The sequence below is a fragment of the Molossus molossus genome, unplaced genomic scaffold (assembly GCF_014108415.1).
Source record: "Molossus molossus isolate mMolMol1 unplaced genomic scaffold, mMolMol1.p scaffold_m16_p_19, whole genome shotgun sequence".
NCBI lineage: Eukaryota > Metazoa > Chordata > Mammalia > Chiroptera > Molossidae > Molossus > Molossus molossus.
The window spans coordinates 36,799,645-36,867,792 of NW_023425354.1; the positions used below are offsets into that span (position 1 = coordinate 36,799,645).

Here is a 68,148-nt window from a genome sequence, read left to right on the forward strand (position 1 = left end):
TATTCAGGACATTTCATATAAGTGGAATTATACCATATGTGCCTTTTTGTGTCTGATGGTTTTTTAATCTTCACCTAAGGATATGTTTAATGATTTGAGAGAGAAAAGGAAGGAGGGAGGAAGGGAGAAGGAGAGAACAGGAGAAACATCGATCAGTTGCCTCCTGTACGTAGTCAGGGACTGAACCCCCAACCTTTTGATATATGGGACAATGCTCCAACCCACTGAGCCACAGCAGCCAGAGCATGTCTGACTTCTTTAATGTTGCATAATGTCTTCAGGGTTCATCCATGTAGCAGGTATCAGTGCTTCGTTTCTTTCTATGGCTGAATAATATTTCATTGAATGGATATACCACTTTCGTCAATTGATAGACATTTGCATTATTTCTACCTTTTTGTTTATTGCAAATGATGCTGCAGTAACATTCCTGTACGCATTTCTGCTTGAACACCTGTTTCAAACAAGACAGGCCCCGATTCCCAGCCTGTCTTCATGGGTTTGAGTTTGGGCACAAAGAGGAGGGGTTTGAATGGCTACATGTGTGGAGTTTAAAACAACAATGAGGCCCTGGCCAGTTTGGTTCAGCGGTTAGAGCGTCGGCCTGTGGTCCAGAGAGACCCGGGTTCAGTTCCTGCTAAGGACGTGTACCTCGTTGCGGTTTGTCCCCGGCCCTGGCAGCCACTCAATGTGTCCCTTTCATGTCAATGTTTCACTCTCTCTTGTTCTCTCTCCCTCCCACTCTATCTGAACAAAAAATGGAAAAATGTCCTTGGGTGAAGATAAAAAAAATTAAAAATAAAAATAAAACAACAATGAGGGCAGGAAGAACCAGCCTTCCGCTGGTCTAAAGAGCCAAGCTGAGCAACTCCCAGCTGGTGTCGCCCACAGAGTGCCATCAACAGACTACAAAGACAGCGCGGATTGAGTTTGGCAGCTCCTCAGTAAGTTAAACATAGAATTGCCACACAGCCCAGCAATTCCACTCCTGGATATATACCCCAGGCTGCTCGGGGTTGAGTCAAGGAAAAGGACAGGAACATTCATATGGAATTAAAAATGTGTAAAGAACATGAACCAACCCAGTCATTGCTCTCCTAAACCATCTCTGTTGGAGATTCTTAGCACTGAACTGAGAACGGAGTGAAAATTCCTTCTGTAAAGCAAAACAACAGTGTGTGCCCCCCCCCCCCCCCCCCCGTACAGTGCACATCTCACAGGGGGAGAGATTCACTCACCAGACCGAGGGCCCGGTGCAGGCAGGCAGCTTGCCGAGATCCCCTATCATGGCTACACGTTTTCTGTGTTTTCAGTGCTTGGCGTGGAGTAAGTAGTTGGTAAGTGCTGCATTGATGATGGATGGAGAGCAAGTGGCTGCACTGATGGATGTATAAAATGATCCATTTGCCTTCACTCATGAAGTAGGCAAAGAGCCTGTTTATTACACACATTTGATCATTACACACGACAGACTCACAGAGGTTTAAGGGTCTTGGACAAGGTGATAGAGACTGTACAGGAGTCCAGACCCTCCAGGCCTCAGGACCCTGCTCTTGAATTCAGACCTCAAAGGAATCAGGCGAGATCTCAAGTGGCCTGAGAAAATGCTGAGCAGAAATCTAGGGGAAGTGCAAGGACCACCACTGGGTGCTGGCTTTTCTCGGATTGGTTTGGATTGATGCTCATGCAGTGGAGGGGTGTTGCTGGGACGTTGTAATTAGATGTTTGCCACAGTCTAGTATCTGTGGTCTGAGAGGGGACAGGCTGCAGAAGTGTGGCTGAAAGGAGATAAAGGCAGCCAGTCGACGCACGCCCTGCACACTGGTGGTTCAGTGCACCATCTCCTCGCCCCGTGGTCGGGGCCTGTGGTCTGGGGTACCAGAGAGAGCACTGCCCATAGGAAAGAGAAGACACAACCAACCAGTGGCCCTAGGAGGGGTCTGAGCAGCCGCAGAGCTGGCCCAGACGAGGTGGACAGAGAATGGAAGGAAGCACAGAAGTCGTCTGCACCCATGTCCTCTGCTTTCCTTCTTGGCCTCTGGTGGGGTAAGGGCCGGCCGTACAGTCTAAATGATAGTCACTCCGGTCAAGATGGCAGAGCAGTGAGCTCTGCTGGCCTCCACCCACAGCCACAGCACCAGTATAGCTGAATTATACAACAGCCAGTATTGAAAACTCCCTGGTGACCAGCTGAACAGAAGGCTTATAACGGAGGATACGGAGCAGCCACGTCCAGCTAGACAGGAGGGGAAGAGAGGCGGAACGAGCAGGCCCCACGCCCACGTGTGGCAGTTAAGATCGGGGAGGGATACCTCAGCTGAGGAGGCCCCCCTGAGGAGCAGGGGTTCCACACCCGGCACCATAACATCTGGCTGTGAAAACAAGCAGAGATTGGGTCCGAGTGAGACGGGGGCTGCTGGCGTCCCTCTTGAGGGGCCAGCATAAGACTCGCTCCCTCAGAGACTCACTGGCTCTGGGCTCTGGGGCAGGCGCAGCAACCGCAGTAGTGCCAGGCAGAACCAGGGAGGAACTGAATGGACTCCGGGCAAGGGCTGGAGGGGCAGAGGTCAGGGCAGCTCTCTCTGGGGACGGAAGCACTGGCAGGTTCCTTTGTTCCTTTGTTGAATCTCCCCCAACTCTGCTGGCAAGTGCATGTGCCAAATCTGAGCTCCATTAACCTGGTTAACACCATCCACCCGACTCTGGTGATTCCGAGACCCATCCCACCCAACTCATGCACCCACCTGAGTCACTTCCAGTGGCTTTTCCACACAAGTGGCCTGCCGCAGCTAACACTGAAGACTGTTCTAAAATCTCTCGAAGGCCCACAAACCCCAAACGAGTAGCAGCTGGCCTCAGCATGCCCTGTACCTCTTACTAAGCGGCCCAAGCCCAGCACAAACAGTGACTGGTCACAGCTTGCATTGTAACTCCTGTCGGGTGGTCCCAAGCCTGACATAAGCTGTGGCCAGTGTTGGCTTGGAGAATAGCTTCAACTAAGCAGCCACAAACCCAGCACAACTGGCTTTGGGCCTCAGTTCACAGCACAGCCTCTTCCATGTGCCTCCAAGCCCAGCACAAGCAGCAACCAACCACAGATCACTTTGTAGCTCCCATCAGGCAGCCCCAAGCCAGGCGCAAATGGTGGCAGACCTTGGTCTGGGAGCCCCTCCCAAGAGGCTCCAGAACCAACATACCCAGTGGCTGGCTTCAGACCACACCGGAACACCACCCGACCTACTCCACAAATGACACACCCAAAGGCTGGACTTGGCTGGCACCAGAGCCTCATTAAAGTGATTCCCGCTTCATGGGATCAGACCCTGCACAACAACTTGTCCACTGTACTCAGCCAGCAAGGCTCAGCTGCAACAGGCGGGTACGTACACCCACACAGGAACACTCCTGGAGCACCTGGTTCAGGTGAATGGGGAGATGGCACCACCGGGCCCTCCAGGACACCTACTACATAAGGCCACTCTGCCAAGACTGGGAGATGTAGCAAGTCTACCTAACACATAGAAACAAATACACGGAGTCATATCCCAAGTGAAAGAACAGGACAAAACTCCAGAAATACGGAGATAATATGCAGAGTACAAACCATTGGTTATAAGAATACTTGATGACCCTGGCTGGTTTGGCTCAGCAGTTAGAGCATTGGTCTGTGGATCATAGGGTCGTGGGTTTGATTCCTGGTCAAGGGCATGTACCTGGGTTGCAGGTTTGATCCCCAGCCCCAGTCGATGTCATACAGGAGGCAACCAATTGATGTGTGTCTCTCACATTGATGTTTCTCTCTCTCCCCCACCCCCACCCTCCACTCTATCTAAAAATTAATGGAAAAATATCCTTGGGTGAGGATTAACAAAAGAAAAAAAAAGATACTCAGTGGACTTAGGGAAAGAATAAATGAACTCAGTGAGAATTTCAACAAAGAGATAGAAATCAAATAAAAGAACCAGTCAGAAATGAATAATACAATAACTGAAATGAACAATACATTAGAGGTCCGGCCAGTGTGGCTCATTGGTTAAGCGTCGACCCATGCACCAAGGGGTGGCCAGTTCGATTCCCAGTCAGGACACATGCCCAGGTTGTGGGCCCAATCCCCAGTGTGGAGCATGCAGGAGGCGGCCAGTCAGTGTTCTCTCTCATCAATGTTTCTAGCTCTCTCTCCCTGTCACTTCCTCTCTCTCTAAAATCAATAAAGAAAAAAAAATTTTTTTTAAAGAATACATTAGAGCAGCGGTTCTCAACCTGTGGGTCGCAACCCCTTTGGGGGTTGAACGACCCTTTCATAGAGGTCACCTAAGGCCATCGAAAAACACATATTTCCGATGGTGATTCATAACAGCAGCAAAATTAGTTATGAAGTAGCAACAAAAATAATTTTATGGTGGGGGGTCACCACAACATGAGGAACTGTATTAAAGGGTTGCAGCATTAGGAAGGTTGAGAACCACTGCATTAGAGGGAATCACAGCAGTTTGATGAAGTAGAAGACTGAATGAGCAATCTGAAAGACAAAGTAGCAGAAAAATCAAACACCCAATTGGTACAGCAAAAAGAAAAAAAGTGTTTTAAATTTATTTTTTATAGATTTTTATTGATTTTTTTTAGAGAGAGATGAAGGGGGGGAGAGAGAGAGAGACACAAACATCTATTGGCTGCCTCCTGCACCCCCCTTCCCCACTGGGGATCAAGCCTACAACCCGGGCATGTGCCCTGACCAGGAATCAAACTGGGACCTCTCAATCCAAGGGACAACATTCAATCTATTGAGCCACACCAGCTGGTGAGAAAACATTTTTTAATGAGGATAGTTGAAGGAACATGTGGGACAACATCAGCATACCAACATTCATATCACAGGGGCACCAGAAGGAAAAGAGAGAGATCAAGGGATTTAAAACCTATTTGAAGCCCTGGCCAATTTGGCTCAGCAGTTAGAGCATTGGCCCGCGGACCAGAGAGTCCCGGGTTCAGTTCCTACTAAGGACATATACCTCAGTTGCAGTTTGTCCCCAGCCCCCGTTGGGGTCGTGTGGGTGGCAACCACTTGATGTGTCTCTCTCACGTCAATGTTGCTCTCTCTCTTCCTCCTGCTCTATCTGAAGATAAATGCAAAAATGTCCTCGGGTGAGGATTAAAGAAAAAGAAAAACTATTAGAAGAAATAATGACAGGACATTTCCCTAACCTGGTGAAGGAAACAGACATACAAGTCCAGGAAGCACAGAGAGTCCCAAGTAATATGAACCCAAAAAAACCCACACCAAGACATATCATAAGTAAAATACCAAAAGCTAAAGACAAAGAAAGAATATTAAAAGTAACAAGAGAAGAGCAAGGGAGCTCCCATGAGACTATCAGCTGATTTTTTAACAAACTACAGACCAGAATAGAGTGGCATGAAACATTCAAAGAGATAAAAAGCAAAGACCTACAACCAAGATTACTCTACCCAACAAGACTATCATTTAAAATCAAAGGAGAGATCAAGTTTCCCAGATAAGAAAAAACTAAAGGAATTTATCACCACTAAATTAGTATTATGAGAAATATTAGAGACTTCTTTAAGTAGGAAAAAAGATCAAACTATGAGTAAGAAAATATAGGAAAGATATAATTCTCACTTTGACAAAGGCAAACAATAAAAGCAGTGGATCAACCAACTATAAAGCTAGTATAAAAATTAAAAGGCAAAAGTAGGAAGATTATGTGTAATTACAACAATAAATTAAGAGATACACACAAAGACACACACAAAAGAAGTGAAAAAATAATGAAAAACAAACATAGAAGGAGTGAATAAAAAGTGTAGTGATTTTAGCCCTGCCGGTGTGGCTCAGTGGATTGAGCATCGTCCCATGGACTGAAAGGTCCCAGTTTAATTCCCAGTCAGAGCACATGCCCAGGTTGTGGGCTCGATCCCCAGTAGGGGGTGTGCAGCAGGCAGCCAATTGATGTATCTCTCTCGCATTGATGTTTTTATCTCCCTAAAAAATTAGATAAAAACATATTTAAATAAATAAATATAAATGAATTAAATGTTCCAGTCAAAGACATAGGGTGATTGAATGGATTTTAAAAAAGAGAGACCCAAACATATGCCGGACCAGAGAGGCCCGGGTTCTGTTCTGGCTAAGGGCACGAACCTCGGTTGCAGTTTGTACTCGGCCCCATTTGGGGTCGTGTGGGTGGCAGCTACTCAATGTGTCTCTCTCGCATCAATGTTTCTCTCTCTCTCTTTGTCCCTTTCTCCCTCCTGCTCTATCTCAAGATAAATGCAAAAACTGTCCTTGGGTGAGGATAAAAAAGGGAAAAAAAAAAAGAATCAACCAAAACAATGAGGTATCACCTCACACCTGTCAGAATGGCCGCCATCAACAAATCATCAAACAACAAGTGTTGGCGAGGGTGTGGAGAAAAGGGGACTCTAGTACACTGCTGGTGGGAATGCAGACTGGTGCAGCCACTATAGAAAACAATATGGTGTTACCTCAAAAAATTAAAAATTGAACTCCCATTTGACCCAGTGATCCCACTTCTAGGACTATACCCTAAGAAGCCTAAAACACCAATCAGAAAGAATATATGTACCCCCATGTTCATAGCAGCACTATTTACAATAGCTAAGATCTGGAAACAGCCCAAATGTCCATCAGTAGATGAGTGGATAAAAAAGCTGTGGTACATATACACAATGGAGTACTATGCAGCTGTAAGAAAGAAAGATCTCTTATCCTTTGAGACGACATGGAGGGACCTGGAGAGTATTATCCTAAGTAAAACAAGCCAAGTAGAGAAAGACAAATATCACATGATCTCACTTTTTTTTTTCTTTTTTTGGTTTGTTTTTTTTTTTTTCAACCTTGGTTGAGTTTTGGCTAAGAAAGAATTCAGAGTCAAGACTCAAACTGTAGGAGAAAGTTTATTTAGAAAGTCACAGAGGTAGAAGAAGTGAGCCGTAGGGGAAAAATGGGCCCAGGAAACAAGTTACAGAGGCAGAAGAAGGGCCCTTGGAGCTTAGGGGAGAGGGAGGCAAGGAAAACACACCTGGGGGGAAGGGGGGACATGCAGGAATGTGTTTGAGTGTGTGTGTGTGTGTGAGAGAGAGAGAGAGAGAGAATATTTCTGATCTCACTTATTTGTGGAATATAATGAACATAGTCTGAGGAACGGGGTAGTCACAGAGACATGGAATCCCCAAAAGAGGGGGTGGGGGGGAGATAAACCACAGAACTTATATGCATGTATGCATGAACAGTGGACATGGACAACAAAGCTGGGGACAGGGATATATCTCCTCGGGCAAGGGGAAAAAAGAAAAAATAAACTAATGGGACTACATCAAACTAAAAAGTTTCTGCAAAGAAAAGAAATAGCAAAGAAAACCCATCAACAAAACAAAAAGACAACCTACTGAATGGGAGAAGATATTTATCAATGATACATCCAATGGGGGATTAATATCCAAAATATATAAAGAAATCATACAACTTACCACCAGCAAAGCAAACAATCCTATTAGAAAATGGGCAGAGGCCCAGCCGGTGTGGCTCAGTGGATTGAACGTTGTCCCATAGACTGAGAGGTCCCAGTTCGATTCCCAGTCAGGGCACAAGCCCAGGTTGTGGGCCTGATCCCCACTGGAGGGGGGGCCTGCAGGAGGCAGCCATTCGATGTTCTCTCTCATCGATGTTTCTCTCTCCCTTCCTCTCTCTCTAAAATCAATAAAGAAAAAAATATTTTTTAAAAAAGAATGAAATCTTGCCATCTGCAACAACATGGATGGACCTAGAGGGTATTATCTGAGTGAAATAAGTCTGAGAAGGACAAATATCATATGATTGCACTTATACATGGAATATTAAAAAAAAAAAAAAAAACTCATAAATACATAGGACAAATTGACCATTGCCAGATGGGAGGGGTGTTGGGGATGGGTGAAAAGGTGAAGGGATTAAGAAGCACAAATTGCCAATTATAGAAACAGTCACAGGGACGTCAAGTACAGCAGAGGGAATATAGTCAATAGTATTTAATAACTACATATGGTGTCAGATGGGTACTAGACTTATTGAAGGATCACTTCGTAAGTTACATAAGTGTCTAATCACTATGTTGTACACCTAAAACTAATATAACATTGTTTGTCAACTATAATTGAAATTTTGTTGTTAATCCTCACCAGAGGCTATTTTTTCTTTTCTTTTCTTTTAGATTGAAAGGGAGGGAGGATGGGAGGGGGAGAGGGGAGAGAGACACTTTGATTAGTTGCTTTCTGCACAACCCTGGTACCTGCAACCCAGGTATGAGCCCTTGACCAGAAATCGAACCTGTGACCCTACTGGCCAGGGCTGTAATTGAAATTTTTAAAAATATTTTTAAGAAATAAATGATAGCCCTGGCCAGTTTGGCTCAGCGGTTAGAGCGTCCGCCTGCGGTCCGGAGAGACCCGGGTTCGGTTCCCGCTAAGGGCATGTGCCTCGGTTGCAGTTTGTCCCCGGCCCTGGTTGGTCGTGCGGGTGGCGGCCACTCGATGTGTCCCTTTCGCATCGATGTTTCCCTCTCTCTCTCTTCCTTTCTCTCCCTCCCACTCTGTACAAAAAGTGGAGAAGTGTCCTCGGGTGAGAATAAAAAAAAAAGAAAGAAATGATAGTCACTTGTGTCTTGCTGGCTTGGCTGTCCCAGAGCACGGTTCTGCTTTCGCTCTGCTCCCCCAGGAAGGGCACTGTCCCTCCTCCCCATCACGGCCTCCCTGGCCAGTGTTTACTCCACAGTGCTCACTAACTGGGACCCAGGAACGATGGCGGAGATGCCTCAGCCCAGCCCAGTCTGGGGAAAACTGTCTGGGGCAGTAGTTGTCCTGCTTTTTCGTCCTGCAGCCCCAGCCGCGGGCCGCATCTCAAGGCGAAGGTGTGCCCCTGCAATCCCCGAGCTGCCCTGTGACAGCATTTGCTCCTCCTGCATTTCCTGCACCAGGACTGTCAATCAGATGCCAGAGACGCACAGAGCCACAAGCAGGAGAGAGGGTGGCGGGGCCCACACTGAGCTCTGGCTGCGAGGGGTCTCAAGTCAGGACTACTGAAGATAGCAAGTTCTGATTGAGCGAGCATGGGGGTGGGCTGGAGACTCACAGTTCCTGTTCAGTTGTTCACGCGGACTGGGAATGTGCCCTTTTAGAGCCCTTTCCTGAACACTGAGTCCCCAGGCGGTTCTGAAACCCACTGGGTGCCGACTAGCATACCCGGCTCCGCAGACAGGAGGGAAGATGCAAACAGTGGGGGCAGAGCCTGTCCCTGGCAGTGCCCTAAAGGAAGGACACACGCCCACCAGGAGGCGAGGCGAAGGGAAGGCCTCTGGCTGGGTCAGAGGCTTCCACAGGGTGCAAGTTCAGCATGGAGGGACCCAGAGGCCGTGCTGGGCGGAAGGAGGCAGGGAGGCTGCCCAAGCTTGGGAACCAGCAGGGGAAGGTACAGATCTGGCCGGCGGGAGGCCCTGTCCCGGAGACATGTCCAGCTGCAGGCGGGCTGGGCCCTGGTTGCTCCCGGCCATGACCAGGCCCACCGGGCCCCACACCCGGACCTGGGAGCCCTGGGCGCTGCATCTGCTCTGCACAGCAGGCCTCCGCCACAGGAATGAGAAGTGCCTGAGTCACTGCCTCTGATGGGCTCTGCTATTTTTATGTCCAAGTCTGGTTAAAAATAGCCATCTAAGCCCAGCTTTTAGCTGCAGCTGACAAGACATTAAGTATTAGATATCTAATGCCCACAAGTGATACCTGTGGGTCTCTTCCTGTGCCCATTTGCTGCCTCTAGGACATGCTTAATGAGAAAGTGGACAGGCAGGTGTGCGAACACCTCGCATTACTTCCAGACTGTGGGGCCGGTTGTGGGCACGGGCACTGGGCAGTCTCGGGAAGTGCGCCCAGGGCCGGAGCTGTAGCTTGAGGCCAGCAGCACCTGTCAGCCGAGTGCTGTCTGGTGGCCAGGACGGGTTGCCTCCCAGTCAGGGCAGGAGGACAGGGTGCTGGTGCCTAGAAAGCGCCTCGTGCTCACCTGGGCCCAGGGAAGCCGTCCTGGCAGGAGCAGAGCGCGTGCGGCCTCAGCCCGGCCTCCCCCGCGGTGCAGACGCCTGGCATTCACTGCCCAACGCTCAGGGCGACATCAGTCCCCGGAGCCCAGCAGAGAGTTAAGAGGCCCAGTCTGTCCCCGGCCCAGGCGCACCCCGAGAGAAACCAAGGCGTCCCACCCCGAGGCCCGGCCTCCCCCACCGGCCCGTGCGGAGCAGGCTGGAGGCACAGGCCAGGGCCCGCGCGGCCGCGCCAGCGCATGGGAGCCGACTCGGCGCCAGCCTATTTCGACAACCTTCTCGGGTCTTAAAATAAGCCGCTTTGCAGTGTATCCAGGGCAGTGTGAGGAGCTGGAGGAGGGAGTCTGCTTCTACTCGGCAGGTGCAGTCTCACGCACCCCTACCTGGGGCCTCTTGGGCGCGGACCCCCTTCCGGTGGGAGCTCCCACTGCGCGCTCCCACTGCGCACGCGTCTGCACGTGGCGCGCACCTGCCGTCGGGGCCGCGGGGCATCGGCAGGCGGCCCTGCTGCTCCGGGCAAAGCCGAGTCAAGGCCCCAGGCCCGGCTGAGAGGCGCCTGGAGAAACTGGACTTGGACCCAGTTCTGATAGCTGGACCTGGTGACAGGCTGGAGTTCGCCAGGGCCCGAGAAGTCCAGTCCTCTGTCATCAGAGACAGTGCAGGGAGTCTCCATTCAGCAGGGACACGGAGCCTCCCCGGGCTCCCTAAGATCAGAGGTTACTGAAAACAGTTGGGCATCTGAATCCCAGGCCCCTCATGACAAGCCCCTGCTGGCATTTAAGCCCCAGGGGCTTGGTGGCTGTGATTCTACCTCGTCTCCCCTCCTCTGGCCCGGCTCAGCGTGCTGGGTTCTCTGGAGCCAGGCGTTGGCCCAGGGCCGGAGCTTCAGCCTCTCTGCTCTCGGAGGCTCTGGGTTGAGGCTGCAGCCCAGCGCCAGTCTTGTCTGTCCATTGTCCCCTGGGCACCTGTTGAGGCCCCAGGAGCTGCACGTGGCGGGCTGTGGGTGGCCGGGGAAATTTACCCTACTCTGGCTGCCTGCTAACTGCCTGTCTGGTCTCTCCCTTCGGTTCTTCCAGTGAGAAGCGCCACCTTCAAGTCAACGTCACCAACCCGGTGCATTGCAGCCTGCACGGGAAGAAGTGTACCGTTTCCGTGGAGACGCGGCTCAACCAGCCACAGCCCGACTTCACCAAGAACCGCTCGGGCTTCATCCTCAGCGTGCCTGGGAACTGACGCTCCCCAGTGGGGCCCCGCCAGGGAGCTGGGGCGGCAGAGCCCGGAGCCCGCCGCTCAGCATCTTGGGTCTGATCTAATGGCTGATCCCTGCTACTGCCCGCTACAAATCAGCTCGCAAGGGTCCTGCTTGGGGAGGAGCCCTCTCTGCCTTCTCTCAGGCTCCTCCCCTGAGGTCTTCTTCTGGCTTTCTGCCTTTGGTCTCCACCTTCCTCTGTCCCAACTGTCCGCAGTCCCCAATCAACAAACCAAAGAGCCAATGCCCTGGCCCAGAGCCCTGGGCTGACTTACAGACCACATCTCACCTCCGAGGCAGCTTGATGGTGCCTTCAGCTGGCGAAGGCCTCCCTGGACGGGCCAGATAGAGTCTGCTCGCCTTGACCCAGTGACCAGCTGCTGCCCCTGTAGGTGGGGTGGGGGAGCCCAGGACACATTTCCCCAACCAAAGACATGCTCCCCCAGGGAGGTTGGTGCAGTTGAGCTGGGGACTAGCCCTGCCCTCTCCATGAGCCCATTCTGCTGCTCCTCGCCGCCAAGGTGCCTCGGGGAGCTTCTCAGCTCCTCAGGGACCCTGTTCCCCAGCAGCCATCCAAAGCCACCAGGTGAGCAGGTTCACCTGTGGGATCAGCCCCTCAGTCCAGGAGCCAGTAGCTGGCAGCCCCGCCTGCCCAGAGTCTCCTCCGGCCCCGGGCCTCCTGGCTGCCTCTCTGGTCGAGAGCAGGGGGATGCTCCAAGGACCATCCTAACCGTGCAGCCTGTGCCCGTGGTTGTCTTACACTTACATTTGCAGCTCACAGGGCTGCTAATCAGATACCACGTCCACTGCGCCCACACTTGCGCCAGGAACACTCCTGAGCAAACGGAGTCACGGGCTGGGGGCACCCGTGGGTGTGGAAGTTGCTCCTTCTGGCACGTCAGTTTCATACTCATTTGGAGAACTAGGGCCGGGACAGAGGGCCGGAGCACACAGGAACCTTGCGAAGTAGAGAGAGAACGTGGGTCCTGGCGCTGCAGGCCAGGCCAGAATGCCCACCCTGCCCCACAGACCCCGGCTCCTGGGCACGAAGTCCTCATGACAGGAGAGCAGCGCCATTTTGCCAGTCTGCCCAGCACAGGCCTTCCGATGCCTTCGGAGACCTCCCCCTCAGCTGAAGGAACACCGTGACCCCCTGGGCAGCTCGGGCCTTGAAAGAAGAGACTCGGGCACCTTGTGTGGTGAGCCCAGGCCCCAGGAGCTGGCAGGGGGTAAAGCAACATGCTGACGTTTTCTTCACCTTCTGCCACACAAGCTGCCCCCTGCTCCCCACCTCCTCCCCCACGCTCCCGGCCTGTCACCCTGTCCCCACTACACACACCAAGTGCCTCACCCAGTGCCTGACATGGTCACCTGGCTGACCCCCGGGTGGTCCCAGCAGCCTGGTCACAGTCGCACCCCCACCCCAGTCCCAAGGCTCAAAACATTTGCACCGTGTGCAATTTGCAACCAAGAATCCTACTGGCATCCTGTCCTTGGAACCCTTCTCGTCCTCGAAGCCAGCCGCCTGCACCGGGCACAGGTGCTCCCCGCTGATCAGCGACGCTCGTTTTGCCAAGCACCTTGCCGCTAGCTGCGACATCTCAACTGGAACGTTGCCTCTCCATCCCATTTACGCCCCCGAACCTGTCGCTTTGTACTAGATACATGCAGATGTGTGTTTTAGACACACCAGAATGGAACCTGCCAAATGAGTGCCTTCTCAGAGGCCGGGGGGGGGGCACTTGGGGTCCTTCCTCCGCCTTTTGATGTGGCCTGTGGCCCCTCAGCCCAGCACCAGGGCCTCCTGGCTGAGGGGCAGAGGACCTCCGGCAGTCACAAGCACTTTTTCATGATGTCCTAAGAGAAGTCGGGGTGGTGACTGGGAGGATCAGGAATTCAGGGCACGAGCACGGTAATGCTCCCAGGGTGCCGCGGGGCAGCAGGACGCAGTGATTGTACGCAATGAAGAGTTTCTCTTGATTTCATTCAATGCAGTGTAAGGTTTGGTGCATATATTCCTATTTTCCATTAAATTAACTCTATTTCTAAAGCATATTTTGATTTATCATCAAGAGCAATAAAGCGTTAAATCTTATTTGGAAAGGTGTTCTGCTCCTCTGTGATTGAACAGTCTACCTACACTTGTGAGCTTGCAGCGTGTACAGAGTCCGCTGTTACCCCCAGAGGGGGGAAGGGAGCACCGAGCACAAACAAGGTGCCTTCTGAGCAAAAATACCACATGGTGAGCAAGACACAAGCTGGGAAAGGAGTGGGGGGCTGTGGGGAGACAGCGGAGTTCGATCCAAACACTTTGCGCCATTTTGAGGCCTGCGTGCTGGACTCAAACTTCAGTGCTGTCATGTCCGCTGAAACTGAGGCACGTTTACAAAGGCAAGGCCTGGGTTCCTCTGGCTGCAGCTGGGGGAGAGGTCGGAGCGATCCCCAGCAGCCTCTCCACAAGCAGGTCGGTTGGGGGTGCAGAGGACACACGAGCAAGAGAGAAATGAGGACTTCTCGAGGTGGGGGAGCTGCAGGCGAACAAGGCCTGGCCCCAGCACCCAGGGCCCTGCCACCACAGGAGGCCACCGGGTCATCGGCAGGAAAGGACACAAAGTGCGGCCTCTGCGACTCGGACCTCGGGGAAAGCGAGGGTCACGAGGCTGACGGGTCCCAGGTGCAGCCCGAGCAGAGCGCCTTCCTGGGGCCCAGGCAGCTGCGCAGCCCACGGCCTCACCACCCAGTCTGGAGGCTTAGGCTGCTGGCACAGGCGGGCCAAGCCCGCGGCGATGCAGGCACACTCCGCTTCACTGTGCTCACAGGTGCTGCACTTTTAACAAACTGAAGGCAAGACTCTCCACCAGCAAAACGATTCCAACTTGCTTTGTTGCGATACTCCCTTGATTGTGGTGGTCTGGAACCGAACCCACCATATCTCTGAGGTAACCTATCCAACCAGAGGGGGTCCCACCCTTGCACAATTATGGGCTTATCTGGAAGCCCCAAGGCTGGGCCATATGGACACTACTACACTCCTACTGCTCTGGGCGCCTCTGGGCAGTGGGAGCCAAGCTCCGCAGACGGAGTCTAAACCCTGGTGCCCTGCAGGACCCCCAGCCATCTGGCCGAGCCTGGGCCTGACCAAGCCAAGGGAGCCGCTCCTGCCCCGCCCAGCAGCTACACCAGAGTTGACTTAACCTGTGCTTGTCTTAATCACCTTGACATCAGCTGCTCTGCTGGCTAAGCCCTCTCCCACAACACAAATGCATTTAGGCTCTGAGTGCACAAGTCATTTATAAAAAGTCCCCCAGCTTGCTCAGGAATGATGCGCCCACAAAACAGGTCTATGTAATGGATGGTCAGTGCATTTTATTTAATCAGCACGTACAAAAATAAATAAAAATAAGGGAAGGGGAATTAAATTACAGCCAAACTGAGCTTCATGACCTTGTCAGATTATAAACCACACATACTTACAAACACACTACACATACATACAAAATGAGACAAATATAAATTAATATTAACAATACCCACAGTTTGGTCAAAGAATAGCTACAGAAGAAATTGCACTAAAAAAACAACATACATCGCACGTTGTGTAATTAGCAGTTTCAAATATACAGCTATGAAAAATTCCGAGTGAAGAAAATGGCACGTTTTCTTTTTCATTGCAAGTTTTAACAACTGCTGGAACGAAACTAACTTCTAATAACTGCATGGAAAGAATGTATCAACCCTTCAGCTTTACAAGGAAGAGAAAAACCAAATCCGGAACGATTATTCCTGTGACTTGCTCTGTGCACGGTGTAACGCTCACAGCCATCTGCTCTAAGATGGTTTTTCTTAAGACAAAATGCGCCTGGTCTGCATGCACGACTTCACTGCAAAAGCGACAACTAAAGAATAAAGGGTGTGTGTTTTTTTCTTTTTTTTCTTTTTGTCAGGTTTTTTTTTCTGTTTTTGATGTTCTAAAAGTAGTCTTCATAGCAGCATGTCAAATGGGTTCATTGCTTGCACACTCAAGTGTATCAGTTCCTTTACACAATACTGATGACCAGTGCAAGGGGAGGGAGGAGCACACGACAGGCTTCACATTGATGGAATGAGAGTCATTTCCTTAGTCCCCAGCCACTCCTGAAATTTGCACCTCCTCCAAAAAATAAAAAAATAAATATGGAGAAAGAGAAGGAAACACACAAAACTGGAATCCTATGGATGGGACTTAACGGCACAGTTTCAGGCCAAGTTCAGCTAGCCGAACAAGTGGCTGCAAACACGTGCCCCTCCTCTTGAGATGCGGCATCGAACCACCCTCTTCCACGCCACCGGGCCCGCTGCCCCCGAGGGCCTCCTACCTCAGGTCACACGTGGCAGCAGGCCAGCCAGACAGGCCGAGGGGCAGCTCCAGCAGACGGGGCGCCGCAGCCGGGTCGCTGCCAGCTCTGCATCTGACTGTCCAGCAGCCCCGGACGGGCTCGGCACAGGCCTCCAGGCGCAGCTGGAGCAAATGCTCTCCCACACGCGCGCGGCCATGCCACGGGCTGTGGGCTCTGCTCCAGGCCTCTTAAACCTGGACCTCAATTTCACAGCTTGCTCTTTTTCACGTGAACTTCAGTAGTGCTTGTGCTGAGATCGGCAGCCACCTGGGACCTAATCCTACGTAAACCGATCCTCGGCCTCCACCCCAGCCCCCCAGACTGGGAAGAGAATTCTCTGTAGCCTTCACACTGGTCTTTGTTCCCTAAAGCCAGAGTGATGGGCCGTGGAGGAAGACTCAGTGCCTTCTCTTGGTCCTCTCCCAAGTCCCAAGCCACCAATCTAGGAGAATTAGAAAGAAAATTGATTAAGTACACATCATGTGTTTTTACAGCCACTCAAGTGGAAACCAAAACCAGCAGCTGCAAGTGATCAGTTGTAGAATCAGCTTCCAAAGCAATCAGGAGTCCTGCTCCCAGCTTGTAATTGTCTCCAAGATCCAGCTGTCGCACTGGGCCGTGTGGGGCAAGGCTTCTCTTCAGAAGAAACTGAACTGTTTGGAAACAGCGCTAAATTAAAAGGGGTGGGGGTGGGGGTACATCATTGCCACATCCCACACCCCAGCTCTGCAGAAAAGATATCATGTGCACCAGCAAGAAGAGGCCTTAGCCCTTAGGTGGGCACTGGCTCAGTGTCAAGCATGGCACCCCTACCTGCCCAGAAGGCAAGCTGTTGATAATGGGCACCTGCAGCTGTCCTGGCCTTCACCACAGGGTGACTAAGCTGCTGTATCCTAATGAAACACTCACCCCAGAAAGGAGTTGTCCCCAGCTTCACCCCACCTTTTTAGCTGGGACCCAAAATAAAAGAACTTAATGAGTTAAACCAGCTCATTAACCAACACGGCTGGGAGCAGGGGACAAGGGGACTGACGGACAAGGTCCGTGTCTCCACTAAAGGAAAGCCCTTCTCCCTAAAAAGGAAAAGAGAACAAATCAGGGTTGTGCGCGGCCAAACAGGACACAACCTTTGCACCAGGCTGGCTTCTCCTTGATTGAAGAGGCATCTGCCCCGGAATCCCATGTGTGGCTCAGTCAGGGTGGCTGCTCCAGCCTCTGAGAGAATGAACAACCCAAAACAGGAGCCAGAAAAGGGCCCCCCAACCAGCAGCGCCAATTCCTCCCTGGGTCAACTGGCCAGAGGCCCCTCTCCAGCTCCCGTGCAGGGAGCAACGGACAGCCTCACCTGCCCTGGTACAGCAAGGGCGCAGGAGGCAGAGGCAAGTCAGTCCTTTGAATTCCCCCAAGTAGAAGGTCGGGGACCTGGGTGGCTCTGAATACATCTTCCAGGTTTTGCGCAAGGTTCAGGAGTTCAAAAGTGCCCAGAGTTCTTGGTAGGGCTGCAGAAAACCCCAAGGACAGAAGGTGAGCCGGGAGAGGCCCTTGGTGGCTTTGCTAGACACATACTGTACATAAAATCTGATTTAATAATAAATTTGTTTAAATGAATTGAATCCTTGAGCCATGATGCGTGCTACAGGGCTCACCGATCCAGCCCTAGAAGGAGCCGCTTCTTGTCCTCCTGGCCACTCTCATTCTTCAGGTCGGAGAACACCTGTGTGAAGTAGTGTGGGTCAGCGTTGATCTGCAGCATCTTGGAGCTCATGAGGTTGATGACGGAGAGGCAGCGGTCCCAAAAGGCCTCCTTGCAGCTCTCCACCAGGAAGGGCTTGAGTGGGTAGGAGATCTCGTTGCCCATATAGGAGTAGGAGAGGTACAGGCAGGTCAGCAGCACCGCCTGGAGCTCGTGGTCGGAGCCCACCTCGGAGGAGATCACGTCCCTGCAGAGCATGTAGAGGAAGACCACGTTGGCCGGCGTGATGAAGCCCTGGTCCTGCCAGCCCTGCAGAAGCAGCGAGCGGTCCACGCTGCGCAGCCAGAGCACAGGGTCCGTGGGGGACAGGTGCTTCAAGCGGTAGCACCGGCGGCAGAGAAACTCGCCCAGGCAGCGCAGCAGCTCGCTGGTGGACGCCTGGACGATGACCCGTTTGGGCGTCCCTGCGGAGGTGATGGCAGGGTGCGGGGCCTTCTTGACCGAGGAGGAGACCCCGGTCTGGGAGCCCGAGAGCTGGCTGGCAGGGGGGGCAGGCGGCTGGGCCGGTGGGGGCTGGGCGAATGTGGACAGGTTGGCGCACGACAGCGACTTCTTCAGGTTCTCATTGTTGAGGTGCGTGATGTTGTTCTGGTAGCTGCCGTTGGGCTGCACCTTCTTGGAGTTCTTCTTCTTGGCCGACACGGCCACGATCCTCTTCCACGGCAGCACGGAGATGATGGAGTGTCGCTTCAGGTTCTTGTCCTTGGCGTTCTTGCTGTTCTGCACGGCCGTGTAGTGGCCCACGGTGGCCGCGCCATCCTCAAACAGCGTGGCCTTGCGGTAGCTGGGGGACAGGGACAGCACGGTGCCCATGGTGCCGCTGCGCGCCGGGCGGGGGCCCGCGCCCCTGCGCGCCCAGCCTGCCGGCCCGAGGGAACAAACAGCTCACCGAGCCCGCGGCGGCCCCGGGGAGGAGGCGGGAGCGCTCCCGGGGGCGCGTGCTGCCCCTTCGGATCTGCGTGGAAAACAAGATGGTTCTCAGCACCAGGCGGGGCTCGCGCCGCGCTACTCCTCCCAGCCTCGCGGCCCCGGCGGCCCCGACCCCCGCCCCGTACCCGAGGCTTCCCCGGGCTCCGCGGCCCCGCCCGCGCCCCAGCGCCGCAGGCTGGCCGCCTCCACTGCGGCACCCCCGCCCGCCGCTGCCGCTGCCGCTGCCGCTGCGCTCCGGACCCCGCCTCGACACCGCGCGCGGCCCCGGCCCCGGCCCCGGGCAGTGGGCGGCCGCGAGGCGCAGGCTTACCTGGCAGGCGGCGGCTCCCGCGCTCCGCGCCCTCCGCAATGCGCGCCGCGGTCCCGGCGCTCGGCGGGGCTCGGCGGGGCTCGCGCTCGGCGGCGGCGGCTCCGGAGCTACTGTCCAAGGTTCTGCAGGCGCCGCGGCCCCGCCCCCCGCTCGGCCGCCTGCGCCGCCGCCGCGCTCCCGCTCCCGCCCGGCGCGCACCTCAGTGGTCTCCCTCGCGGGGGCGCGCGCGGCCCACGCGCCGGCGCGGACGGGCCTGGTGTTGCCCGGGAGCCGGGGCCGCCGCGGTCCTCAACACGAGCCGCGCGCGGTGCCGACGGGAACGCGGCCGCGAGCCCGAGGCGCCTCTACTCGCCGCGCCCCAGCGAGGACCCGGACTCGGGCGGCGGCGGGGACTCGCGGCGCCGGCGCCGCCCCCGGGGCGTCCGCTCCCGCACGGCTCGCCGCCCGCTCTGCGCTGCCGCTCCAGCAGCAGCCCCAGCAGCAGCCCGGCCGCGTGAGAGTCCGGGGCGCCCCGCGCAGCCGAGCTCGGGCCGCTGGGGAAGGGCGGGGCGGGGCGGGGTGGGGCCGAGGACCGGCCCCGCCCGCGGCCCCGCCCAGACACGTGCTGCCTTTGTTCCCGCCGCGGCGCCCGCAGCTGCGGGCTGCGGGGACGCTCTCCGCCTCATCCCCGCCCTGGCGACGCGGGGCTAGCCCGGGCTGCGGCTGCCACCCGAGCCGCACGAGCAGCCATCCACGGAGGCCGGGGCCCGGAGCGCCCTCCTTCCATTTAACATCCTCTTCCCCCGGAAAGGAAGCTCGGGCGCTCCGGGAGGAAGGCGGGGAGAAGCGAAGCCTGTGCAGAGGCCGCCTCGCTGCCACGCGCATCCCAAGTGGATTATCCCATTTGTTTTCATTCCTACCCCTTCGGGACCTCCGTTCCCCCATCCCAGGGAAATGCTCACGGCCCCGTGGGGCTGACACCTGCCTACCCCGCTCAAGAGGCGTAGGCAGCTCTGGGCCGTTCCACAAACAGCGAATGGATGTCCCACACCACACCTGAGACAGGTCCCCTGAGGCCCCTGGCTCGCCCCTGCCCCAAAGATGAGCCAGTACTAAGCCCATCACATATGTGTGTGACCTCGAAATTGCCACTCACCCTCTTCTCTCTTACAGTAAAACCGAAGCAACTGCTGCTCCACCCGGCCTCTGATCTGATTTAAATGTTTTCCATGTATAATTTGAGATTAGTGCAGGTGAAATGTTTTAATTCTGAGTAAAATTCTGGTTCTAAGAACAACTGCTTCTCTCACAGACAAAAATCCAGATCCTTCATTTGTTACTCTTTTTGTTTGGTTCTGGAGATTGATTCAGATTTGACCACGAAACTGGGAAACCTATCTTAATTCAAATGCCCACCCCTGGACGCAGTGATTAAGTGGCAAGCCTGAAGAGGAGACCAGCCGATGAATGCCCTGACCCACACCACTCCCACACACCTGTGCCAACTCCTAGCTGCTGCCCTGAGCAGAAGTCTGGTATCGTTTAGAACAGTGCCACATCAGGAAATACTAGAATTTGTATACGCACTACCCAGAGATCTCTCCATGAATAGTGGCAATTAAAAACTTTGCGGACATTGGTGACTGCATAGTAGAAAGTGCACTGCTCTGTACCCAAAGGGCTACTTCTCCCACCGCCTTTCAGAAACACCCACAGAAACTATGAACTGAACTTAGTAGATGAAGGCAGGCCCTTAGCTCAATGTGCCCTCCCTCTGAATGATCCTCAGTGTGCAACCCCACCTGCTCTTCCAATGGAGTTCTCTTCAACCCTTCTCTAGTAGCATCAGAAACTCTAAGGAATCTTCAGGTCCTCTGGCCCAATGGCTCTCTTCCTAATGACTCATACAAAGCTGAACCCAGCCTTCTTATTCCCAGCCCGTGAAGAAACCCAGCTCCTGAGTTGGCCCATGTTCACCTTGTCTTTCCTGTATCTCAAGAGCCTTCTCAGATTCCGGTGTTAAGCAAAGGTGAAGTGATTCTCATTTCCCAAAATAGGCCTAGATTCCTAAGGCTGTAATCCACCTTAGAGCCATCGGGGCCCACCCTGTTACCTGTGCCTATGAATTTCACTCTAGCGATTCCAGTTCATCGTGGGCAGTACCAAGCTCCACTCCAGCCCACTCCCTTTTCCAAACCAAGGAAGCATGCATGTGCTGGGACCCTTTCCAGCCTAGCCGCACTCTGGTGTCAGCTCCGGCCTGTCCAGCCAGCATTTCCCCAGCACTCTCAAAAAGAGCTCCTGGCAGTGTTACCCCAACCTCCTCACACTCCTCAAAGACGAAGTTCTATTTGCAGCAGGCAGAGCATGATGGGATGCGATCCCCAGTCCTTGCTGTTGTGACTAAGCGGGGAGGCTGTCCGGAACCCGTCCCCCCAAGCTGTACCTGCTCTGCCCACCACCACCACCAAGCTTCCATCACCCCTCCAACTGTGAGGTAAGGAAGAAAGGGCAAGAACCTGCCAGAAATGGCAGAATCAAGGACCCAGAAGGCAGACCCAGCTGAATGATGCAGTGCTGTTTTCTTCCAAAGAACTGCAGGGAAGATCTCCAAGTCCCACCCCCATCAATCAGCCCACTTATCCTATAGTGGCTATGATAGTCTGTCTCTAGCTGCTGGCAGGGCCAGCCTGCTTGTCACCTGCACTGCTGAGCCGGGCTGCCCGTGTATCACAGGAGAGTCCCTGCCCTCTACATGCCCCCTTCCCATACCACCCTGAGGGAGGCCAAGAACCAAGTCAGCTAGTTTCCAATAGGGTTCCAAATAGAGCCGGGCTGAGCCCTGGCTCCTGAGGAAATCGTGCTTTCTTCTTCCAGGGATCACAGAGCAGCCCCTAGCGGCCCTTCTGGGCAGCACAAATTACATAACGAGGTACGGGCTCGAGGCGGCAAGGCCTGCCTTTGCTCCCAGCACCATCAGAATCTCATGAACACACAAGGAAGCCCTGGCACCAGGCAGGCTGGTGCCAGAAAGGGTCCCTTGGTGAGCGAGCTGGGCCCAGGCCACCCTCTCAGCTGTATCTAGATCGTCTGTCGTAGGCCTGAAGGGGAAGCAGTCCTGGGGGTCTAAGGCAGCACTGTCCACAAAAAAACGAGCCACAAATACAAGCCACATAGGTAATTTTTTTCTAGTAGCCATATTTTAAGAAAAGTAAAAACAGGTGAATTTTAATAATATATTTTATTTAACCCAATAGTGCTCGAAATATTTCAACATATGAAAATGTCGAGCTACTTTACTTTTTCTTTTTATACTGTCTTCAGGGTCAGGCTTGGGTTTACATTCGCAGTGCATCAGTTCAGACTAGCCCCATCGCGGCTCGCGGGCTGCCCACTGGACAGAGCAGGTCGAGAGAAGTCATCAGACCTGCAAAGGGAGCAGACAGGGCTGCGGCCAGACCGAGCCCCTTGGGGCTGCCCTAGGCCTGGAAAACCCCTCCCCCTCCCCTATGCCCCAGCCCTACACCTTTGGAATCTTTTTTTTTTTTTTTAATCCTCACCCGAGGACATTTTTCCATTTTTTGTTCAGATAGAGCGGGAGGAAGAGAGAGAGAGAAACATCGATGTGAAGGGACACATCGAGTGGCTGCCACCCACACGACCAACCAGGGCCGGGAACAAACTGCAACCAAGGTACATGCCCTTAGCGGGAACTGAACCCGGGTCTCTCTGTACCGCAGGCCGACGCTCCAACCGCTGAGCCAAACCGGCCAGGGCTGGAATCTCTTTTTAAAGTCATTTATTGAAGTAAAACTCTTTCTGCAAGTAAAACTACAAAGATACAATACTGAAAACAGACAATAGCAGAGTTGCTCATACCTAAGTCGAGTTGGCAGCTGGAGCTCACTGTCCCCCACCTCACCCCCAGTGGCCCCAGCGCCCCATTTCCCAGGTCAGAGGGTATGACGTAGAGACGCCCAAACCCCTTGAAAAAACAGAGGTACCTGAGCACCACTCCCCAGTTCGGCCACACAGACCAGCGTTCCTGCCCGAAGCCTCCACCTGACTCTGCAGGTCAGCACAGCGCTGGCCCGGGGAGAGGCTACACTGACCAGAAGCCCTGACCAGAAGCCCTCCAGCACTCAAGAAAGGACACCTTTTGAAAAAAAAATTGTTTTTATTGGAACTTATCTGAACATCAGATATACCTGGTGTTGGTTAGCAAGAACCGTTTGTACATTTGATATTGATGGTGCCAAAACCAAAACAGTGACTGGACATGATGGGGAGAGATGTTGAGAACAAAAACCTGATTTTGGAGAGGAAAATAAAAGCCAGTCAAATTCAGTGAGGATGCGAAACCTGGTACAACAAAATCCTTTACAAAATATAAATTTATTACGAAAACCTGGAAGGATAATCTGAGAAAGGGAAGAAGACAAAGGGAGGTCTAGAGAAGGAAGCAGGAGGAGGGAGGGGGAGACGGGGCAGGACGGAGCTTACCTGCCAGGTGTTAGAGCCCTGCTGCGAGCTGGCCTTGAAACAAAGCACCCCACTGCGCACCCCACCCCCTTTGAGTGCTAAGAGGTAAGTAAAGAAGCTCTCCCTGGGAAGGGGACATGAGGTTGCTCAAAAACCCAACAAAATTTTAAAAATTAAAATAAACACCAAACCCCACAGTCTCATTTCCGATGCTCACTGTTTAAAAAGGAATAAATCCATCTGCCAGCAGCAGGAGGGGTGGGGCAGGGAGGGAAGCTAGTGGATGTCAGACAGTGACTTCCCCAGCCGGGAGGGCAGGGAGGGACACGGGCTGGTCTCCTGGCTGAGGGGAGAGAAGGGGGAGCAGAGGAGAGGGCAGAGGAAACACGGACCTAACCTAGCTGTTAGAAAGCCACATGCACGGCAGGGCCCGTGGGCCGCACTGCTCCCGTGTGGCGTGGACACGAGCTGCCGGCCTGGCCCCCACTCCTCACGGGCCGGAGTGGAGCTGTGCTGCGGCTGCTGGGGCGGCGGAGGGACCTTCGGCCAGTCTGCTGGAGCCATTGTTGGAGGGAAGGTGGGCGGACAGGTCGAATGACCGGAAAGAACACCAAAATGCCTCATTTCAAATAAAAAAGAAAATAGCAGTCTATACACAGTTGTTTGTTTTGGTTCAGTACAAACAGAATAAAAAATCGCTGTTTTGATGGTCAGGCAAACACCCAATTCTGGAGAGGAGGCGGGCCCAGCGGTGGGTCAGGAGCCCGGTGCTGGCGGAGCGGGCTCGCGGCCCTCTCCCAGGAGGCAGAGAGCACAGCTTTAGGTAGTGTAAGCCTTTTTCCTTTTATTTAGAATAACCTTTTTTTTTTCTTTTTCGTTTTTTGTAAGCAATGTCCCCGCTCCCACGGTGGGCCAGTAAAGATGACGTGGAGGCTGGCCCACCTATCGGCTGGGTACAGATGCACCAACTGAGGATTAAAACTTTCCGAGCGAAAAGGAGAACAAAAAGAAAAAAGAATCTCCTAGCATTTTCCCCAAAGGTTTCACTCTCCCGCCACACACACTCTCCAAAGGACCGCTACAGATCCAGCTCTGTAAGAGAAGACAGGGCAGAGTCAACGGGGAGCCGCGCCACCGCCACGGGCTGTCAGTCTCCACAGGCAGAAGCCGCGCAGCCGTCCGGGAGCCAGCACTCACCTAGGTCAGCTTCTTGGCTTTGTTGTAGAGAGAATCCACTACTTTACTCATGTTCTGAATTGTTTCCAGAGCGGCTTCGTAAGTTTTATCTACCGGGGGTTCATCGAAAATAATCAAGACACCCTCCCCCTGGTCCAAGATCCCTGCAGGAAACACAAGGGCAACCCATGTAAAAGAGATCAGACACAAGACTCCAGACGCACCCGCTCCCCAGCTGCCTCGTGTCTACAGCAAGGAGGGGAAATGGGCCTCATCTCCCTGGGACGCGTTTATCACTCTCATCCCAGGGCTATCAGGGGCAAGGGTCCCAGGGAACCACCAGGTGAAATAAATGGAATATCTTCTTTTAAGACAAACAAGAACACGATGCCTCTGCAACCACTTTATCACCACCACCGTCCCCTTGCCTATATGACTGTTACTCACCATGAAATTTCTTGTCAAGAATCATCTGTGATAACTTCCTTTCCACATCGGCCTAAAATCAAAGCACTTGATTAAAGGAACCAGTATCACTGGTCAGAGATCACACTGACACGAAAGCCTGTGCACAAGGGTCTTAGGGCGGATGGACTGGACAAAAACGGCAGTGATGCAACCCCAGCTCTGCGCCGGGGTCCCCACCCCGCTGAGAAGCTGGAGCGCTCCAACATGGCCACTGAGTGTGAGCGCCAGCCCCCCACCTGCCCCAGCCCTGCCCGAGACAAGCTCAGGACTCCTTACCTTGGAGAGCTTGATGAGGCTTGATATGTGTTCAATCTAAAAGGAAGAGACACCAACACTGAAAGTGCTGCCTCCGCCTAATACGAGGGTTGGGGATGGGGATTGTTGTCTCAAAATCCTGCCGAGTGTCTCTACAGGGCCAGATTCTCTTTGGCCATGCTTAGGTCTCGAGCTCTGTCCACCTGCCTTCATCACTACGGACAGTAAACACACTCCTATCCCACACACCCAGAAGAGCAAGCACTCACACATGGGTGGTGACGACAAAAGCAAGGAGGCGGCCGCACTGACTACCAGCAGCGGCAATCTCAACAGCCTCTGCCCCTCAGCATCCCTCTCCTCGACGCTTGTTCCCTGCCAAGAATCCCAGACCCTGGCCGCGTAGCTCAGTTAGTTGAGTGCCGAGGTTGCAAGTTCAATCCCCAGTCAGGGCACATACAAGGATCAACCAATAAATGCATAAGTGGAACAACAAATGGATGTTTCTCTCACTCGCTCTAATTTTTTTTAAAAAGAATCCCAACTCTTGGTGGCCTCTTGCCCCCCAGGCACATCCCTGGAAGTGAGTGCCTGCTGTAGAAAGGTGTGGGAAGGGAGGGGCTGCAGTGAGGATGCCCAGCCAGAAACCCCTCCTGCCAGAGAAGGGCTCTTACCTGTACTCGGGAAAAAGGCTCAATGACTCGGATCAGATTCTGTTCCAGTAAGTTATCATACAACTTGGCCAAGTGCGTGTTGATGATTGGGTCATCCCGGAGCTCCGCTCGGTAGTCGGTCAGAGCCTGCCAAGAGAGCCAGTCACAGAGATTGGCACAGAGATACACTTGAAAGTCACACTACTCCTAGCTTCCTATGTAGTCTGCTTGCCCTTTAACTACATGGCTGATGAAGTTCTAGAGATTGGGAGATGAAAAGATGGCTATGACAGAAGGCAGAAGAAAAGCAACATCAAGAGCTAAAAGAAGGGGCCACCCTGAGCACCATTTTTCTGTCCAAAAGCTCAAACCACGTAAGCCCCAAGAGTGGCTCAGTTTGTAAGTCAAATTCACTGCACAAAGTTCTTAATATGTACCGCAGAACACACAGGGTCTCCATGGGGGAAAAAGAAGTCTCAGGTTAAATCAGGGGAAATGCTGAATCCCACAGCTAGCTCCTGGAGTTTTACAAGGAACATCGACCAGCAGAGTGCAGCTCTGTAGTTAGCTCCTCTCATTAAACACTAGTTTAGCCCCTAGTGTTTCCCAATATCTGACCACAGACCTTTTTTTCCAGGGAACCCCTAACAGAAGTATCCTAAGCTGTGGGATAAAATGATCCAGACTGTGCATTCCTGTCTGTGACTTATCCACCATTAGTCATGGTCTCGGGGTCCCAGCTCATGTCGGCTGTGCTGTGAAGTGTTAAAGGAAGCACAGAAATCATGCCAAGTAAAGACCTGAAACTGGCAAGAAACTTTAGAAAGATGAGGAACCTTGGGGACAGCCAGAGCCACAGGGTCTAGTCTCTGTCCACACTAAGATTTTCTTCCGGGATCCAGCTTTGTTTTTATCAGGATGGTCATTATACTCAGATAAGGAGAGGTTCAGGAAATGTGTATCTCACCCTACTGCTTAGACAAGTTTGTCTCCCCTTTCAAACCTTCACAAACACAGAAAAAGGCTCAGGAGGCAGAGCAAGCCTAGGCTGTCATCCTGAGGAAGCGTCTTGGCCCCCACTTGGCTGCACACACCAAGACCTCTGCTGTCCACAGAGTACAGTGGACCTGCACTGCTGCAGCTGAGAGGCAAGCGAAGGCGGTGCCGTGTGCAGCGAGTGCCAGGCCGGAGTCAGACCTGACACAGATGAGCTGTGTGCTCCAGCATCCTCTCTGAATCCCAGCTCCCTCAACCACAGAATGCAGATAAGAGGTTTGTCGTGAAAAACAAAGTGGGGAAAAAAAAAGACAAAGAACTTTTGAAACGGAAAGAGTACTGTATATAAATGACAGGTTGCAACTCAACAAATTTCATTGTACAAAAGTGCACTATATTAACATGTGACCAGTGAGGAAAACACAGAGACTAGTTTATGGAATAATTATGTATTATCCTTGCAATTCCTTTTACAACTACAATTACTTTAAAATAGCTTTTATTTTTAAGTACTTAAATGCCCCTCTCCTCCACCCGTCCCCTACCAACCAACACCATGCTTACCTTTTCAAAATCCGCGAGTGATCTGTTCTTGCTGGCCTGGGCCACACATTTTAATGCTTCTGTCTAAGAATAAGATAAAAATAGTGAATGATCAACTCTGCACACCCACGTCCCACCGAACAAGCCTCCAAGCACTCTGGCTGCGGGGAGAACCGGCCCCCACTGCTCTTCAGGGGCCGGCAAGGAAAAGCCACGAGAACACCCTGGGGCTGGGGCTGGGCTGTGCCTCACAAAGTGACTTGTGAGGTTCCACACTCACGGTGGCCAGAGACGGGGCCCTGAAGGCAGGCACCTGATGGGAGTTTTAAGGAACATCAGAGACCCCAGTGCACGTTCAGCCTGCCCGCTCCGGTTCCCGCAGACTGAGGGGGAGCCCGGCACCAGGCCTGCGCCCCCTCAGTCCAGATCACGAAGAGGGAGGAGATGGCAGTCACGACTCCACGACTCCACGATCACGTTCCCACTGCCCCACCAGGTCCTCTGTCACCAGCACAAGCCATGCTTCACCACAAGAAGCCCAACACCTTTTATTTTATTTTCATCCTCCCTCGAGGATATTTTTCTATTTATCGTCAGATAAAGTAGAAGGGGGGTAGAAAGAGAAAAACAAACGTTGATGTGAGAGGGACTAGCTGCCTCCCACACAACCCCGACCAGGACCGGGGATGAAGCGCAACCGAGGTACATACCCTTGGCAGAAATCGAACCCGCGTCTCATTATGGGTCCACGGGCCGACGCTCTGACCACTGAGCCAAACCAGCCAGGGCCCAACACCTTTTAGATGGAGGGCCCCCTTGTCCCGTGGTCTGCCCTTGGAAAAGCCTCCTGCATGCCCCCCTCAATGGGGATCAGGCCCACAACCTGGACATGTGCCCTGACCGGAAATCGAACTGGTGACCTCTAGGTGCATGGGTTGATGCTCAACTACTGAGCCACACTGGCTAGACAGTGAGTCTTTCACTTTAGCAATAACCAGTATACTTTTAGTCAAAACTAGAAACTTATCTGAAACTTTTTCTGATAAAAAGCCAATGAGGGCCACTTGTGGAGAAGGAAGACACCATCTTGTGGCCATTCCTCTGAAGACCCAGTGAGATAACACTAAACAGTGGTCCCCACGAAGATGCTAACAGTGCTGCACAGTGAGAGTGTGGATGATTTTTATTTTCCTTTTGTATTTGATTATATGCTTTCCAAATTTTTCTAATAGTGCTTTTTAAAAGCATTAAAAAAAAAAAAGTATGTAGCCCTGGCCAGTTTGGCTCAGCGGTTAGAGTGTCGGCCTGTGGTCCAGAGAGACGCGGGTTCAGTTCCCGCTAAGGGCATGTTACCTCGGTTGCAGTTTGTCCCCCAGCCCTGGTTGGGTCATGCGGGTGGCAGCCACTCGATGTGTTCCTTTCATGTCAATGTTTCTTTCTCTCTCCCTCCCACTCTCCTGAACAAAAAATGGAAAGATGTCCTCAGGTGAGGATAAAAAACAAAAACATGTATGTAAACATAAAAAGAAAGATACGGTGAGATAGCCAATGTGTCTGTTGTTTAGAGACAAATGAATTTGAATCCATAAAGGTTATTTTTACTTTAGTAGTGATATTTAGGCAAAGTACAAAGAAGAAATGGTGCAGACATCTGAGACATCGCCTGTACACAGGTCATACTCATTGCTATTCAGGCACAAAAGTTACCACAAAAAGAGCTGCTGACCACCGAAGGCCTCTTCATGCACCGCATTCAAAACTCAGGACATGAGTGCAAGGGTACTAATATGAGAAGCACTCAGGTGAGCCATCAGAACCTAGCCCTGCACAAAGCCATCTGATCTCCGTACAGCACATGTGCACCAGGCATCAGCAGGCTTCAACTTGGAGAATCCAAGATTTCAGATTCTGCACATGTCAAATTTGCAAGTCAGGCTCATGGTAGATAAATTTCCTGATCAAAGCTAAATGCAACTTAACTCAATGCAAATGCTAAAAATTCAGTTATGTAAGTCCCTCAAACCACCTGATGGCCATATGAGCATCACACACTGACTTTCCAGACCAAGAATTTAACAGTACAGGAAATACACTGAATAGGCTTACAGGGAAAAAAGGAAGGAGGGGAAATAAAAATGTAGAGTGGAAACCTAAAGAGCACTGGTCTCCTTTGAACATCATGTGACAACATGCTGGCTGAGTGAGCAGAGCTCAGAACTGCAGTCAAGGCATCCCTACCTGTCTCCCCGCATACCGCAGTGCAAGCTTCCCGCTCACCAGAGCCTGGACATCTTCTGGGCTAGAAAAAAGACATATTTCATCAATTGCTCTAGGATATTATGCTTTAAGTATAGGTTTGGGCAAATTTCTTTTTCTCAGAATTCCATTGAGAATCAGCCCCTACCCCTAAACCCATATGCCCCTTACATTGCAGAAGCCAGAATTCCTACACTCTGGGACAAAGCTCAGCAGTGAGGAGTAGAAAAACGCCAACACTAAAAAGCCACACTGACCCTACCAAAAGTAGTAAAACCAACAGGCAGAATGATAAGTTTACGTCAAATCCCAGTATAAGACCCAAAAAGAATTCCAGTGTATATCTCATTTACTCCTCTGAAAATGTGGATACATTTTGTATTACTCTTTATAAAAACATCTGTCACCCAGGCCGGTGTTGCTCAGTGGGTAGAGCGTCGGCCTGCACACCGAAGGGTCATAGGTTCAATTCCCGGCCAAGGGCACATACCTGGGTTGCAGGTTCGATCCCCGGCCCCAGTCGGGGTGCATGCAGAAGGCAACTGATCCGATGTGTCTCTCTTGCATCATCAATGTGTCTCTCTCTCTCTCACTCCCTCCCTCCCTCCCTCCCTTGCACTCACTCTAGAAATCAATGGAAAAATGTCCTGAGGTGAGGATTAAGAAAAAAAGATCAAACTGTCATACTTGCTGTTGTCCCCTTTTCCAACGCTCTCCCTAACCTCTTCCTTAACCCACCCCCCAATCCTGAGTGGCGCAGTCGGCTGGTGCTGGCCTATAAGCTATTTTCTGTTTCCTTGTCCTGTGCTCAGCAACAATCTGGACAGAATAATTACAGGGTGAGAAAAATACTCCAAACAGGGCTAGGAAGGAGACTTCTAAAATCTATCTCCCCAATTCTTTTTTTTATCCTCACCCGAGGACATTTTTTTTACATTTACTTTCAGATAGAGCAGGAGAGGGAGAGGGAGGGAGGGAGGGAGGGAGAAACATCAACGTGAGAGACACACATGGACTGGCTGCCACTCACACAACCCCAACCGGGGCCGGGGACAAACTGCAACTGAGGTACGTGCCCTTAGTGGGAACCGAACCCGGGTCTCCCTGGTCCGCGGGCCAACGCTCTAACCACTGAGCCAAACCGGACAGGGCCAACCTCCCCAATTCTAAAAGATCAGCAAGTTAAGGTGCTCTGGATCACCCTGCATCTTCCCACTCTCCTTCACCCAACCCCAGACGCAGCTGCTGCAGCGTCAGGCCAAACCCCTGCCCAAGCCATCTCTGACACAGCAGAAAACTTAGTTGAAGAATCTGCACTCTCATACATAACCAATGGACACAGACAATAGTTTGGGGAAAGCAAGAGGGGGGTGGGAGCAAAGAGAGGGGGTCAATGGGGGAAAAAAGGAGGGATATCTATAATACTTTCAACGATAAATAAAAGGTACAACTAAAAAAAAAAAAAAAAAGAATCTGAATTCTCATATCCAAAAGTTAAGGTGCACCTACGTGTTGAGCATGATTTTGCACAGCAACATGTACTTCAGAGATGTGATGGCCTTGGGGCTGTCGATGGAGTCATAACCCTCAAATGCCTCATAGAAATATGAGTATGCAGTCTTCCAATCCTTCTCCTCTGCTGCATGAATAATACCTGGGCATCGAGAAGAAAGGAGTAAAAACCACGTGAGATCATAAAACCACACAAGATCAGAGCTAGGAAGGGCCTCAGAAATCTATCCCAATCCTATCCATTTATTTCTGAGGTCAGGAAAGGATTAAGGACCTGCCCAAAGTCATTGCCAGTTAGTGGCAAAATTGGGATTAGAACCCAGGTCTTTGGCCTCGCAGTTCAATGTCATCTTGCCAACTCTAAAGGAGTTAAGACCCAACTCGAAGACAATCCTAAAAACTGCATACTGTAACATCTTCTCCCATGCTTCTCACCCTTGCTGTCATCCTATCATTTAGGGTCACTAGAAAAGGACATGTTTACCCTCCATTACATCATTTTCACAGGTCAGGAAGTTGACCCAAACATCCCTGCACTGCCCGAATGACCTGTTTTAATAATATTAACCATTTCATTTCATTTTCTAAACTTGACAATTTTTACATGTAAGCAGCTTTCATGGGAGGAAAAACCCAACCTCTTATATCCTCATTTCAGATATTTGTCATTAATAGATATACTTTAGACCAGTTCCAATTAGTATATATAGATTTCACATAATGCCAAATCCATGAACTTAAACGCACATGGTTAAGCAGTATATCCTTAAACTGATATACCATTCAGATAATATTCAGCACACTGGAGTAAAAAGATGAAACTGCTTACATATGACCCCAAAGAGATCAATGTTTCAGTACACTTCTAACCTACCTGTCATATACCTGTGTGTCCCACATGCCAGCTGGGAACTTCTGATTTAACAGCCATTCAGTGAGTGATAAGCACCATACCCCAGCATTTTTACCCTACTCACAATGCCTTCCTCTCAGGCTGAAAGAATCAGATCCTCCTACCATTCTTTTTTTTTTTTTTTTTTTTAATCCTCATCTGAGGACATTTTTCCATTTTTTGTACAGATAGAGTGGGAGGGAGAGAGAGAAAGAGAGCGAGAGAAACATCGACGTGAAAGGCACACATCGAGTGGCTGCCACCCGCACGACCAACCAGGGCCGGGGACAAACTGCAACCGAAGTACGTGCCCTTAGCGGGAACCGAACCCGGGTCTCTCCGGACCGCAGGCCGATGCTCTAACCGCTGAGCCAAACCGGCCAGGGCCCTCCTACCATTCTTAAACACAGAGGCCTGGAGAAAGCCCTCCCTTCTCTGCAGCCAAGGAGAGCTCCGCTAAAGAATACCCAACATCCATGCACCAAGGGGTCGCTGGTTCAATTCCCAGTCAGGGCACATGCCCAGGTTGTGGACCCAATCCCCAGTGCGGGGCATGCAGGAGGAGACCAATCAATGTTCTCTCTCACTGATGTTTCTCTCTCTTCCTCTTCCTTTCTCTCTCAAATCAAGAAAAACCTATTTTGGCCCTGGCGGGTTTGGCTCAGCGGTTAGAGCATCGGCCCGCAGTCCAGAGAGACCGGATTCGGTTTCCACTAAGGGCACATACCTCAGTTGCAGTTTGTCCCTGGCCCCAGTTTGGTTTGTGCGGGAGGCAGCCACTTGATGTGTCCCTTTCACATTTATGTCTCTCCGCCCACCACCTCTATCTGAACAAAAATGGAAAAATGTCCTCAGGTGAGGATAAAAAAAAAGAAAAACCTATTTTGAAAAAATGGCTTCTATTTCCGTTAATAAATCAGATGTAAATTCGTCCCTTGACCATGAAGAAAGGGCATAATACAAGAGCAGGGATTTAAAGAAAGTGCCAAGTATCGGTCAAGGCTAGGTACTATGATAAAACCTTTACATTCATAATATCATTTAATCTCCACCACAATTTACAGATGAGCTACAGATAAATTAAGTAACTTGCCCAATGATTAAATTAATTAGAATTTGGCAGAACCAAAATTTCAACCTAGGAAAGTCAGTTTCTAGCTATTGCTCTTACCCTCTGAATGACAAAACAGGCCATTGGTACTCAAAATATCCAAGAGGCAAGTAGGGCAGATAGTATCCCTCTTTTACACAGGTGGAAATTAAGATTAGAGAGGTAAGGGCTTAAACTAGTTTCCTGCCTTCAATCCCAGTACTCCTTCAATGATGATAATAAATTATAACTAATAAAAGCTGCTGACTACAAATATTCTACTGCCCACTGCCTCCTAGCCCCAACAGTCAGACACTCCATCAGACAGCTATCCACTAAACTCAACTGAAATTGAGGGGGTGGGTATCTTTTCTTACCCTCTGTTTAAGCCATTTGGAAAAGTCCAACATGCTTTACAAAGATCTCCAAGTGACAACAGGCTTGGGTTCATCACTGTTGCAAAGAACTGCTACCATCCTAAGTAGTGACAACGATGGAAATTAAGGGAGTTTTTTTTAAACCTAAGTGAGATCTCTCTAGGGCCTAGCTCTAAAAATCAGGTTGTCTGGTCAACCATACATAAGCATGTTGTTAATATATTTTAGGCAGTTAATAGGAAGTTATTAGAAGGGGGCAACTAGTTAGAGAAACAGCCTTCTAATTGGTTTCTCTGAAAAAGGCTCAAGTCAAATCAGCCAATTTTATTCCCCAGCCCCAACCTCCCATTACTTCCACCTGTGAAATAAGATGAGCTTTTAGAAAACATCCCATGAGTAGTTACAGGTATTACCTGACTGCATATCCAAGGTGGCTTGCAATTTAGGGGGACAGTAGATGGCATTTGCTGTGGTTCGAGCAGAGGTTAAGGCAGCTCGGGCTTTCGGCAAGTTGCTCAGGGCATGGTATGTTTTGCTTTCTAAAAGCTGTACTTCCACCAAAAGGGCTTTGTCATCCATCTTTTTCAACTCCCGCAACAGCTGAGAACCTGGAGGAAGGGAGAAAAAAAAATGCGCCCCTTTCTTAGCCATAATCTTTTTTCTTTAATCCTCACCCGAGGACATTTTTTTGCATTCATCTTCAGATAGAGTGGGAGGGAGAGAGGAAGAAAGAGAGAGAGAAACATCAATGTGAGAGAGACACATCAAGGGGTTGCCACCCACACAACCCCAACCAGGGCTGGGGACAAACTGCAACCAAGATAAGTGCCCTTAGTGGGAACCGAACCCAGGACTGTCTGGTCTGCGGGCCAACACTCTACCTGCTGAGCCAAACTAGCCAGGACCTTAGCCATAATCTTAATATCTTCATCTCATAACATCACCCTCTCCCCGACATAAGAACACTTAAGATAAAGAAATCTATCTGAACTCAAAAACAGGTTATCTATTTACAAGCATTAAATTTTCTGTTAAATGTACTATCTTCCAAAGGAGAAGCTTTGCATTCTCTCTTTGAAGCTTTTTGCATTCTAAGGACAACATTAGAGCCAACAGCTCTATAAACTTACTTCTAAAATTTTAATACAGCAGAAATCTCCACCCATTAAATGCTGAACCTAGTTATCCAGTGATCTCACTCTTTCCTGCCCAGCAATCACAAGACTACATAAAAAGTACCAGGCACTAGGGTCGGTGGAGGAAGGAAAGAGTTTTGGATATACCAGTGTTCTCCAAATACACCTTCTTCCCCATCTCAGATGAGAAAAATCAATTCCAAACAGACTTGCATCACATACAAAAATTAAATCAAAATGAATCAAAGACCTAACTGTAAGACCTAAACCTATAAAACATAGGAGTACATCATTGTGATCTTGGATTAGGCAGTGATTTCTTAGCAATGATACCAAAATCATAGGCAACAAAAGAAAAATAAATGGGATTTAATCAAAATTAAACTGTGCTTCAAAGAACACCACCAGGAAATACCTGCAAATCCTATACCTGGTAAGGGACTGGTATCCAAAATAAACAATAAAAACACAAATAACCCAAATAAAAAATAGCCAAGGATTTGATCACACATTTCTCCAAAGACATACAAATGATCAGTAAGTACATGGAAACATGCTAGATGGCCTAAATAAAAAAGACAAACAGCCCTGACCAGTTTGGCTCAGCAGTTAGAGCATTGGTCTTTGGACCAAAGGGTCTCAGGTTCAATTCCCATTCAAGACCACGTACCTAGGTCGCAGGTTCAATCTCGGCCCCAGTTGGGACTGTGCGAGAGGCAACCCTCTCTCACATCGATGTTCCTCTCTCACTCTCTCCTCCTCCCTCCCTTCCATTTCCAGTCTATCTAAAAATCAATACAATTTTAACAAGTGCTGGTGAGGAGGCAGAGAAACCCAAATCCTTATACATTGCTGGTAAGAATGTAAAATGGTGCCACCACGTCCTCAAAAGCTGAACAGTTACCATATGACCAGGTAATTCCACTCCTGGGTATTCCAAAAGCAAAACATGTCCACATAAAACCTGTTCACAGCAGCATTCATGATAGTCAAAAAGTGAAAACAATCTAAGTGTCCATCAACTGATGAATGAATAAATAAAATGTGGTACTGCCATACAATGAAATATTATTTAGCCATAAAAAAGAATGAAGGACTGTGCTGGCCAGTTTGGCTCAGCAGTTAGGGCACCAGCCTGTGGACCAAAGGGTCTCGGGTTCAATTCTGGTCAGGAGCATGTACTTGGGTTGCGGGTTCAATCTCCAGCCCTAGTCAGGGTCGTGTAGAAGGCAACCAATCGTGATATCTCTCTCACATCGATGTTTCTCTCTTCCTTTCTTTCTCACTCTCCCCTCCCCTCCCTTCCACTCTATCTAAGAATCAATAGAAAAATATCCTCAGGTGAGGATTAACAAAGAAAAAGGAATGAAGGACTGATATACGCTACAATGTGGAACCTTGAAAACATTACCCTAAGTGAAAAAAGGCAATCACATCTATTGTGTAATTCCACTTACATGACATGTCCAGAACAGACAAATCTACAAAGGCAGAAAGCAGATTAGTGACTGCCTGGGGAGTGGGGAAAGTGATCGATCAGGAATTAATGGGAAATGATAATTAGTAGGTCCAAGGTTTATTTCTGAGGTGATAAAAATATTCAGAAAATCAGACAGTGGTGATGGTTGCAGAACTTTGTGAATATTCTAAAAACAACTTGTTCATATACTTTTAAACAATGACTTTTATGGTCTGTTAACTGGATCTCAATAAAACCGTTTTTTAAATTATCTTTATTGTTAAGAGTATTATAGATGTCCTCCTTTATTTCCCCCATTGACCCTCTCCACCTTGCTCCTGCCCCCCAATAAAACTTGTTGTTAAATGCTACTATTTGTCTGAACCATACGAAACTGTCATTTTTGCAGGATACAAATTGAATATTAGCAATTTCTTCAACTTAATAAATTATAAAAGCCATGTTCTTCCATCTGGGAAAAATAGTCTAAGATCTACCCATTAATTTAAAAAAAAAAAAAAAAAAAAAGCAGCAAGCAAAGATTTCAGGGTGTTTAAACACAGGAGAAAGCCTTTAGGTCGGCCCTCTCCAACTTCCATGTATTTTGCACCAAATTAGTTTTTTTAAAAATAGACTTTAAGTATAACTATAAAAAGATACAGTAAAGATACAGTAAATGTGATAAAACAGTAAAACACTTGCAATTTGACCCCTCTGTTGTCTAAATTTAAAAAATTTATTATAGTTAAGAGTTTCTTAGAACTAACAAAATGACATTTTTCTATGAAGATTCAGTAAATATAAGCCATCTTAAATCCATTTTAGAAGTAGGAAGAATATACATTATTAATACGTAACTAAAAGAGTAGTCAGGTTGTAAAATACACATTTAGCCATCTAGGATGCCTTATTAATTTCTACCAGCTTACTTACCCAAATGCAATGCTTCCTGGTACCTCTTGGTATCAAAGTACAAAGACACCAGTCTTGCCTAGGAAAGAGAAAAGACACTGACTGATGGAGGGGGACAGAGGCACCAAAGAAAGAAATCAAAGATTGCTAGCCACAGAACGATTACTGTTAAACATTCAAGTCCTAATGACAGCATCAAATTCAGTCTAAAAAAAAGTATCTGTCCCATAGTATTATCTCCCATTATGGGCAGTGACTGACTGTTAACTTCATGATGTTGCTGCTCACTTCTCTAAGTTAGCAGGTCTTTCTCAAAACTTCAACCAGAGCAAGTCTCATGAGTGAGACTACTACCAATAATCTTTGGGCTCCTGGATATTACAAAGTTGCAGAAAATACTTTCGATCAGGATGGTGTCTATTACATTTAAGGTCTGTCTAATGCATAGAGACCTGAAATCAATACTAGTATAGGCACATACCTCCAAAGCTTGGCGTAAGAAAGTTCTTTTCTCTGATTTGGCCCATTCGATGCATTCTAAACACAACTCGACCTGCAACAGGGAAGAGACAGTACATGCAGCATTATGTCCTCAAATTCTTCCCACAAACTTTGCTTTGGAGAATAGCTTTAATTCCCCCCTTATATATTACCCATGTTGCTCTATTTAATGTCTTAGGGGACATGCTTTGATACACAGTATCTCAATGTGTAGTAGTTATATCATAATGAGAACCAACTAGGCTTTTTACACACAAAAGTTATCTTTGTGTTTAGACTGTGTTCCTCGGGAAAAGTCTCATTGTTGAGATTCCTCTTCTATCTTTCCCAGGAGAGACCCAGAATTTCCAACATATGTAGCCCTGGAATGTAGATTTCTATGATGGCTGAGAAATATTTAAAACAGAAATTTCTCTCCAGGCTGGTGTGGCTCAGTGTTTGAGCGTGGACCCGAGAAACTGGGTCCACTTTGTAAATCCAAAGTTCTCTTAAGAGATATTGTTAGGAGAGAAAAGTAAAGGGGCAATCCAAACTGACATATCTTTTGCCTTTAAATCCTAAGTCAAAATTCAATAAATAGCCCTGGCCGGTTTGGCTCAGCGGTTAGAGCGTCAGCCTGCGGTACAGAGAGACCCGGGTTCGGTTCCCGCTAAGGGCACGTACTTCGGTTGCAGTTTGTCCCCGGCCCTGGTTGGTCGTGCGGGTGGCAGCCACTCAATGTGTCCCTTCACGTCGATGTTTCTCTCTCTCTCTCCCTTCCTCTCTCTCCCTCCCACTCTATCTGTACAAAAAAAATAAAAAATTCAATAAATAATGGATGCCTGACTTTAAATGATATTTGGAGGATTCAACACTAAGAGATTCAATGAAACCTTTAGAACTCACTGGAGCCCTCTGGTGGCTACTTTAATCTCCAACTCTATACACAACTGACCTCATAAAAATTCTAGGAACGCTAAAATAAAAGCGAGCCAATCACAATTTCAGAGTTTTTTTGGGTTTTTTAATCCTCACCCGAGGACATTTTTCGATATTTTGTTCAGACAGAGTGTGTGTGTGTGTGTGTGTGTGGAGGGAGGGAGGGAGGGAGAGAGAGAGAGAGAGAGAGAGAGAGAGAGAGAAACATCGATGTGAAAGGGACACATCGAGTGGTCGCCACCCACACAACCCAACCAGGGCCGGAGACAAACTGCAACTGAGGTACGTGCCCTTAGCGGGAACCGAACCCCGGTCTCTCCAGACCGCAGAGCCAAACCGGCCCGGGCACAATTTCAGAGTTTTGAGTTATATTCTGAAATGCCAAACTCAAAGTAAGATCTCTGTTCATTACATGAATGAAACTGACAATATTTTGCTAAATAATTTAGCAATAAAAAAAGAAGCATCTTTAGTACTACACATCTTGAGGGGGCTAAGAAAAGCTTACTATCAGTTTCACTGAGGGAGCTTTTTCAAACAACACAAAAATGAATACCTAGGCTCTTGATTCAGTAGTCTAGAACAGAGCTTGGCCAATCTGATGTATATTCCTAGTTTTAAAAAACAATGAATTCTACTCTAAAATCTCACCTGTTCCCATTTCCCTGGCAGTCCAGATGTTAAGTGATTCACCGAGGATCATCTATCAGCTCTGGGACCAGAACTGTACTCTATCTCCAGTGCTCTTTCTACATCAAACCAGCCTAAGTAAGTTCAGGTCAGTACAGACATTTCTTCTAGAGCAGGGATTTTTGTACAAATAAACATGAACTGCATGTCTGTTATCAATTAGATACATGATTTGTAATGTCTAGGACAGTAATTGGTGAAATCAGTGCTTCAGTTTACAGGAAAAAAATTAAATGCCCTTGCGACACAGTTTTTTTTGTCCGAGACACTTTGTGCTTTGTTAGTGCCAACAATGACTGATGAAGGGGATAAGAATGCATGCCTGTGTTTCTGGAGGAAGCCCTTACTTGAGTATAAAAGCTTGATGTGGTCAAAATTAGATATTTAAATTTTAAGTCAATACATTTAACTATTTTTTAAGTTTTGTTAACTAGCCCGGCTGGTGTGGCTCAGTGGTCGAGCATCAGCCTGTGCACCAAGAGGTCACCGGTTCAATTCCTGGTCGGGGCACATGCCCAGGTTGTGGGCCAAATTCCCAGTGGGGGGCATGCAGGAGGCGGCCAATCGATGTTCTCTCTCATTGATGTTTCTATCTCTCTCTCCTTCTCCCTTCCACTCTCTTTAAATTCAAAAAAGAAAAATTTTTTTTTAAAAAAAGAGTGTTCTAGCCCAGACTGTGTGGCTCAGTGGACTGATCATTGTCATTGTCCCATGGACTGAGAAGTCCTAGTTAGATTCAGGGTGAGGGCACATGCCCAGGTTGTGGGCTGGATCCCCAGTAGGGGGCAAGCAGGAGGCAGCCAATGGATATTTCTCTCTCACATCAATGTTTCTATCTATATCTCCTTTCCTCTCTCTATATATAAAAAAAAACATTTTTAATATATATTTTTTTAATGTAGTAACAATACCCCCATGCTTTTATCTCAATTCAGTAAACTTAAGTCTTAATTGAACAAAGTATCTCCCGAGCATCTACCGTGGAGAAGGCGTAATTCATACATTCCTTCAAAATATTAGTTATGTAGCTCCTCTGGACCAAACTACTCTACTCCTGCGGGGACAACAGTGAACAGGACAAAGTAGCAATCCTCGTGAAACTTATATTCTAAGGAGGAAACAGATGTTAATAAGTAAAATAAATATGAAGAAAAGGAAAGCAGAGATAGCAATCAAGATGTATAAAAATGCCCCAAGCCTGGAACAGCTTCAAGTCATGGCAAAAAGGTCAATATCACAGCTATAATAAAAGTAAAAGGGAGCCCTGGCCGGTTTGGCTCAGCGGTTAGAGCGTCGGCCTGCGGTCCGGAGAGACCCGGTTTCGGTTCCCGCTAAGGGCATGTACCTCGGTTGCAGTTTGTTCCCGGCCTTGGTTGGTCGTGCGGGTGGCAGCCACTCGATGTGTCCCTTTCACGTCGATGTCTCTCTCTCTCTCTCTCTCTTCCTCTCTCTCCCTCCCACTCTATCTGTGCAAAAAATGGAAAAATGTCCTCGGGTGAGGATTAAAAAAAAAAAAAAGTAAAAGGGAGAAGAGTGTACACTGTAGAGGGTGAGATGAGAGGTAGCCATAGTTAAGGAACAGCCATATACAGGTAAATCCTTGAGATAATGCAGGTTTGGTTCCAGACCATCGCAATACAGTGAGAATAGCAGTAAAGCAAGTCAAAGTTGTAGTCTTTTGGGTAGTATAAGATCTTGCCTTCAATTTGTAACAAATGCAACATCTGTGAAACACAATAAAATGAAATGCAATTGGGCCCTAGCCGGTTTGGTTCAGCAGTTAGAGTGACAGCCCATAGACCAGACTTGTGGGTTCAATTCTGATCAAGGGCACATATCTCAGTTTCAGTTCAATCCCTGGCCCTGGTTAGGGTCGTGCAGGAGGCAACCAATCAGTGTGCGCCTCTCACATTGATGTTTCTCTCTCTCTCCCTCTACGCCCCCTTACTCCCATTGTATCTGAAAATCAATGGAAAAATATCCTCGGGTAATGATTTAAAAAAAAAGAAAAGAAAAGCTACTGTGATGCTGAAAGGTACATAGGACTTCACCTTAATGAGATTACATTACAATAAAGAAAATAAAGCAAATGTTCAAATAATTGTCATATAATACAAAGTAACCAGAAATACAACACATATAAAATAAAATGTGAATCAATGAAAGAGTTAAAATCACAATGAAGTCGACAAGAAAAGATCTCAGAGGTGGAACTTGAGATGGGACTGTGAGAAGGTCCATAGCATGTGGTCCATACAGGGCTTGCTCAGCAAATAGCCAGGCATCTTATATGGTTGACATGTCTGGTTGACAAGTGCACTTCATAGAGCACTGGGAGATGAGGCTGCTGCTATAAGTTGTATTGAAGGAAACCATAAAATACCTACTTCTGCAAGCAACAGAGAACCACTGAAGGTTCAAGATAAGGTTGAATGGGGAGAGGAATAAATGTTCAGAGGGCTACTTGGTATAATCTCTCTCATAATGGGGGTATGCAGGGTGGAATGAGGCTTTTGCAGTAGTCTAAGTAAGAAATAATTAGGAATCAAACTAGATAATAGTTTTAAAGAGAAAAATACAAAAGTTGTGGAGAGCCCTGGCCAGTTTGGCTCAGCGGTTAGAGCGTCAGCCTGCGGTACAGAGAGACCCGGGTTCGGTTCCCGCTAAGGGCACATACTTCGGTTGCAGTTTGTCCCCGGCCCTGGTTGGTCGTGTGGGTGGCAGCCACTCGGTGTGTCCCTTCATATCGATGTTTCTCTCTCTCTCTCCCTTCCTCTCTCTCCCTCCCACTCTATCTGTACAAAAACTGGAGAAATATCCTCGGGTGAGGATTAAAAAAAAAAAAAAGAAACAAAAGTTGTGGAGAATAATAAACACTGAAGAAAGTTGAAGTGACAAAATTTAATAAATGGTTGGATGAAGTTAGCTACACTGAGTTTGAGGTGCAGGCAAAACAATCTGGATGACTCATAAATTCATTCCAAAAAAAGCAAGTAACCTGTAATCCACAAAAATTACTTTTAAAAAGTCCTGCTACATGAATTAAGACGAACTCTTGATAAAAAGCAATAACGATAAACCCCCCCAAAAATCAGTCTATAATTAACACTAAAATTACATAATATCAAAGAGTGTTTCCTTTCACCCTAAAAAATAGTAAGAAAGGGTTCTAGTTGACAGAAATGTAATATACAATGAACAATAGCAATGTACAAACAGTTAAGGGAGGGCCTAACCAGAAATGGAGCCACATGATATAAAGGCCAGTAAATCCCACCAGACAATAAAGGGCGAGCAATAAATTATGATTTGGATAGATTTCTACAAAGGAGTAGGAGAAATGATTGTTAAACAAATTCAGTTCTATCCACTGAGTCAACGCTATGTTACAGGAAGAGACAAATTCCAGAGACCAGTGTACAAAGGAGCTGCTTGGATTATTAACTTTTCTGCCTAAAAAGTTCCAGCTAACATCTATTAGTTTGGTTCAAGCTCTCACTTAGTCCATTCTAAAGGCACCCTATCTCAAACAAAAGATGGTGCCACACTGTCATAAGAACAAAGTACAAAAAAAGTTAGAAATAGATAAGGCTAACATCCTTTTAAACATCAGTTTTTCTGTTCAATTATTCATAAAAATAATTCTAATGCTTTGACTCAAAAGGCAGGCATCTAAATATTATCCATTTTTGATCCACTATCATGAAACAGTTCTGCCGGAAACACATCAATTTGAAGACCTCTCTACAAATGAAGTTAGTTTGTGGTGTTTAAATGACATGATTTCAAAGTGGAATCCTTCTGTCCTAGGTTTCTGACATTACTTATTATTTACTCAATATGCTACTATGCCCTTTCATACCTTTTACTTGCACACCCAGAGGCCACGGCAAACAATTAGACATAGAACCAACTAGCAATTCCTCCCCTGCCTGTATACTATCTGACATTTTATGTATTTGTTTGCTGCCCACCTTCCTCATTAAAATATAATCCTCAGGAGAGCAGTGGCTGTGTATTTTCACAAATGTATCTATCCACATTACCTGTACAGTGCCTAACACACAGCAGGCACTCGATGAGTACTAATAGATATCTATAGGGAAAACAACTATATTCTTCCTACAGATTCAAGTAACCACAATATATCCTGCTTAAATCTGCCACTTTATACAGAGTAAGTTTTAAATTGGTAGTGTCTCCTTCTGATGAATTGCAGAAAATGCAACTATGTTTGAAAAGGTTGGAAGAGGTTCAGTGATTCCACAGAGGCACTCTTCAAATACAGCTCAGGGTCTAAGTCTGAACTTGTAGAGGACATTTACAGATACACCAGTCACGTCCCCACACATGAGACACAAATAGATGGATGTTCACCCTTCAATAAAATCATATACTCAGTACAAAACATGCCAAAAAGGGATGCCACAAGACTTAATTAGTGCTCACAAGGAGCTTTGTGACACAGAATGAAAGGTACCACCGACACAGAAAACACTACAAAGGTGTGGCAATACAATACCTCAAAAACAAGAATCAGTTTGTGACCCTGATGTAATGAGGATTCCAGGGACCACTGACAATCTCCACTTACAAAGCAAAGCATGGAACAGACCCAAAGTATCAAATGCCCTATAACAAAGAGAAACTGACATGATAAGTCCTGAGCTGTTCTCCCAGCTGTCCCCTTCTACATTAGTACCACAGTGCAGCCAGGCACTTCTTTCACTGAAACAGTCTTTTTTCTATATTGTCTACCTTCTGTCATTAGAGTAGCTCACCTCCTGCCCTGTAGCTGCTTCCATATCAAGAAACAGATCGAGAAGAGATCGGACAAGACGAGCTGCTTTAGCCTTGCTGATGGAATTCAAGAAGGGTCGCACATACTTCAGGAGTCCTCCAAGCTCTGAATGAAGGCAATTCAGAAAGGAAAAAGTAAACATCAACATTAGGAACAAAATGCCCATTTAAAAAATATCTCAAGATTATAAAATCATTACTTATGTCACTGGAATCAGTCTAAATTAAACTTAGTAGGAATTTAAAGCATTCTTGCAGGTAAGAGAAGCAAAAATAAGTTAACATATTTGTACTGTTCTATTCCTCACTCAACCACTAGATTATTATGAGGGCCTTGGGAAAAGTTCAAGTCTCTCTGCCTCATTTATCCATCTTAATGAAAGATAAACAGCAAAGTACTCATACTCTCAGAGACAAGTTTTCCAGAATATCAAATATACTATTCCTCTGCCACCTTGGACAAAATCACTTCCCTACAACCAAGAAATGTGTACAGGAGTTGTTTCTTTTAATTTGCAAATCTGCCTTAGCAGTTCCCCTTGAACAGAGATTTTTCTTTCTTTTTTTTTTTTGGTACGTGCCCCTAGCGGAAACCAAACCCAGGACTCTGGTCCGCAGGCCGACACTCCAACCGCTGAGCCAAACGGGCCAGGGCTGAACAGAGATTTTCAATTCCAGGTTCCATTTTTCCTCCCTTACCGAAGTACTCGCCAGTTTAGCCTTTTAGCAATATCAGTTCTCAGGCACTCTTTTGAATAAACTTTTTACATAAAAGTTAGGGTGTTTTTCCCTTTTAAAATTCCTCATTAATCTTTAAAACTTAAGTCTTAAACTATGATCAAAACAGGTGCCCACCGTAAAGGTTTTTCCCCTTTGTATAAGCAAGTGATACAATAATTCTAAGGAAACATCTTTAGAAACAAAGTTCCTAAAAATTAGAGAATATCTCAGCAAATAAGGAAGTACTTTTGGAATGTAGGTTAAAATTACTTCAGTGCCACTGCTGTCTCTTTATTATTCTCCAATTGTACACTCTCCCTCCTGAGAGCTTTAATTCAGGGCAAGCAAACCTTACCCTCCTGAGAACTCTAATTCGGGGTCCTGAAATCTTCATCTGCCTGAAAAGTCACGGGATCCAGGGGACTATGTCAGGTACAAAAGGAACTTTATACAGAGTGGAAAAGTTCACCTTTCTCTTCACTCGCCAATACTGACCTTTGATTCCCACTGTCTGAGACTTTTTCCCATTCACACTCTGCTTTCATGCCTCACTCATGCTGCATACCCATCTGGAATTTCTCCCCATCTTCTTGACCTATGTGAATCTCAGATATCCTTTTAGGTCCAGCTGAAGTCCTAGTAAATCTACCATAACTCCAGGCTACAGTGATTTCTCCCCCCCAAATCTGTTTCACATTTATACAAATTTCAATTATATATTTATAGCTTTTTAAAGTAGTCTAGCTCTGGTCAGTTTTGCTCAATGGTTAGAGCGTCGGCCTGCGGTCCAGAGGGACCCGGTTCAGTTTCCGCCAGGGGCATATGCCTCGGTTGCAGTTTGTCCCCAGCCCTGGTTGGGTTGTGCGGGTGGCAACCACTTGATGTGTCCCTTTCACGTCGATGTTTCTCTCTCTCTCCCTCCCACTCTATCTGAACAAAATATAAAAAAATGTCCTCAGGTGAGGCTAAAAAAATAAATTAAATTAAATAAAGTAGTCTAGTGCTATGTCCCTTCTCCCACAACATTACCTACTATGCTTGAACAATTCTGAACAGTCTCGAGTGACAGAAATGTTCAGAAAGCAGACTATTTCAATGTTGGTTAAACTAAATTCTTTTTTATTTTTATTTCTTAATTTTTTCTTTACTGATTCTAGAAAGAGAGGAAGGGAGAGGGAGAGAGAGACAGAAACATCGATGAGAGAGAACATCGACTGGCTGCCTCCTGCATGCCCCCCACTGGGGATCAGGCCCACAACCTGGGCATGTGCCCTGACCAGGAATTGAACTGGCGACCTCTTGGTGCATGGGTAGACGCTCAACTACTTGAGCTACACTGGCCAGGCCTAAAAATATGAGTCTAGCCCTGGCCAGTTTGGCTCAGCAGTTAGAGCGTCCGCCTGCGGTCCGGAGAGACCGGGGTTCGGTTCCCGCTAAGGGCATGTACCTTGGTTGCAGTTTGTCCCCGGCCCTGGTTGGTTGTGCGGGTGGCAGCCACTCAATGTGTCCCTTTCACGTCGATGTTTCTCTCTCTCTCTCTCTCCCTCCCACTCTGTCTGTACAAAGGATGGAAAAATGTCCTCGGGTGAGGATAAAAAAATAATAATAATAAAAATATGAGTCTATACCCTCCTTCCACATGGCTTCAGAAATCTGAAGATAACAAATGTTTGTATCTCCCCAAATTTCCCTTTCTCCAAGCTAAACATCTTTAGCTATTTCAATTGTTCCTCCAATGTCCTGGTGCCCAGATTCCCTATCACCTTAGTTACCGTCCTCTGAATAAATTCTAGCTTGCAGACATACCACTTGTGGTACCCAGAACTGAACACAGTGCTCCAGGTAGGGTGTGACCAGTAGAATCATGGCTTAATTCTTTTTTTTTAATCCTCACTCAAGGACACTTTTCCATTTTTTGTTCAGATATAGTGGGGGGGGGGGGAGACAGACAGACAGACATCAACGTTAAAGGGACATATTGAGTGGCTGCCTCCCGCACGGCCCTGACCCAACCAGAGCTGGGGACAAACTGCAACCGAGGTACGTGCTCTTAGCAGGAACCGAACCCCGTCTCTCTGGACCGCAGGCCAATGCTCTACCACTGAGCCAAACCGGCCAGGGCGGCTTAATTCTTTTGATATAGCCACCACATGTAACACAAATAGCATGCTTCACTTTTTCTAATACTACCACTCTTTATTCAGACTGAATCCATGTAGGTCTTTTTTGCACAGACAGGTAATTTCCCACCTTCCTCTGTTTTGATAAATATTTTAAGTATGTAACTTTACACTTACCACACTGAATTTAATCTTGCTGGGTTTGGCAATAACTCTGAATCTTAATTCTGTCCTATACTGAGTCATCTACAAAAATAAGTACAACTTCTGAAATGGCTTTAGCCATCATGCCAGATGCTGACCAGAAGAATGAGGACAGATCCCTATGACATGATGCAAAAGACTTTTCTTCAGGTTGACAAATGATCCATTTGTCATCATAAATGCATAACCTATACCTGTGATTAATATTATGGCAAATGTTCAAATACCCTGTTTATATCAGATATGTAGTCTTTATCATTACCCTAACCAAGGGGTTGGCCAACTTTTTCTGTGAAAAGCCAGATAGTAAATATTTCGGCTTTGGCTATAAGGTCTCAGTGGCAGGTACTCAACTCAGCCTAACTGTAGTGCAAAGCAGTCACAGATAATATGTAAATAAGTGGGTGTGGCTATGTTCAACAAAACCTTATTTACAAAAATAGCTGTCCAGCCACTATCTGTGGCACCCTGCATATCCACTGGTTGGAATAATCTTTTCTTAATAAACCCATTGTTCTAATAGATTAAAACCTACTTATCAAATAATCTGTCCCAGAACTTTACTGATGATTACCAGTTTATGGTGTCTAGTATTTTTTTTTTAATCCTCACCCAAAACATCTTCCCATTTTTTAGTTCAGATAGAGTGGGAGGGAGAGAGGAAGAACGAGAAAGTGAGAAACAGCGACGCGAAAGGGACACATAGAGTGGCCGCCACCCACACAACCAACCAGGGCCAGGGACAAACTGCAACCGAGGCACGCGCCCCCAGTGGGAACCAAACCTGGGTGTCTCTAAATTATCTGCTAGATCTATTCTTTTTGTTTTGTTTTGTTTTGTTTTGTTTTGTTTTGTTAATCCTCACCTGAGGATATTTTCCCATTGATATTTTTTTAGATAGAGTGGGAGGAAGGGAGGTAAAGAGAGAGAGAGAGAAATATCAGTGAGAGACACATTGATTGGTTGCCTCCCACACGGGATCAAATCTGCAATGGAGGTACGTGCCCTGAACCAGAGATCGAACCCAAGAGGCTTTGACCTGAGGGCCAATGCTCTAACAGCTGAGCCAAACCAGCCAGGGCTAGAACTATTCTTTTAATACTAAAAGACAGAAATTGTCAGAGCCTAGAGACTTGAACTTATTTAAAAAGACTACCTACTCTCTCTTCTCTCACCTACCTTGGCTTTAATTCTTTCTGATGTTATCTCTATCTTTTTCTTTTTGAAAATCATTTTCCATCCTGGAAAAGGCAGAAGCAAAACATGAGCTAAGCAGTCTGCTTTCTCTCTAGCACCTGCTGGCATGACAGTATTTTCTCCAAGCACTGAGTGTGTAATTCTTCTCACTCTAACAGAGAAACAAATGACCTCTTCATTGCCAAAAGACTCAGTACGATTTTTATTTTAGCTTACTACTGTTTCTTTTCATTCTTGGTTATAGTCCTTGTTTCTTTCCATTTTTAAATAATGAATTAATTTTTGAAATTCCCACAGAATCATATTAATTCCTTCCTCCTATTCTGAGATTATTTACAATCACATGACCAGAACTTCCCTTTTAGAACCTCACAGAACTCCACATAATCATTTTCAGAGTCCCAGGCTATTAAATCTGCAGACCCTGCACCTAAGCACTGTGTCTGGTGATGCTCAGCACTACTTTCCATCACAATTATGCACCAGACATTGTCTGATTCACTAAATTCCAAATGACCGCTGTCAGTCAGAGATCCTATCGTAAACTTTTTAAGTAGAGTACTTAGTACGGTGTTAGCCATTTATTAAACGCATAAAAACTGAAGATTCATGGAACAGACATATTTTCTGTTCTCAGAAAACCCCAAATCAAAGAAAACAACACAAACCTATCAAGCATTAATAGCTAAATAAGGTAAATAAACATAGGCCCCAAGACTTCCTTAGGGTTTCTTTTGCATATATCTATACTCATCAAACTCTTTCTTAGAAAACAAGGGTTTTTTTGGGTATTTTTTTTAAATATGTTTTTATTGGTTTTTTAAAGAGAGGAAGGGAGAGAGAGAGAGAGAAACATCGATGTGAGAGAGAAACATCGATTGGCTGCCTCCTGCACTCCTACTAGGGATCAAGCCAGAACCCTGGCATGTGCCCTGACCAGGAATCGAACCAGAACCTCTCAGTCCATGGGACAATGCTCAATCCACTGAGCCACACACACCAGCTGGGCAGAAAATAAGTTTTTAAAAGTTCTTATGATTCACCTGTTAAATTCCAATAGGTTTAACAGTACACTTCTAAACTTCTCAAGTATGGATCACAAGGAAGGCAAGGAATAAGAAGAGAGTAAAGCATGAAAAAGGAATTTCAAGCAAAATATCATTTTGGGATAAATGTTCTGAAGCACTGAGTATACTATATGCTGTTTCTAATTATCCATGCTACTGACTGGAAAAAGACATTTGGATATTTCAACAACAGAACAATCTTAAATTGCTTCACCTGACTAATTCTTTCAAGAAAAGTACCTTATTAAGTTTTGTATGGACTAAAATTATCAAAACTGTTTCCTAACCCCCAAGCTCACATTAAGTGACAGGCAAAAAGAATCCATAACTATATTAAATAGGAAGGAAGTCAACCTAAAATAAAAATAAAAAAACATGCCACCCCACTGATAATCCATAATGAGATAACTATGGAAAGCAATAACCATTACACATCATGAGGCCATGAGCTCTGAAATGGGACTCCATGGGTTCAAATCCTGGCTCTCTTACATTCTACCTGATAGACCTTAAGTAAGATAGTAAACTTTTCTGTGCTCCGTTTCCTCAGGTGTAAACAGATAATAGTATCTACCTTATTGAGTTGATTCAAGGATTCAATAAGCTAAACCATGTTTGTGCTTAAGACAGTAACTAGTTCATAGTAAGCACTCAAAAAACTGTTGTTGTTTTTATTATAGATATATTTTAAATAAGATGTAAGACCCATACTCATAAACACATACTCACAATGTCATGCATCTTTATTCAACTATTGATTTAGCCTAATAAATAATGTTAGTCATCCTTAACTGTGAAAGATCTTAGTTCTCAAGTTCAAGAAGTTTTGCTAACTTACACCTATCATTCTCTTGAATAACAACATAATTTGGGGGAAAGTAATTCATGAGGTCACTTACCAAAGCTTAATCCATTCTAATCAGATAAACTCTAAATTCACTTTAAGGTTGACAAAATCATTCATTTTAAGTTTAAGCAGAATTCTCTCTAAATGCTATTACCACTTACTGGTCAAAGGCCCTTCCTGGTCAATAAGACTCTCTCATTCCAAGGACACACCCATGACCTTCTGAAGCCTAGAAAGTCAATGGTTCAATTACAACTAGAACATTTGGGCAATGACATGCACAAAGTACTAGGTAACAGTGGAGAAATCTTGGGAAGGCTCCTCCCATTTAATGCCTGACTCAACCTGTGTCAGGAAAAAAGGGCAGCAAGTCACTTACTTTGATGCAAAATTCCTCACCAGGAGCCTAAAGACACTATCCACCTTAAATACATCAGAGCTGCTCAGTGAACTCAGTGAAGACTGCTCCTGCTATTGCTGCTGCCCATATGAAAGCGAATACAGTTAAAATTCAAACCAGAAACAGATCATTATATCTAAAAGATACAGATTTTCCTGCAGCTGCAGAACAAAACTCTTCCATAACGGAATTGAGTTTAAAAACCATTTAACCTCTTGCTAAAAAGCAAAGCTCTACCTGGTCGGTGTGGGGTTCGATTCCCAGTCAAGGGCTTGTGCCTGGGTTTCAGGTTTGATCCCACCAGGGCGCATGCGGGAGGCAATCAATCAATACCTCTCTCTCACATCAATGTTTCTTTTTCTCTCCTTCTCCCTCACCCATCCTCCTCTTCCCTCCCTTCCACTCTCTCTAAAAATCAATGGAAAAAATATCCTTGGGTGAAGATTAATAAAAGAAATTTTTAAATAAGGAAAATGAAGCTCAACAAGTTGGCAATAAAATGGGAACTGTGTGGATACATTCCTATGTTCCTTTACTCCAGACAAAAATTGAAACTTCACCCAGCATTTCAGGTAAAAAGAGAAAGCAATCCGTTTGCAGCACTTACCTGCAGCTTGTCCAGTCTTCGCCAGGAGAGACCCCAGTTCCAGGATGCTCTGCTCTTTGACCTGCACTGCCTCCTCATCATTCTCCTGAATGTCACGCTTCACTGGGAGAAGAAAATCAAACCCTTTTAAGACTCTGACTAAAAATAAAGACTAAAGGAAATTTCACCCTCACAAGGCCAATTACAAACTCAGTTACCAAAAGACAAATTCTAGAGAGCTTAAAAAAAAAGTATTATCATAAAGGACCATGACCCATGTAAATCATAAAAACAGCTCTTCTCTTTGATTTTATTTGTGCCTTTCTTTCATTCTACCAATTAGAATTTTCCTAACCCACTGAGATTTCTGTTGTAGTCATTTGGTTAAAACAAAATTCAAACAAAACAAGTTCTTCATACTCACTGTGGCAAGCCCCAGGCTAGGCACTGTTATGTGAAAATATTAAACATACCTGACACAAAGTAAAATCAAATGACCAAGCTACCAATGACTATAAAGTCAAAAGTCTTTCAAATAAACTTTAGGCCTGTGGAAAGCCACAGCTGATGCATGCTAGGAATAAGCAGTTCTACAAAGCCATCCAGGAAAAACAACCCTATCAAAGCTCCAGTGTGATCCTTAGAAGGGATTGCTGCTTTATAATGGATTCAGGACCTGTTAAAATAACTTTGTGTTATCTGTTCCACTTTCAATATATGAAACATTGGATAGCCTCTCCAAATTTGTAGTGGTAATTTTAGTGATCATCACTAGTTATCACTTCTCTTACAAAGCATCATGACTTGACAAAAACCCAGACTTTGATACTCCATAATGGAGTCCGGAAAAAGTAGGGCTGTCAACCATCATGACTCAAGCTTGCTCTAACAAGGACGCTTTCAGGGAACTCTCTTTTGGTATAGTGGACAAGCAAGAAATACTCTAATTACAATGTTAACCATAAGCCCCACTTTATAAAAGACAAAATGCTAGCACACACAAGAAATAAAATCCATGCTTCTCACAGTAGTTCTAAACATTAGTGTGTATTCACAGAATAAAAATACCTATGTCACAGTGACTGAAATGACTCTGGTTCTGCAATTGCAATTGACAAGTCAGGATCAGAACTTCAAAATGAAACACCTTTATTTACCAGTATCATCCATTCACAGATGCATCTTAACTCCCACCTCCTCTCTTTCTCTAAGAACCCAAAGATAACGACATCAAGCTCTCCTCATGGTCCGTCCTCTGTGCAAGTCAGGAGCACCAACTTTCTGACTGGTAAATCAGCATAAAAACCAACATCCTGGAGGTCCCACATACACGTGCATTCTCATACTACTTGTTGATCCAAATCAAATCCTCTCCAGCTACGTTAAAAAGATTGTATCACTGCTTGTGCAGTGAATAGCTAGCTCAGGCCCCAACTGAACCCTTTATGACTAAACATTAAGCCTCCTCGATCATCATAAGTGTATTTCTGTTCACACCTGAATGCTAGCAGAAATCTGCCGGATGAGACTGGCTGGGGCTCCCATTTCAGTTTTCCTGTTGTGTGCAAAGTGTAAGACAACTAACTATACCAGCGTTAAGGAATTTTTCCTTAATTTTCCCAGCTATGTGCAACCGGCCGGTTGCAAAGTGTTTCCTGAACTCCTCGGCTGACAACTAACTCCAGAACTCACTTCCAACCTTCACAGGGGAGAGCAGGACGATGAGTCACCTCCTCTAGCCCGCGGTCCCACCCCAACATCTCGCTCTTACACTCCACACGGGGGCAAAGGAACGTGTAGGCCACCTCCTCAAACCACATGCCAATCTGAGGTGTGTCCCCCCTCGGCATGGCTCACATTCAGAAACAGGCCCCCTCTTCCGTGCAGCCTTCCGCTGGGGGTCTGGGGACAAGTGGCAGCTCCCCGCGTCCCGCGGCAGGAAACTCCGAGAGAAAAGCGAGCGCTCGCGCTCCCACCCGGAGCTGGCTGTGCTGATAACAACGGCGGGAAATGCCTGTCCAGAGCGGGTTTCGCCCGGGCCCTTCAAATGGAGGCTCTCGGTGCAGGTGGCAACGAGCACGCCGCCGGCACTGCTCCGGGTCCCGGGCCAGCTCGCACGGCCAGAGCGGTGGGGCCCCAGCTTGGCCCGCTCTCCCGCCCCACGCGGAGCCCACCGTGAGTCAGCAGCCGGCCAGTGGACACCAGGGTTGCCTCGGGGCTTCCCGCCGGGGTGGGACCCAGGGGGCTCCAGGGAGCTCCGAGCGGCCTGCGCCCCCGGCCCGGCCCCCCTCACACACACAGTGAGTCAGCAGCACCAGAACCGGCTAGCCCGGCCCCGCTCCGCCGCCGCCGACCGACACAGGCCGCGCTGGGCCAGCAGGGCCCAGGAGGGGGCGCGGCTGCCCTTACCTATGGAGTGGAGGATGTCGATGGAGGCCTCCCGGTCGGTGCTGAGTAGAGACTGAGCTCTCTGGAACTCCACCACCGCCGCCGCCGCCATCTTACCGCTCTCACACCGTCCCCGGCCGCGGCCACCGACGCCGGAAACACACGCCCGGAAGACCCGCCCCGTGTTCCTGCCCCCTAAGCTCCCGCCTCCTCCTCTCCCAGAGCACCACGGGAGTTGTAGTCTCTCCGCCCCGCGAGAGGGGTGAAGGGTGAAGGTAAGAGCTGGGGGTCCTCGCTGGTAGGCGGTGAGCTCCCCAACACCGCCTAGCCGCCTGCCCGCGAGCAAAAGAGGAGGTGCCTAATAATAGGAGCTCCGGGCTAATCCCCCACCACCCCAAAAAAGGCCTCAACCCCGACTCCCCTCGATTGCCCTTGAGAGGCGTATTTGAGCGCCGGGCTAGGTATTCTTTGAAAGCTCTTTCGCTTTCTTTGTAGCTTCTACGTTTAATCATTCACTCAAGGCGATAAACAATCTTATGAAGTGCTCACATGTGGCACACAAAGAATAGCACCATTCAAATGCGTTCAAGTGTCTAACGACACTTGTGGGAGACGCGCGCGCGCACACTTTCCAGGCTAGAATCCTACAGAACGCTAGCTAGACTGGGATTAAATCCACCAGTGTTGGAGAAAAGGGATGCTAGAAAGTGAACTATCATCTTTGCCCCATGCACGCAATAAATCCCTCTTGGGGTTGGGAGGGAGTCACACAGAAGCCTAAAAGCTACCGACCCAGCTCAAAAAAGAAAAAGTGGTCCAGCCCCACACGTGTTGCTCAGTGGTTAGACCTTCCGCTCCTCCCCCCCCCCCCCCCCCCCCCGCACAGGTGGGTCGTCAGTCCCATTCCCCATCAAGGCCACATGCCTGGGTTGCAGGTTCCATCCCCAGGGGTGTGTGGGAGGCGGCCAATGGATGTCTCTCTCACATCTATATTTCCCTCTCTCTGGAAAAAATACCCTCAAGTGAGGATTAACAAAAGGAAAAAACGGATTTTTCTTTCCAATATCTCCAGTTTCTTCAACTAAAATCGGATAACTGAAAGGCTTGACATCCTATGTGACCACTGAGGGTTGAAATGAAAGAAAGTGCTTAAAATGTATACAAGCAGTTCAGTGTAAGCAAGATCTTCCTCCAGGTGAAGACAATCCAAAAGTAGAATATGCTGTCCCCTAAAGGAACAGCATATTGTAAAAGGAACCAACATTGTGCTCTTCTGTATCTAAGTTAGGCAATTTTTAAATCTGTCTCCTTTTATCCTCCCAACAACATTCTGTGAAGAAGATATTATTATACCCCTTTCATAGATGAGGAAACTAGGAGTTTTAAGTGACTTGGTGAAGCTCATTTGGTAACTGACAGAGCTGCAGTCTGAGAGGTAAGGAATGTGTCCCTAATTCATAGATGTATACAAATGAAAACTGGATAACATCAAGTAGTTGTAAACAGGATTCATGACATCGATGAGGAATTGGATTAAATGGCTTCTAAAGTTCTAACTCAGAGAGTCTATGAATCTCTGTAAAACTGAGCCTTTCTTCACTCAGAAAAAGAGTATTCCTCCTTTTTCAATTTGGCGTGCAATTAATAGTGTATCAGAATGTTAATGGGCAATGAAATTCCAAAGCTGAGAACAACAGGTCATAACTCTGTTCACCTTCTAAAGAGGAGCTACCAGGACCTGGCTGGGTAGCTCAGTTGGTTAAAGCATCATCGCAATGTACCAAGGCTGCAGGTTCAATCTCTGGACAGGGCACATACAAGTATCAATCGATGAATACATGAATGAGTGGAGCAACAAATCAATGTTTCTCTATCTCCCTTCCTCTCGCTCTAAAAATCAATAAATAAAAAATTGTTTTTTAAGAAAGAAGAGCTACCAGTTACATCCCCAAAGAATTTGCTAAAAAGTGACTAAGCCAGTCCTGTAACCTTCATCTACTTCCAGCCTCCATCAAGGAGACATAAAAATTCAAAAGGAATTTATTATAAGAAATCACAGTAGTCCTTGCCGGTTTGGCTCAGCAGTTAGAGCGTCAGCCTGCGGTCCAGAGAGACCCGGGTTCGGTTCCCACTAAGGGAACGTACCTTGGTTGCGGTTTGTCCCTGGCCCTGGTTGGGTGGTGTGGGAGGCAGCCACTCGATGTGTCCCTTTCACGTCGATATTTCTCTCTCTCTCTCTCTCTTCCTCTCTCTCCCTCCCACTCTATCTGAACAAAAAATGAAAAAATGTCCTCGGATGAGGATTAAAAAAAAAAAAGAAAGAAATCACAGTAGAGGACAGAATACTTACCTCACCACAGAGAGGTAATATTACAAAATACTACAGTTCTTTCTTCCAAGCTGGTGAATCTTGCTGACTGTAAGAATTTATAAGCCAGTCTCCGTGCAATCAACATGGTCAGAGTTCTGAGGTGAACCAGACATGTCTCTTCAGGAGTTCGCACATTCATGAAGACAGGCTGAGCGGCAGAATAAATACACTGAAGAGCGAATGGTGCACTGAAAGACTGGATGGAGAAATTCTCTCAGAATGTAGTAAGAAAATGGAAGTATGAAAGACATGGAGGGTACATCAGGAGTGCTAATCTAGGAGTGCTAACATCAGTCTGATAGGAGTGACAGGAGAAAGTGGCAACCTGTAGAGCAGATATGGCGATGTTCTCTGTTATTTCGGCAACTGTGCTTCTCTAACCCTTCTTCCTGCTGCCCAGGCTGTCTCGCAGGACGGAGGCTGAAAATGCCTACAGATTGCTTTTCCGGCCACTCTTGCAGCTGGGGTGTGGATGTGTGACCCAGTCCTGATCACTGGGACCTGACGGGAGTTCTGCTAGGAGACTTCTCAGCAGAAAAGTATTACATATCCAGAGATGTTATCTGTGGAACAACTGATTTCCTGTGTTTGAATGCAGCCGTGTGAGGATAAACTCTCTGGAGCCACAGTGGCCATCATGCAACCACACAGAAACAAAAGCAATGCTGCGAACGGCTGAAAGAAAGATGACCCTCGAGTCCTTGTATGCTTTAGATGTTAATCCCCTACATGGTTTAGACATCGCAAATACCTCCTTCCATTCTGTAACCTATTAACTTTATTTATGTGGTATCTTTCAGGGATAGAAATAATTTTCATGCAATCAAATCTTGTTTGTTTGTTTGTTTGTTTTCCTGTATGGTTTGTGCTTTTGGAGTTTTAAGTTCTTCCGTGTCCCTAGGTCACAAAGTTCATCCTACATTTTATTCGGTCAGCTTTGTAGTTTTCCTTTCACATTAAGTTTCTTTACTCATCTAAAGTTCACCCTTATAGATGATGTTAGGTAGTGATCCAGTTTTATTTTTCTCCATATAGTGAACTAGTTTTTCCAACTTCACCTAATAAACGATCTCTTCTATTCCCATTGATTTGATATGCTTCCTTTATTGTATCGAAAGTTCTCATTTATAAATGGGTCCTTCTTAGAGTTCTCTATTTTGTTCGATTGTCTTTTGAAAATTATGTTCTTGCAATATGTTTCAATATGTGGTAGAACAAGCTTCCTTTTCCCCATTTACCCTTCTTTTTTAAGGTTATCTAAGCCATTCATGGACTTTTCTCCTTGATATAAATTTTGGAGTATTTTTATTGTCATTAAAAACAACTTGAATTTTGTTTGCAATTATAAATTTGGAGACAAGTGCTAAACAGAATAAATAAGAAAAAAACACACAAAAGCATGTAATAGCCCTAGACAGTGTTGCTCAGCAGTTAGAGCATTGGCCTGTGCACAGAAGGGTCTTGGGTTTGATTCCCAGTCAAGGGCACATACCTGGGTTGCAGGTTCATCCCCAGCCTCAGTCAGGGCATGTGCAAGAGGCAATCAATCTATGTGTCTCTCTCACGTCGATGTCTCTCTCTCTCTCTCTCTCTCTCTCTCTCTCTCTCTCTCTCTCTCTCTCTTTCTCCCTCCCTCTCTTCCACTTCCTCTAAAAAGCAATGGAGAAAATATCCTCGGGTGAGGACTTTTTTAAAAATCATGTAATAATGACATTTCAGAGCATCAAAAATAAAAAGAACATTCTTAAAGATATCAAAGAAAAAAGCAGATTACTAAGAAAGGAATAAGACATTGGCATCTTTCATCAGCAACATGAAACACAAGAAACAGCACATAGCAAAAAACAGAGCATCAGTGTGTTCTTTTTTTTTTTTTCTTCTTCCTTCATAAAACTTCATGATATATCTTTATACCCAAGCTTGATAGCTCAGGGAGACCAGAAAACTGAACTGCTCTCTCTGCCTAGAAGTTTTACAAATTATCTATACAGTCTACAGTTGGCCCTCTGCAAAGTGTCCACATGTTTTGCATCTGTGGATTCAACCAACCACAGATTGAAAATATCCAGGGGAAAAAGTTATGTTGTTGCTGGCATATACTATGTAGTTAGGCCTACCATGGTTAGGATGGTTGCATCTGCACTGAATATGTACAGATTTCTTTTCTTGTCGTTATTCCCTAAACAATACTGAGGGGTGGTGCTACACTGGAAGGAAAGTCAAAGGAAATACATAAATGGAGACCATTTATAATTTAAGTGAGCGATAACAGGCATGTTATGAAACAATATTTCTTACATTTGATGTTTTTATTTTATTCAATTCTTTAAAACATGTTTTATAAGTTTTGGATTTAATGCAAACATTGAGATAAGGGGGTTTTATTTCACATGTTGAAAAAAAAGGTTTCACATAAAATAATTTGATATTTCAAGGAGATACTAACTTCACCAAGAAGAAGAGCAAGGAGGGCTATAACTTATGGTAGAAGAAGAACAAATTTAACTTGAGACCTTTTACTCTGGCTTGATCAAGGTTCTTTCTTTAGCTGGCTGAATTGTAAATATGTATTTTGTATCTTTGCATTTCTTATAGGTATAGAGAATGGCAAGCCATGTTACAACTCCTGTAGAAATAACGTATTTCTAGGTCCACAGATGGCTTCCTTCAACAAGAGACTTATATTTTTTGTGTCACATTTCTCTTATTTAAAACAGAATTATGCTTTTCAGCTTCACAAACACTTTTTTACAAGTGATGAAAGAAAAATAAACGTGGCAACTAGAAATTCTATTTCAGCCAAACCACTACTCAAATTTGGGGAGGAAATATAAATAATTAGAGGCACACAGAAGCTCAGAAAATTTGTTACCCATAGACTCACTCTGAAATAACTACTTTCAGTTATTTTAGTTAGAATTTCTGGAGACAAGAGTCCAGGTTCAGTTTTATTCAGAAGTGAAATCTGCCTCCTCCTAGGAATGGTCCAACCTAGGTGTACGCAAAGGTCACACCTATGGAGCACATCATTTTTTAATCAGTATCTTTGATATAATATGTGCTCTGCAAAAAGAGAAATGAAAGTAGGAGAAACAGGTACAAGAAGTAGTGAGCAAATAAATTAGTGAAACTTATTGTCTAAATATTAGTTGAATTTTAAAGTAGTTATGAACTAAAATCCCAGTCATATCAACACGGTAGGTATATTAGGGCAGGGGAGTACTCAGCCAAAGGAAGTAAAAACATGCTAAGGATCTTGAGATCTTATCTGCTCAAGGGGAAGATACAGATATTAACACTAGATATTGGTAGATAAAACATTTAATTATGTCTGTAACAATTTAAAGGTAGCCTCTAGGAGATTAGAAGTTGAGTAGAAAAAAACTGAGTAGAGAAACTTGATCAATCCAGTGGAAGGTAGGAAAGTGAAGAGTGGAGATAAAAAGAAGAAAATATATTAAATAGAAAACCCAAAATAAACAAAATATTTTATAAATTACCAAGAAAGAAAATTGATTAAATACACTAATTTTTAAAATGCCCAGCTTGAAATAAAAAAACACACATATACCACATTCCAACTATATGATGTTTATAAGAGACACATGTAAAACAACATAGAGAACATATATATTAAATAGAAAAACATACAACAGGACAATAGTAACCCAAAGACAGCTGAAGTAGCAATTTAATCACTTCAACTCACTTCACATCCTATTTTCCCAGACTATTTCTTCAAAGTTAATAAAAGGAATATTATAACTATTAAATAATTGAAATCATTGCATATTTTAGCTACATGTTTGCTTAACATCTTACTATAGAAAGATGAAATTTAACTCAACTCCTAAACTTCCATTTTCTCTCCCTGTCTCATTGTTTTGGTTTTTGGTAGTTACATTATTATCTATCCAGGTTTATTCCATTTACTCTATGTCCTGTTTAGTCTCAGTTCTTTTTTTTTCTTTTTATGCTTTTTTGTTTTTTCTTTGAGAGAGATAGAAACATCGATGTAACCCAGCCAAGATGGCTCAGTGGATTGAGCATCGTCCCATGGACTGAGAGGTCCCAGTTTGATTCCTGGTCAGGGAACGTGCCCTGGTTGTGGGCTTGATCTCCAGCAGGGAGCGTGCAGGAGGCAACCAATCAATGTTTCTCTCTCACCTTGATGTTTCTATCTCTCTCTCCCTACCAAAAAAAAAAAAGGCAATAAAATATATTTTTTTAGAAAAGAAACATCGATGTGAGAGATACATCAATTGGCTGCCTCCTGCACACTCCCTACTGGGGATCAGCCTGCAACTGGGGAATGTACCCTAACGGAGAATCAAACTGAGACCTCTCAGTCCAAGGAACCACACTCAATCCACTGAGCCATACCAGCCAGGTTAGTCTCAGTTCTATATTTAAATGGAATCACTTCTCACCACCAGCCATGTTTCCCATTGAGTTCATTGTTTTGAGCCATCGCTAAATCAAATTTTTATCATTTTTTTCTAGAGAAGCTCCTGTATTCCCTACTTTTTTCATGTTGTCCTATGTTCCCTGATTTCTTTCATGTTGAGAATATGTGTATTTCTCTCTTTAAACAAAATCTTGACTGGGTGTAATATTCTTGGGCCACATTTTTCTTTCTTTCTCAACACTTCATTGTTTCCTGGCACTGAACCTTGCCTTAAGAGAGGTCTGAGACAAGCCTAGTTCTTGACTTCACTTCAGCCCTTGCTTTGCTTTGTCTCTCTGATTGTCGGAAGAATTCTTTAAGTTTGATGTTTGCCAACTCAACTGGGATAGAGATGTGTGTCTACCATTCTGTGGCAGTTTATTTTTCTTTCTGGAACTGGGTTTATTTCCACCTGTTACTCATTTCTTCATTTATAAAGGAGAAATTAAAGAAAAGTCATTTTTTTGAATAATTTGCCTGTTTTATTTGTTAGGGTCTTTACTTCAGGGACATCAGTTATCTTTATGGCACATGCCTTTGTTCTTCATACCCATTATCATCTTTATAGTCTAGGAATTCCCCCAAAGTCTGTAAAATAACATAAAGTACATTCATGAAACAGTAATATTGGGATGGGTTGGCAGAAGCAAACTCAACCCAGGTCTTTAAAGAATAACAAAGCTAGCCCTGACCAGTTTGGCTCAGCGGTTAGAGCGTCGGCCTGCGGTCTGGAGAGACCCGGGTTCGGTTCCCGCTAAGGGCACGTACTTCGGTTGCAGTTTGTCCCCGGCCCTGGTTGGTCGTGCGGGTGGCAGCCACTCGATGTGTCCCTTCACGTCGATGTTTCTCTCTCTCTTTCTCCCTTCCTCTCTCTCCCTCTCCCTTCCTCTCTCTCCCTCCCACTCTATCTGTACAAAAAATGGAAAAATGTCCTCGGGTGAGGATAAAAAAATAAAAAATAAAAAATAATAAAAAAAAGCTAAAACCCTGCTACTCAAGTATCTGGGGCTTACTTACCATGGGTCCATTTAAACACACACACACACACACACACACACACACCTCAGATTCCTAATAGATTGAAACTTTCTCAACTTGGGGGTGTAGTTGAGGGGTGTGCAGGTTTGATTGTTGGAGCTTTAAGCACTCCTCATTGCTCCCTGATATTGAGCCACTTGGGACAAGGCCCTAGGTCTTTACTGCTCCTCCCTGCAGATAGTGGTCACACTTGCATGACCTCCAGAAGAGGATGGAGTGGGATGCAGGAAAGACAGGCCTGGAGGGTAACACTGTACCACCCAGCTCCCACAGAAAGGCTTCCTCCGGCTCCCATTCCCCCACCTCCCGTATGAGAAGCTCTTGCCTCTTGTAGTAGCATACGAGGGTTCCCACAGGCACACTGGACTGTCACTACCCTCTTCGGTTCAATACCATCTCATTTTATTTATTTATTTATTCCGTTATTGATTTTAGAGAAAGTGTGTGAGAGAGAGAAACATCGGTGAGAGAGAACATCGATTGGCCACCTCCTGCATGCCCCACACTGGGGATCAGACCCACAATTTGGGCATGTGTCCTGACCGGGAATCGAACCGGCGACTTCTTGGTTCATGGGTCGACACTCAACCACTGAGCTACACTGGCCAGACAGTACCATCTCATTTTAGTCAGGAATTTCTCACAATCTCAGAATCCATCTTGTTTTACAGCACATCTATGAATACATGAAATATACTTTTTTCCCTATCATTTCTAAAATTCAGGGAAAAGGATAGAAGCTGTGGAGTTCACCATTTTAGACCAGAAACTCTTGTATAAAATTCAAGTAAAATATTGTTTTTGTTATAAATTTTATATATACAAATAATATAATATAATATAATATAATATGTATAGAATGTTTTTACTGATTTTAGAGAGAGGGAGAGAGCAAAACATCTGTTTCTCCTGATTGGGGATCCAGCCACAACCTGGGCATTTGCCTTGACTGGGTGGGAATCAAACCGGCAGCCCTTCAGTGTACAGAGCGATGCTCAACCAACTGAGCCACACAGGCCAGGGCAAAAATCATTATGTACAGTCAACTTATATAATTCTTTTTCTATCTGTTTGCCCACCCATCCATCCATCCATCTGTCCTTCTATCTGTATATATTCATAAGAGATGTCTGGAATGCTTTTAACTTAATATTTAAATAGTTATTTCTGGGTAGTGGGATTTAGAGTGATTTCCTTTCTAACTTGTACTTTACTGCATTTTATAAATTTATAATAAATGTGGAATTTTTACAAATAAATTAATTCTTAAAAGCATACTAAAGTTAGTTGTCTCTGAGTGTTGGGATTACAGGTGATTTTTTCATTTGGCCCATCAGCATTTCTTAATTTCAACTGAGTATCTTTATTTTTTTTGTTATATTTTTAACAAAAAGTTTAAAAGGTGATTAATTCAAAACTGGGAGCCATCAAGACCAGTAAATAGTTCAATAGAACCATTAAATATACTAGAAGAGTTGAAAAGCATTGATATTTTCAAATAGGAGTGGTCTGAGTCTTCATATTTCAGTTTGGGTAATAATATTGATTAAATATGTACAGATAGGAAACACCTATGTCAGGACTGTCACAGCTGAGTTATACGTGCAGTCCAGTCACTCTTCCAAAAGTCTCTTCTCTGTGGAGACCAAATACAAAAGAGAAATTTCCGAAGGAACTGGTCCAAGTGACCAACAACTGATGAATAAACAAAATGTATTCTATCCATACAATAGAATATTATTTAGCAATAAAAAGGAATGAAGTGCTGATATATGCTACAACATGGATGAACCTTGACATTATACAAAATAAAGCCAGCCAGCCAGAAAAGCCCACATACTTTATGATTCCATTTATACGAAATATCCAGACTAGGCAAATCCTCATGGAAAAAAGTAGATTTATTGTTGCTTAGGGCTGGGGGCATTTGGAGGAAAATGATGAGCGACTGATAATGGTTACAGGGTTTCTTTTGAGGATGATGAAAATGTTCTAAAATTGTGGTGATAGTTGCACAACTCTGTAAATATACTAAAAATCATTGAACTTTACACTTTAAATGGGTGAATTAAATGGCATGTAAATTACCCAGGCTTTTCCTTGGGCTTCTGAAATGACACTGTATATTAGGAAGGCTTCTTTGGAAACTATTCCCGTGCAAGAGCTGGGGCATTTTTAGCATCACACCATGTATAAAGCACTTCATAATGTTCACAATTTGCTCCACTTGTTCTTCGTGCACTTGGTGGAAGTCAGATCACTGAAAATAAGAACCACAAGAACAGGCCTGAAGCCCTGGCCGGTTTGGCTCAGCGGTTAGAGCATTGGCTTGAGGTCCAGAGAAAGCCAGGTTTGGTTCCCGCTGAGGACATGTATCTTGGTTGCAGTTTGTCCCCGGCCCTGGGTGGGTCGTGTGGGTGGCAGCCACTCGATGTGTCCCTTTCACATCAATGTTTCTCTCTCTCCCCCTCCCTCCTTCCCTCCCACTCTATCTGAACAAAAAATGAAAAAATGTCCTCAGGTGAGGATAAAACAAACAAACAAACAAAAAAAGACCAGGCCTGGTAGTGGTGCCGTTATTGTTGCTCGAGGCCAGCACTGAAGCAGCATTATGCTCCGCCTGTCATCGGAAGCGCTCCTTAGCATGGGAAGCTTATCAAGTAACAGAGTGAAATGTTCACATATACTGTATTACTTCACTTGATCCTTAAAACAACCTTTAATAGCAGGTACTGCAAATGTGTTGTACAGATGGGGAAACTGAGGCTAGCTTAGAGGAGCTAACGAACTTGCCAAGAACCCACTGTTAAGAAGTTGTGGAGCCCTGGCCGGTTTGGCTCAGCAGTTAGAGTGTTGGCCCACAGACCAGAAAGTACCAGGTTCGGTTCCCACTAGTGGCACATACCTCGGTTGCAGTTTGTCCCCGACCCTGGTTCCTGGTTGGGTTGTGTGGGTGGCGACCACTCGATGTGTCCCTTTCACATCGATGTTTCTCTCTCTCTCTCTCCCTTCCACTCTATCTGAACAAAAAATGGGGGAAAAAAAAAAGAAGAAGAAGTTATGGAGTCACTGTAAAGCAACAGGGAACTAGACAAAGATCAAAGAGAGAAGCCCTGGCCAGTTTTGCTCAGTGTTAGAGTGTTGGCCTATGGAATGAAGGGTCTCAGGTTCAATTCCTGGTCAAGAGCACATACCTGGGTTGAACCCTGGCCCCTGTCAGGTTGTGCAGGAGGCAACCAATCAATGCTCTCACATCAATGTTTCTCTCAATCTCCCTCCCTCCCTTCCATTGTATCTAAAATTCAATGAAAAAATATCCCCGGGTGAGGATCATCAAAACGAGAGAGAGAGAGAGAGAGAGAGAGAGAGAGAGAGAGAGAGAGAAGATGTAAACTTACCTCCCTGAAGACAACTCGAACAAACAAAGCCATTCACTCAGATGCCATCACTCACTGCCTACGGTCTTGGCAGCCATCTCCACACACAGACATTTGGTAGCTTTATCTTTTCTGGAAGTTGCCATTTCTCCTTGATCATTTTTTTTTCCCCAGAGACATTTTTTTAAATATATATATTTTTTATTGATTTTAGAGAGAAGGGAAGAGAGAGAGAAAAATCTATTTGAAAGAGAAACATCGATTCAGCTGCCTTCCAAATGCCCCCTACTGTGGATGAGCCCAAACCTGCAACCCTGGGCATGTGCCCCAACTAGGAATCAAAACAGCGACCTTCTGGTGCATGGGGCAATGTTCCATCAACTGAGCCACACTGGCCAGGGCCTGAGACATTTTTTCTGGCCTTTTTATTAATTGCATTAATCAGAAGAGCATTTCACTGTCCTTTTTTGAAGAATCTTCTCAGCCAAATATTTTCCCATCTTTACCTTACAGTCTGGCACAAGCTGGTAAATTCCAGGGACCTCTTAACCTGCCTTTGTTTCTCAGGACCCAACAAACATTTCTTCAAGATATGTCAGCACAGCCCTGGCCGGTTTGGCTCAGCAGTTAGAGAGAGCATTGGCCTGCGTTCAGAGAGACCTGGTTTCGGTTCCCACTAAGGGCATGTGCCTTAGTTGCAGTTTGTCCCCAGCCCTGGTTGGGTTTGCAGGTGGCAACCACTTTTACATCAATGTTTCTCTCTCATTCTCTCTTCCTCTCTCTCCCTCCCACTCTATCTGAACAAAAAATGGAAAAATGTCCTTGGGTGAGGATTAAAAAAAAAAGATATGTCAGCACAGAATTACTGGCATATCGTCACACCTGTGACAAATGGTCAGGATATTCTATATCTCAGGAAGGGTCGCTCAAACCCACATTTATTTTAAGGAATTACAGGGAGTCCGCTGTTTTTTACAGATTAGGTGTTACTGTTTTAGTCAGTTTTCACCATTTTTAGTAACTCTCTGCCCTCCCAGCACATACTAATATACACAGAGTTATAAGGTTTTGTTGCACACGATGCTTCTGATCAGCCTGCATTTTACCACTGTCTTTGCCACAGTAACAAAATCTATATAACAGAGGTCTGTTATCAGATAACAACAGGGCTTGAGTCTAGTTCTTTTGATTTATAGCTCAGGTTCACTCTGCATTAATCCAGGCTGCATCTTACATAGATCATTCTGACATATTATATGTAAAATCTTGATAGAGCTGCATGGTTACGAGAAAGATAAGCAGTTCTCATTAAGTCAGATAAACCATTGTTAGAATGTTTTCTCCTCTCACTTGCCTAATTCAGATATCTGCCCAAATTTTGAACAAGAATTGTGTGTTGTCAGAATGAATTTTCCAAGTAGCAATTGTTTTTAGTATAAATGGTGGTGGCAATTCCATTATACAGGGGTGAAAAATAAAGTTTACAGTTGTAATACAAATAGTGCAATAATAAATATACAAGAATAAGCAATTAATAATAAAAGAATAAACTCGTTTCGTGGACTCACAACTGTGAACCTACTTTTGCCAACCCCTGTATAATGTATATCATAAATGTATTCAGAACCTGAGCAACTAATGACAGCTTTTCCTGATGTCGCAGTTTCTCTTTGTTCATCAGTTCCATCAGTCAGATTAAAAGACAGAGATCTTACAGATGACTCCTTGTACACCTGGGTTTTCTATTCTATCTCGTATCTATAAATTTCTCCTTTCCAAACCACCTCCTTAGAATCCTTAGCAGAGAGCAAAAAACAGAAATTCTATGATACTGGATTGTAGCCTACAGATGGGCAAATGATGAAAGGAACTTTACAAGTATTACTCCATTTAATCCTTCCAACAGCTCCATGGAAATAGATATTATATGACAAAAAGACACACTGCTAGTCAAGATCACACTAGTGTTCAAACCCAGATATTTCCAACCTAAAAACTCATGTCCTTCCCACTCTACCATAGTTTGAGAGATGGACACTTTTTTTTTTTTTTTTGATCCTCATCTGAGGACATTTTTCCATTTTTTGTTCAGGTAGAGTGGGAGGAAGAGAGAGAGAGAAACATCGACATGAAAGGGACACATTGAGTGGCTGCCACCCCCACGACCAACCAGGGCCAGGGACAAACTGCCACCGAGGTACATGCCTTAGCGGGAACCAAACCCAGGTGTCTCGGGACTGCAGGTCGATGCTCCAACCGCTGAGCCAAACTGGCCAGGGCAAGATGGACACTGTCATGTAACAATATGACATAAACAACTGCAACATAACTTCTTATGAGAGACGTGTGAATGAAATGTTGCCCAAAACCCTCAGGAAGACTTTGGGAACAAATGGCCACTGAAAGAGGTCTTTAAGGATGAATAAAACATCGCCAGGTCCAGAAAATATAGCCATAAAGTACATTCCTATGCAGATTCACAGGGACTGTCCCTCATATTCTCACACTCTTGAAAATTCCTCAGTACTTCAGAGCTCTGCAAAAGCTCCGAGCCCTACCTCAAACCAGACTTTCCTTTACAATTTTTTTTTCAGGGCACCTAGTGTTCAGTGGAGTGGAGTTCTTGGGGTGCTGTGGGGAAAAGAATTTCCTGATGTCCCCATGGGAGGATATAAAATTGATGATATAAAATTAAGGGGGTTTCCCTCCAAGGTCCCATCTCTGTCCATCCCACCATGGAAAAAGCCAAATACTGTCTTCAGCCGGGCTAGGATTAAGGCCACTGCCCAGAATTTGTGCTCCATATTAAAGTACAGTTCAGTCCAGCATCTGGCTAGCTGAGCTTGTTCCCAGCTGCAGTCCATTGCGTGTGAGGGCTGCTTACGGCCACATGGCTATGGAGCAAGAGTGCAAGAGAAAACAAGAGCAAGAAAATTCTTTGGGGATTTTACTGTTCCAGTGGCTTGTTAGCAGTGGCTTCATCCTTCTAGCCAATGATCTTTTTCCCTGGTTAGACTGATAGTCAAGCACCTTCCCTGTGTCACCCCGACTTCACTGCACATGTGCCCATCTTCCCTTTTGTTCAATCCCTTCTCCTAGTGAATGAATAGACAAGTGGTTCCCTGGGGAGCATGAAACTGTAGCTTCCTGGTGAATGACCATGGAATAATGTCTGGCCTCCTGTTTGCTCTTTTCTTTAATATTAATGTAGTAATTTAATATTAATATTTTCTTTAACTAATTATGAACACTAAAATTGTCATTGTTTAAAAATAACCAATGAGCCCTGGCCGATTTGGCTCAGTGATTGGAGAATCGGCCCCTGGCCCAGAGTCACGGGTTCGATTGCAGTTCGGTCCCTGGCTCTGGTGGGAGTCATGCAGGAGGCAACCAATTGATGCGTCTCTCTTACATCAATGTTTCTCTCTTTTTCTCTGTCCCTCCCTTCCACTCTATCTGAAGATGAATGGAAAAATATCCTCAGGTGAGGATTAAAAAATAAATAAGACAAAAAATAACCAATGAGCTCTGAGGCATAAGGCTTTCAACAGCACTCCATATTCTACTCATCCT

At 46.4% G+C, this 68,148-nt stretch overlaps 3 protein-coding genes across 3 annotated transcripts in view; 1 reads left to right on the forward strand and 2 right to left on the reverse strand.

The window, feature by feature from the left end:
* Positions 1 to 12,544, forward strand: part of MYO1D (myosin ID) — a 327,233-nt gene extending 314,689 nt beyond the window's left edge. Inside the window, exon 22 of the mRNA XM_036269296.1 lies at positions 11,177 to 12,544. Within this exon, the coding sequence (XP_036125189.1) occupies positions 11,177 to 11,333 (157 nt within the window). The 3' untranslated portion in view covers positions 11,334 to 12,544. The remainder of the gene's footprint in view (positions 1 to 11,176) is intronic.
* A 2,055-nt stretch (positions 12,545 to 14,599) lies between these two features.
* Positions 14,600 to 18,371, reverse strand: CDK5R1 (cyclin dependent kinase 5 regulatory subunit 1). The gene has a single exon (XM_036269926.1). The coding sequence runs from the start codon at positions 18,289 to 18,291 to the stop codon at positions 17,368 to 17,370; it is 924 nt and encodes a 307-aa protein (XP_036125819.1). The 5' UTR covers positions 18,292 to 18,371; the 3' UTR covers positions 14,600 to 17,367.
* Positions 18,372 to 24,003: 5,632 nt separating this feature from the next.
* PSMD11 (proteasome 26S subunit, non-ATPase 11) lies at positions 24,004 to 53,498 on the reverse strand. The gene is made up of 14 exons (XM_036269202.1): positions 53,364 to 53,498; positions 50,976 to 51,077; positions 43,795 to 43,919; positions 37,386 to 37,457; positions 36,926 to 36,983; positions 33,811 to 34,005; positions 31,036 to 31,180; positions 29,509 to 29,569; positions 27,292 to 27,354; positions 25,753 to 25,878; positions 25,100 to 25,135; positions 24,803 to 24,854; positions 24,377 to 24,519; positions 24,004 to 24,271 (listed from the first exon to the last, which is right to left on the reverse strand). Exons 1-13 carry the CDS (start codon positions 53,452 to 53,454, stop codon positions 24,377 to 24,379), a joined length of 1,269 nt encoding a protein of 422 aa, XP_036125095.1. The 5' UTR covers positions 53,455 to 53,498; the 3' UTR covers positions 24,004 to 24,271.
* Between the last annotated feature and the right edge of the window lie 14,650 nt (positions 53,499 to 68,148).

What these genes read in the sequence shown, in the direction of transcription:
- CDK5R1 (XM_036269926.1), bottom strand. Translation starts at nt 18,291, where the DNA reads ATGGGCACCGTGCTGTCCCTGTCCCCCAGCTACCGCAAGGCCACGCTG.
- PSMD11 (XM_036269202.1), bottom strand. Translation starts at nt 53,454, where the DNA reads ATGGCGGCGGCGGCGGTGGTGGAGTTCCAGAGAGCTCAGTCTCTACTC. An exon ending in CCAGGAAGCATTGCATTTGG is followed by an intron (nt 34,006 to 36,925) that starts GTAAGTAAGCTG and finishes CCCTTCCTCCAG; the next exon opens with GTTCTCAGCTGTTGCGGGAG. An exon ending in TGCAAAATCATGCTCAACAC is followed by an intron (nt 29,570 to 31,035) that starts GTAGGTGCACCT and finishes TCTTTTTTCTAG; the next exon opens with CCCAGAAGATGTCCAGGCTC.